Source organism: Ornithodoros turicata, chromosome 1 (genome assembly GCF_037126465.1).
Source record: "Ornithodoros turicata isolate Travis chromosome 1, ASM3712646v1, whole genome shotgun sequence".
NCBI classification, from domain to species: Eukaryota; Metazoa; Arthropoda; class Arachnida; order Ixodida; family Argasidae; genus Ornithodoros; species Ornithodoros turicata.
In genome coordinates this window covers 19,162,399-19,234,487 of record NC_088201.1, presented here as the reverse complement: position 1 = coordinate 19,234,487, position 72,089 = coordinate 19,162,399, and the positions used below count along the sequence as shown (strand labels likewise).

Below are 72,089 nucleotides of genomic sequence, written 5' to 3'. Positions count from 1 at the left end.
CTCGTGATTTGGGTAAAACATGAAGCCCGGAGTCTATGTATTGTTAACTGTTTAGCATAAAAGGGCTTCTGAATTATCATAGGAAATCAGTTGTTGGTTGTGTACCTTGTCTTTTTTTTTTTAAATTTTTGCTTGCTTTTATTGCTACAAGAAAGGGCCAACATATTTATACCAGAACCTTGCCCTGGTTACGGTCTTGTTATTACTTACTTCGTCTAAACTAAACTAAACTAAACTTTTTTGCAGGATGAAGTACGTTTACAGGACTGCGTATTCGTGATTGGAAGCTGCACTAGGTCAAAAGAAGGTCTACACATGTCCTGGAAGTTTCTCCAGGACAACAAGGATTTACTCACAGCACGCTTTGATGGTGGCTTCCTGTTATGCAGCCTTGTTAAAGTGAGCATACAGCAATTAGCACACAAAGTAGTTTTGTGCCACAGTAATTAATATTGATAAAAATAATTTGTGGAACTTTTTTAATAGACAGCAATTGTGGATTTTATACCTGCTGAGTGAATATGTAGCCTATAGGATAATAGGATTAATAAATACTAGTGAAAGGCACATCCACAGGGCATAGGTGTGCCACTCTTGGGTTGAACATGACAGTATTGAAGTGCAGTCAGCAAACTTTCTGATCATTGCTTACCTTTTCTTCTTGTTCAGCCGTTGCTGTAAATTTTTCTTTTTTAAATTCTGTTTGCATGTTGCCAGTAAGCTTTATGGGATTTGTTAGGCAAACCTGATATTGATGTGGTTTTGCTTCTCACACTACACTTCTAGAACAAAGCTGGTGTGCTCGACACGGGCTGTTATGGCTACATTGTAGCTTCGCTGTTCCGCTAAGTTTAATTATTTTTTCTCTCTGCAGAACCAGTTGGAAATGCATGGCTAGTAGTATGTGCCTCATGAGTTGTGGTAGTGTTCACATTAAATTTCAGTCTCAGACTTGAGAGGGATGTAGCACATCGCAGTAGCATCTTTGTTACAGATTGGAATAATGTGCACGCTCCCACCATGTACTCCCAGACCCAATACACACATTGAGTCACATAGCAAAACACAATAAACATGTTCAAAAGAAGGTGTATGAAAATGTGCTGTTAATGTTCTTTTTGTTTTCTCAGGTCTAGCATGCTTCAGGCAAAAATCTCTCAATAGTTTGAGGCCTTGAGAGATTTTGAAATAGAAATTGCATGAAAAACAAACTTTCTCTTTCAGGATTTAACAGAAAACTTTGCATCAGAGGAAAAAGCTTTAGAAGTGGAGGTCAGTGCTGTGCCTTTGTACTGGGGTAGAAATATACCTGATATACAGGGTGCATTGAGAACATGTTTTGATAATTATTAAGTGCCTCAGGGAAGAATTGAAGAATTCATTGTAGTATTGACACTTGTTACACTGTGGTTAAAATGCTTTTTTTTGTTTGTTTTGTTTTAGGAATTCTTCCGCCAGAACCATTTTCCTGCAACAGAACGTACTGTTCAGCGATCATTAGAGAACATCCGTCTCAATGCAAAATGGCTGCAAAGGGATGCAAGCAAGATAAAGGAGTACTTCCTGCATCATTGATCACTAGCCTGTTCTCTGAGCACACCTCCTATAATTTCTCAACTGTTCTAGCACTTGGAGTATGTATTAGATTTTGCACTGCTGTGACATTTTGCCAAAATATTTACTTTTAGTTTAGAAAATTAATTGGAGTAATTTGAATGAGCTTATATCTGAACTATTGGGCAATACTGCTCGTATTGGAATTATATTTTGCAGGAAACAAAAATGATGGGAAAAATAGCAAAAACATTTTGTAAAAACTAACCTGTCAGTCTTGTGCACTATTTGGCTTGCGGATAACATGTGATTGGTGACTTGGAAAATAAAAGCAATTTCAGTTCAATAATTGTGAAGCAGATTGCTTTCTGGAAAACAGGGATAGGAACCCTATTTTTTGTGGTTGTCACCAATATATCAGTGTTTCAAACATTTTCTGCATTTCCCTATTCCTAGAGACCTGCTCATAGCAAGACACTTCATTAAAATTAGGGAGTGACTTTTTCGGGTTAAACCCGATTCCGCCCGATTATTCCCCCCGAACTGACCACCGACCAATTCGGGTTAAACCCGATTTCTCCCCGAATTCCAGTCACTATGAAATCCTCAAGTGACGTTTCCACTGAAGACGGACAAAGGTCGCCACGTGTAACACCTGTAGGAAAGGGTCACTTACGTTCCCAGCAATACACCCATGTCTGTCAACACTGTCTATGCCTTCAGGGATTACCGCTGGAAGGTCACGATCCCGCAAAAACACACAAAAAAAGAGAGATTAGGAAAGGACTTAATAGACACGAGGAGAAACAAAAACACCCGAAGGCACAATCATCGCCAGATTTCTCTCCGAATTACAGATTTAGAAATAGCGTCAGATTTTTACCCCCGAATCTGAGAAAGGCATTTAACCCGAAAAAGTCACTCCCTAATTAAAATGCCACTACGGACTAAATCTCTTGTCTTCAGAATCCTACCAAAGTTATGTTAATGAAATCTTCTTGTCTCACCTTACATTCTTGCAAAATATTTTGGCTCTACGTGACGCGAAAACTAGAGAGAATTTTTATTTTTGAGAACTGGGACGTCATGATCTTAGGCAATTTGAGGCTTTGTATGTGTTTGTCCTTTCTATGTTGTCCAGGCTCAGAACATCAGTTCTCTCATGGGACGTCATGTTTGGCTCCGACGGAGCGCTCTCCGCCCTCTCTCGCACGCTCTCATCTGGCAACGTTGTTGCCCTTCGCATCTTCCGGGGGGCTCACTTTTTGCACTCTGTTAGCGGAGCCCCACGTGGCCACTCCTAATCCTCCGACCGCTCCGACCTTCGAGAAAACACAAGGAGGGAGAGACATCTCTCCCATTTTTCCCCTCTTTCGATCAGTGCCACATGAGTTCACCACGTGACCCTTCCCGGACGCTGGCGTCGTTGCCGCAGGCAGCCAATATGTCAGCCAATCGCCATGACGATTTTGAAACACAGGCTTTGTGTGGCTAGCAGTGGCTGCCCATGCGACTGATGGCGGCTTCTTTCCATAGCCACGGCCACTGAAAGCACAGTTGTGATTGTGACCACGCTTTGTCTTTAGGTGCACTGTTAACACAGAACTTCACCGCACAACAGACTCAAAGCCAGCCAACCATCCCGAATGACATTGTTCTCGCCTCGGATTTGTTGAAAATTGGAGTCTTACGCCTTTTTGTGACACTTCTGCAGTTATGTTGATTGTCATAAAAAGGCGTATGCCTGACGCTTTCCGCAAATCAGGAGTGATTACGGTATCATTCTGCGTAATGGTTGGCCTTCAGCATGTTATGCGATGAAATAATGGTTTGAGTATGCTTGTGATGGAGCTTTAGCTCTGTGGAGCCGACAGTCCGCGCTGGTCGCTGGATGTGCGCAATCTGGGGCAAACCATGTCCGAAAAATCGAGCAACGGGATGTACGGCTTCCGGAAGTGCGGGCGCTGTTATTCATTAGAGACGGGTCGGTGTATCAATATGCCTCGTCCTTGGGTGGCACCTCCTCTGGTCATCTGGCGCTGCATTGTAGTAGATGTGGGTGCAACCCGATTTTTCAAGACACTGTTGTTGTTGCTGTGTCATCTAATGCCTTCATTACAGAAGTAGTAGAGGCCTACGCTATCAGTAAGGTGGGCGTCAGTCAGGCGTTCGTATAGCCTTATCGGAGAGGGAGATGTTCTTCCTTGATAGCAGCGCATGGAATCCACTTATCTCTGTATGGGATGACCCTGATTGAGGCTGTTGCTTCTGTAGGTGGCGTCGCGGTGTGCGTGATATGTGTTTTGTGGTCACATTAAACTTGAGTTGTGAGTCGCGCTGGTGTTGTCTTCCTCTAGTCCGTGTTATTTGGGCGCATTCTACCATGTCGTATGCTTACCAACTAGCCCAACGTTGTTTGTTATTGTTATACATTAGAGAGTTTTAATGCATCGTACGCTATTACCTTTGCGTACGGATACGGTGCACTAAAACTCACTATTAACTCTATGGGGTGTGTGACTTCCCCGTGACGGTGTCCAAATAATCGAGCACGTCCGAAAAAATGGCGTCCGGAAGATCAGTTGGCGTCTGTAACCAGAAATTCTACACAGTGGTCCACGTGTGTAAATACAGCTACCTCTATATGATGAAGCCGTGCTTGAGTGACCGCTCTGCTACCACAGAAGGGTACACCCACTCTAAAACCTGAAAAAATATACTGTGAAAACAAGTCTGGACAGTAAAATATTGCCAGTCTGGGAAGTAGAACAGCATACACGCAGGCTAGCTGGTGGACAAGATCTGTGACGAGGAGCTCGGGCAACACAGTGTTGTGTTGCTTATGACTACATTGGGTAGGCAGAATCGTCACTGCGTTTTTGTCTAACACTGCTGCAGCTCTAAATGACAGTTGCAGACCCAGCCTCTCAAGTTGCTGCTAAGCTATTGCAGCTATATGTATGGGCTGGGTTTAGCAACCTGCTTTCGTCGGACTGCGAGCCAGGGCGCGCAAGAAGTGGTCGAGCGCTAGGTTCGGGGCGCTCCGAAACGCATGATGTTCGGCTATTTTTTCCGGTGAGGTAGCTCCTCAGTATCCGTATCAATTATAAGCTTAAGTAAATTTGGCAAGCGCTTCACATTGTTGGGGTAAGAAATTGAACGGACGATTACGCAGTTTTAACGCAGCGATTTGCAGCGTCAGATGTGTGTTGAACGGTTCTTATAATACAGGGTGTTTTTTTAGCCTTTAAAGAACTTATGAAAAAGCTATGGGAGCAGCATGGGTGTCGCTTTTGCAGTTCAGTTCTACGGTCAGGCTTACATCCTCTCGAAGAAAGTATGCAACTACAAGATGACTAATTACCTAAAATTCATTAATTACCTTTTTGATTAGGGGATTTCGCGCAAAAGCGAGTTAGCAGATTGAGAGACAATCCTAGTCCAGTGACAAGCCATTTCACGTTTAAAAGATCCTAAAACACGCACGTGCGTTAAAATACCCCCCCCCCCCCCCCGAATTTTGATATGCAAATGAGCCGAAGCCACGGCGACCGGGAACGCAGGGAGTACAACGCTCACTTCACGTCAGAGGGCCACGTGATTTGTAGCGATGGAGATGGTTGGAGTAGGTGCCGCTCAGCAGGAGAGAGAAACCGCTTTCCGGCCCCGATGAACCTCCGTTGGCAAAGGTGATGCTCTCTTCAGGCGCGCTTTTTCGGTTTCGGCTCATTTGCATACCGAAATTCAGCGATGGATATTTCACGGCACGGATTGTCTCCCGTTCTGTTATCTCGTTTTTGCCAGAAATTTCCTAATTAAAGAGTTAATTAATGGATTTTAGGTAATTAGTCATCTTGTTGTTGCATAGTGCTCTCTTCCAGAGGATGTCCGCCTGGTCGTAGAACTTGGTAGAACTCAACTGCAAAAAACGACGTCTGTGCTGCTCTCGTAGCTTTTTTTAATACAAATTCTGTGAAAACTAAACAAAAAAAGCACCCTGTATAATGGTTCATCAATGTCTATCGGACAATCCGGCTGTGCCTTCGTAATATCACCCCTCGCATCATTCGCTGTCTTGCCACCAGTGATGGGCAAAGTACCTCAGAATTGTACTTGAAGTAAAGTGCCGAGTATCACCTGTGCAACAAATGTACTTAAAGTACAAAGTTCTTTGCAAAGTACTACTCATCGATGCCTTTCAAATTTAGATCGTATCGCTGGACGTTTCAACACTTGGTATAGTGATAAAACGTAAGGTAATTATGTTTCGACTGTTATCTTTAAAAAGCTTTTAGCAAGCATTTTTGCCAAATGCTAGTTAGAAAACAAGGATAGTTTAGAGCTGACTCATTAATATAAACAAAGAAATTATTTTGCGATCAAGTTTTGCGTTTGTATTGCCATATGCAATTGGGTACTTCCGTACGTACCTGAAAGGAAAGTTAAAGTACATTACAAAGTACACAAATTGGAATGTACTTTAAGTAAAGTACCAGCACCGAGAAATGTACTTAAAGTAGTACTACGCAAACTAGTAGTACTAGTAGTAAAATGAGTTTTCGAGCAGATATGCCGTAGCGGATTTGAAAGCAGGCATTATTTAGAGCCATCCCATAAAAAAAGTCCTGAAATGATCGCGTATGAAGGCTTTGGACAAATTTTAATTGAGGGAAATCTACTTTTTCTCAGTCGAACTTTGAAAATTGCCAAGCGAACTGCACTTTTTTTACAGAAATATGAAGTCCTCCACGGATAACTGCAGACCCAACAAAAAACTATGCACAGTATAGGAACAGAAATAGTCTAAAAAATAGTAAAAGTGTTGCTTTAGCCCCGCCCGATTGATTGTCGCAAAAAACCGCGCGTGGAAGGTGAGGCGACAGGAGGAAGTGTCCCCGCCTCTTGTTTTACCCAGAGCTCTGGTTTTACTTTTCTTTCCCCCGCTTTGACCTTGATGCTGGTGACGACCGTCTTCTCACAAAGAAAGCAAAACAAATGAAGGCGGGGACACTTCCTCCTCCAGCCGCACATTTCGCGCGCGCTTTTTTGCGACAATAAAGCAGGCGGACTAAAGCAGCACTTTTGCTATTTCTTTTCGACTATTTCTGTTGCTGTACTGTCCATAGTTCTTGTTGGGTCTGCGGTTATCAGTGGAGGACCTTATATTTCTCTAAAAAAAGGTGAGGTTTGCTTGGCAATTTTCAAAGTTCGATTGAAAAAATAAATTTCCCCCAATTAAAAATCTTAAAAAGTCTTCCTAAATGGCGTCAAAAAAAAAAAAAAAAAAAAGAACTATTACCTATATGAGAAGGTAACTGCCGAAAGTCCTACAATCCTCCGGCGAGTACGTCGCCAGCTAGAATTTTTTATCACTTCAGGTGAAGCACCCTGTATGTATTAAAAATAATTTCGCGCAGCCTCTAGCTCACATCCGCGCTCAACATAAAACACTGCTCCAATTGACCTTGCCTCATGCGATTTTATCGTTTTTGCTGATGATATTGCCTGTACTCGGCTTCATGCTGCTGTGCTTAGTTTAACAACTTGCGTATGCGAGGTAACCTTGAACGGAATTTCGGAGCTATGCCTGGTTGCTTTGCTGGACGTAGCAACAGAGAAAGCAGGATCCCGGTAGTGAAGAACGTCCCACTCGATTGACGATGTCGATGTATGTGGATGCGTCGATTCGTCGACTGTCAGTGTTACGTGTTACTGTGGGACGGGAAAAGTATGGCATTAACCGTATACTTACACAAGCGACCTTCCTCAGAATACTCCAGCGGAAGATGCGCAAAACATAGCTTTTTTAGGTTTTCCGGCAGACTTTCCAGACGAATATCTGCATAGTTCCCCCTGAAGTCGGCCCAGGACACACACTAACTCCCCTGTTCCCCTCATTCTTGTTGTCTCTTCCAATTTTTTTTTCGTTTTTCGTTGCAGAGTGTTCTCCAACGAATAAAATGAGTTCCTGCGGAAGAACGATGACCGCAGGTGACCTACAGAGCGAGCGCGAGGGCTCTGTTGTGCACACCTTTGAACACTCATCGTAAAAAGAGCGCGTGGCAGAACGAGAAGACTTCGTGACGTATGTTACTACTCCCCCATGTGACCTGTGACGTACAGCTGCACAGCTCAAACGTGTATAAGGCAGCGTTCACACGGGGCAACTTTTTCCAGCAACTCGAAGGAACTCGAACCAACGTCTTATGAGCAATTTTGAGACCGCGTTCACATGTAGCAACTCGGTATTCGGTAGCTCCACCCACAAGCAACCTTTCGACGACCGCAGAATGTGGGTTCGAATCGAACTGGTGTGTCTTTTCTTTAGCTGCTCTTTATCAAATTTTAGTCAGTTTTTTTTTTGCGCCAAAAGATCATCATTACCCTCAAAAAATGGCTATTGAGATGTTTTCGTGACGTTAGTAAAAAAAAGTTATTTCTCAGCTGCACCTGCAGGATTTGAACCCATGAATCCACGAACGAAACCCACCACGCCATCGGGAGTCACGTGGCTCGCTGATTGGCCGGTGCACAAGCAACTTCTCAAGTTTTCGGTCGGGGAGCGATTCCGAGCAGCTGGAGGTTGCCGGTGTCGGCCGACTGCCAGCAACTCCGAAATTGCTCGTAGTTCCTGGGAAAAGTTGCCCCGTGTGAACGCTGCCTAAGCGGCGCGTCAGCTGTGAAGAAAAAACAAAGAAACACGGCACGGAGCCTTCACCATGTCACGAGAGCATCATGTCGGCCGTCCGCGACTGCTTTCTCCGACTGTTTTGTAAATTCGATTGCGCAGCTATAACGCACCGCAGAGCGAAAATATTTTGGTGACTCCTGCTGGACATTTTGGACATTTTGCTGGACGGTTTGACAGACGAGGCAGGATTTCGAGCAATGTTAAATGTCACCTCATTGATCCTTTAAAGGTACCCAGCGCATGAGGAAAAACGGCTCGGGATGACGTCTGGTGGGAAATAATCCCCAATTCGTCAAGCAGCAGTGATCTATGTTCCCGACCGACTTCTTGGTCCTGATGGCTAGGTAGCCGGCACGTAGCCAACTTCGTCTTGGACTCAGTGTTGTCCGCTTGCAATGTAGCTTCCCCCCCCCCCCCCCCCCGTGCTTGACGAGCAATGCTCATATGGTGAGCACTTCGGTACAGTGTTGCCCGTAATTTTAATTTTCTAAATAAACTGTGAGTCCAACGGGGGCGAAAATTGTGTCGTAAGAGTGTACTGAGGGCTGAGATTCTTGTAGCAAATTGTAACATTTCTACAGGAACTTTGAGGACTCATCTCAAGATGAAGGTCTGACTGACAATTCAAGAGCGTGTGCCAGTGGCATCGTTTGGATCAAGCAACACGACAGACAGCGAAAAGGTAAAAATATGCCTTTTTTGTTTGTGATATAAAATTTTAGTGGTTATCCGAAAGTCATCAAATGCAACTTTTAGCCAGCAGCGAAAAGTCTAACCTGCTGTACATTGCAATTGTTAGAAGATAGCATTCGAATTAGACTGCGGCATTTTCAGCAATTGCTACTGGAAGCAGGTATATATGCTGTATACTCAATGCTCATTATTTCGAATGCACTCGCAATGCAACGCAGGAAGAATAACAAGTGGGCGCTATTTCGAGATGCGCACTGATTGTGAGGTGTGTGTAATGAGGAGTGTCACGTCAAAGTGACGAATGGGTACGTCGCAATGATGAAATGTCCCATCTGCCAATGAAGATAATGTCTGGATTTTTTTTTTCAAGAATTGTCTCACTAGAGACTGTATTTTTTTTCTGGAATAGAATTGTGGAACGTACAATGTCCTTTCACCACCACCACCCGGCAATATATTTTCTTTGACAATTGGATGCGCTGCGTGTGACGTACACTTTTTGCCGATTCGGAGGAAGGAAAGAGGAACCTCCAAATTGACACCTTTATTACAAACGGCGCAACGGGTGAATCTAGTTCTTTTTGCATTATTCTCATGGTGACGGAATCCTTCATATCGCGAAAAGAAATTTTTGCACTTTAGTGCCCCTTTAAAGGGATTGACGATCCATGTGACCTTTGATACGGATGCCAGTGTCGGTATTCGCGGTGCCGAATTTCTACGATCCCTGTGGCGGAACACTTGGAATGCACGTTCACGTCCATGCATACAGGTTTTTTTTTTAGCCTTTACAGAATTTTTATGAAAAAGCTATGAGAGCCGCATAGATGTCGTTTTTGCAGTTGAGTTCTACGACCAGGCGGACATCCTCTCGAAGAAGGTGTGCAACTACAAGATGACTAATTACCTAAAATTCATTAATTAACTTTTTAATTACGGGATTTCGGCCGAAAGCGAGATGGCAGATTGAGAGACTATCCTAGTTGCAAGCCATTTCACGTTTAATAAATCATGAAACACGCACGCGCGTTAAAATATCCATCCCCGAATTTTCAGATACAAATCAGCCGAAACCGAAACCGCGGCGACCGGGAACGCGGGGAGTACAACGCTCCGACAACGCTCATTTCACGTCAGAGGGCCACGTGATTTGGAGCGATGGAGATGATGGGAGTAGGCGCCGCTCAGCTGGCCAGATAAACCGCTTTCCGGTCCAGATACGCCTCCGTCGGCGAGGGTGATGCGCTCCTCAGGCGGCGCTTTTTCGGTTGCGGCTCAACAGGGAGGTGACACGGCTGTGCTGTCTGAGGTTTTCCCTGGGTTTTCCGGCAGACTTTCCAGACGAATGTCGGCACAGTTCCCCCTGAAGTCGGCCCAGGACGCATACTAACGGTTTCGGCATACTAACTCCCCAGTCCCCCACTCCTTCCTGCTGTCCTCTCTCCATATGTACAACGCTCATAGCCACAATTGCTTCGCGGCGCTAACACGCAATAAAAAAATATATCATTTTTTTAGATGCAATCAATTGCAATATAGCATATGCTCAAGGGCACTCCTTAGGAGGGCACCAGCAAACTCCTAAGGCAATGTCCTAATTAACTTTTTAATTATAAAAGTTACGAAGTTGTCCCAATGAGAACATCTGGTCCCTTCGGTCACCTGATATCGTAGCTGTTTTCAGAACAAAAATCCGATAGAACGTCCGCAAAAAAATCGTGAAGGAACACCGTTTTTTTCCCTTTATTTTGTTTATTGCGCATCTCCATAGACGCGTCTTCCCTTCAATCCCAATGTGAGAGGGTGAAAGAGCACAGTGCCGCCTCATGCGCCGAAGACCGAAACAAAACAAAAAGAAATGTATCGGGTGACGCTAACGGAACTGCCTTTATCTTGGGTTGCATTTTCTGTTTTCTTTTAATCTTTTTCCAGGACGCAAGAGGCGATAGTGTGCTCTTTCACCCTCTCACATTGGGGGTGAAGGAAAGACGCGTCACCGAAGATGTGCAATGAACAAAATGGAGAAAAAAATAGTGTTCCTTCACAGATTTTTTGCGGACGATCTATCGAAGGGATTTTTGTTCCGAAAACGGCAACGGTATCAGGGAACGGAAGGGACCAGATGTTCCCATTGGGACAACCTCGTAGCTTTTATAATTAAAAAGTAAATTATTACAAAGTAATGAGGACATTGCCTTAGGAGTTTGCTGGTGCCCTCCACAGGAGTGCCCTTCAGCATATGCTATATTGCAATTGATCCCATCTCGGAAAAAGTGATATACAGGGTGTTTCACCTAAGGTGATAAAAAATTCTAACTGGCGACGTACTCGCCGGAGGACTGTCGGACTTTCGGCAATTACCTTCTGGAAACTTTTGTCACCATTGAGGAAGGCTTTGGACAATTTTTAATTGAGGGAAATTTATATTTTTAAATTGAAAATTGCCAAGCGAACTTCACTTTTTTTAAACAGAAATATGAAGTCCTCCACGGATAACCACACACCCAACCGAAACTGCACAGTATCGCAACAGAAATATTTTTTAAAAATTAGTAAAAATTTGGCTTTAGCCCCGCCTGCTTGATTGTCGCAAAGAAAAGTGCACGGTATTTGCGGGGAGAGGAGGAAGTGTTCCCGCTTCTTGTTTTACCTTTCTTTTCGCCGCGTTGACCTTGCTGCTGGTGACAACCGACTTATCACAAAGAAAACAAAACAACCGTCTTATCACAAAGAGGCCAAGACAAATGAAGGCGGGGACACTTTCTCGTCTAGACGCAGATTTTGCGCGCGCTTCTCTGCGAAAGTCAAGCAGGCGGGGCTAGAGCGTAATTTTTACTAATTTTGACAATTTCTGTTGCGATACTGTGCATAGTTTTTGTTGGGCCTGCGGTTATCCGTGGAGGACATCATATTTCTGTAAAAAAAAGTGAGGTTCGCTTTGCAATTTTCAAAGTTCAATAGAAAAAAATAAATCTACCGCAATTAAAAATTGTCCAAAGCCTTCCTCAATGATGGCAAAAGTTTCCAGAAGGTAAATGCCGAAAGTCCGACAATCCTCCGGCGCCTACGTCGCCAGTTATAATTTTTTATCACCTTAGGTGAAACACCCTGTATATAAAAAAAAATCGGTTCGCGTTTAGCTTGGACACCCTGTATATAGAAGGACAAACACAACACAGTGCCCACTTGCATACTTCATGGTACGTTGCGGAGAAGGCAGCTAGCATGGCGTAATTGGTAGCATCTCTGACCGGCAATTAGAGGGTGTCGGAAACAAAATTCGATGAACGATTGATTTGTGGGCCGATTGATTCAGTTATGGGCCTGGACTGTGGGCACTGCATGCTCCACTTACTCTTTATCCGAAATTTCTATTATTTTGCGGTAATATATTGCCGCCAATGTTTTGAATGTCCGTCTGAAAATATCGAGGTAGTGAGGTGTCCAGAAAGATGGAGTACGGCTGCAATGCCATGGACGATATTCGTTAAAAAAATATTAAAAAATGAAATAAAACGCTTGCACGGCTTCCGTTGACCTAACAAGCAAGCGAGCTAGGTTGTATAATGATTGGCGTAGGGAGCTTGATGTACCGTGTTTATTTATTTTTTAGTACTTCTAGGGTGTTTCTTTGCTTTACCTGTACGTGATCCGATTAGTTCCAATATGTATTAGGCCAGCGAAAGAGCGGGACCAGACTTCCGTCACTCCAAGCATTCTTGATTGGTTGAGTGACCGACCACTTATGGCCCCATATGCTGTTAGAAGTAAACAGCGGCGTCCTTTGATTGTGTATCCTTCTGTCTACGTCACAGCACTTGGTGCAGCCTAATAATTGCAGCGGTCCCCCATAGATGGCCTTACCACTCCAGGCCCTGCAGAGGTTTGAGGGGAGGCTCCGAGATCCTTTGCTTTTCTCTCTTTAAGACACGAGATGTTGTTGTCGGTCCCAATAGTTACCCCGTGTGTCATCAACATCCCCTTTCCGCCATTCGCACTTGTACCTGCGTAAGCACTTGCTCTGTACGCACCACCATGCACGTGGACAAAACATCTTACGGGCATTTTCTGACACGTCTATGGCGTTTTGCGGGAGAAGTGCGAGCCCCCCCCCCCCCCCCCCCCCCAGCGCTAATAAAAGGCTTGCACAAGAATAGGCAGCAAACAAATATCGCCTAGGTTTCACGTGTGAGCTCTTCATGTTTAGCTAACCACACAGTTCTGAAGTCTGAACTATTTGAGCTATCTCACTTTTGTTGACTTGGAATACCTATGTAGCCTTTTAGTCAGGAACACTGAGACAGTGAATCTGCGAAGTGGTGAAACACCATTTTAAATAAGTATTTCAATTGTACAGTTTAGAAACCTGTCCTCCGGCGCCCCCTCTGGGGAAGGCGGCCGGGGCGGTTGCCCCTCTCACCCCACACTGGGAACGCCTCTGCCTTAGGCATCCACGCAGCTTCCACTGTCGCGTATTCTCAAAACGCGGTAAAAAAAAAAAAATTATCCTCCAGTTTCGTCTTCGATTGGTTTGGTTCGATATGCCTCTATTGGCCGACAACTGAAGTCGTAAAACGTTTATAGGGAGAAAACCCAGAAACACGGAGACAACGTACCAGCTATTGTCTGCGCGCTCTCCCTTTTATGTTTGTTTCATTTCCAGTTTTCCTGCGCTTATAGTTTCTTTTTCGTGCGGGCAGCATACTACGAATTTCCTGCATATACCCTTGTCATTCTGTCGAGCTCTTAGAACGTTTCATTTTTTTTTGTAGGAAATCTTCGTCACAGTAACTTTGTTATTGTCCAAGAATATACATGTATACGACATTATTACTCTGTGTGCTCACCATTCCCGATGTCGCTGTTGCGTTCCCACCAGAGCCATTGAAAGACGGAAGGGCCACGCATTCCTTTCATTCACGAATTCAAGTCATTATACCCACTGTTCTTTGCATTGTTTTATTTTAACAATGTTACATCAATAGTCAGTTATTTGTAATGCTAAAAATACAGTCTAAGTAGAAGTAGGAATGACAGAGAACAGAAACAAGGAACATGCATTCAAGCACATGTCAGCAGTAGCCTCACAAAGGATAGGGAAGAGGCTTTGATTCAAGTTTCATCAAGTACAAAGCCCACGGCTCACATATTTATTTTGGGATATGAACGCAGGAATGTTAAGGGCGAGATCATCCCGTTTTGGGTTCGGTAATTTCGAGCCGTCACACGCAAGATAGTGTCGATGTCACATGATTATATAAATAAGGCACTATGATGGAATGGAGTTCGATGCTGCCAGAAGCAGATATAGCAGACGATCTCGAGAACATTTAAACGCAACACTGGGCATTCGAAGTACTCTGCCCCCCCCCCCCCCCCTCCTTCCTGCTGTTTCGTGTGAGAGAGACGGCCAAACGTATCGGATCTGCGCACTAACGTCAAGACCAGAGGAATCGTATGTTGGAACAGGAATGCTGGGTCGCACCATTTGCGCGGTGTTTCCAAGTTCTTTGATTCTGGATAACTGCAACAGAAACCTTTCGTTTTGTCTGGCTGGCGCCTGCAAGGTAGAATGTTTCAGAATGCGTAAATTTGGCGCACACGTCGTGTAAAATAAATTCCAGCCAAGCAGCGTTGTCACCGCTTTTCAATATTCAAAATTTTCAGTTTGAAACCGACCCAAAACTATAATTTACACAAAAACCTGGTTGACCAGATCAATACAGAGGTTCACATTGGACTATTCAAAAGTGAATCCCGGCACTGACACAATTTATCAAGCAGACACATATACGTACACCGCGAGTGCACAAGGATAGAATAGATTTAATATTTTAGAAGTTTACATCAACTTTTTGTTATTATTTGTAGCTCCCTAAGTTGGATATCATCGAGGTTTACGGAATTCACCCGAGGAATTGCTCTTGGAATATACAGGGTGTTCCAAGTACCTAGAACCAAGCTTAAAAAAAAAAACAAACGAAGTGATGGGTTATACGAGCGTGAAACAAACGGGATTTGGGTGGCAGTCGTCTTGCGCAAGTCAGGATATTTTTTCAGGAGAAAGCGCGCTCTTGGGGGGAGGGGGGCTGGTATCGCCGCACACTAAAGTCCCGGTTCCGCGTTGTCACGTGGTATATGCAGAATTCACGCGCTTCTTTTCTTCTTTTTTCGAGCCTGGAAAACATAACCACGCAAGAGGTGCCTGACTTCAAACAGCTAAATCCGGTATTTCTGAAGTCGCCCTACGACTTCCTATTTTTTTCTCAACTCCAAAACTCACATTTAAAAAATACGTAATTAATCAGAATCAATTAATCAGGAGCAATACAAAATATATCCTGGCCTGCGCAAGATGACTACCAATCAAATCCCGTCGGTTTCGCCGTCGCATAATGCACCATTATTATTTTTTACGTGAAATACCAGCCTGAGACGGGTATTGTAGAAAATGATTTAATGGAAAGTATCCTGGGGTTTCAAAACACTTGAATATAGTCTAGGTTACGCATTCGAAAGCGAAGGGCTAAAATACCTTTATTAGCATTTCAAGTTGGTCTGAACGCTTCGGTGTGTCATAAAAAGGACGTATTGTGTTATTTTGATTGTTGCATCACAATTTACGGAATGTGGTTATTTTCATATAGTATCGCGTATTCCTATGAACATATCACAGTCCTTGTTATCATGCTTCTTGCTCTGCTCAGCATAGGCACATTTTTTGTTTAACAGTGAAGGCTCGTCGTAATAAACATAGGAAGAGAAGCCGAGAAATGAGGTGACCCGATCAGGTATCGATGCAAAGCCTTGGTGCAAAAAAAGATGATAGAGTGAAATGCAACGGTTTGTACTAAAATGCCCACAGCCCCGACATATGCAAGGTTGAAGAAGGTTCAACGTGAACCGCCGTTTGAAAAATATATCACAGTGGAACAAAAATGCAGCACCTCAACAGAAATGACCCAAACTTCATCTGAACCACTTTCGTGATTCGATGGAGTCTTTTCTAATGTACACATATATAACACAGACTTTGTACAAAGTGACAACTCGCGACGATTTCAAATGCCATTAATAAAAAAACGAAAGAGAATGAAGTACAAGTTATATCGCTCCCCAAATTTACACTGGTGGTTGCATAGTACGCCAAGCTAACCCTTCCTTTTGTGATTTGTATTGCGGCTATATTGTTGGTGAGACTCCGGGTGACCTGATGTGTTTGTAATACTGACAAGTGGTAACAAATCTGGCAACAAGCAGCATAGGGGTGATTGTCTACTGCATTCGATTGGATCAAAGGCACTTATTAGCGATAGTCCGAACGGAAAATTTTCGAGACTCAAGAAAAAGGAGTTAACAGATAAGATGGGCTCAAAACAATCGTGTATATCATAATGTTTACTAAATTGTTTACACTTCAAAACTGAAGAACATGTGACTGACAAGATAATGGTCCTCAATAAAGGCGGAGAAAAAAAGATAACGAGCGCAACATTTTGCCAGAACGATTATGGAAAGCCCCAAGAACAAAAGCGCGAAAAGCGAAACGCTCAGTATAGATAAGGGAAGGTGTGATAAGGTGTACCGATTTCATAGTTCGGCATTTCGTTTCGCGAGACTCACAATCATCTGATAAGACATGAGCTCAGCCGCATGGTACGAACTCACGTGAAGGTCGACATGGCGTATCGCTGAGCTCGATCATGCCGTATCGCTGAGCTCGATCATGCCGCATATTAGCGCACTCATCAGACATCATCACACCTGTGGCCAGAGATCGGCAAAATAACCCATGCTCTGGTCGCAAGTGTGACGTTATCCGGTGAGTGCGCCAATATGCGGCATGATCGAGCTCAGCGACACGCCATGCCGACCTTCTCGTAAGTTCGTAGCCTGCGGCTGAACTCACGCCTTATCAGATTACTCTGATCGTTGAGTTCTGCGGTTCGAAATGCTGAGCTATGAATGATTTTGACTTTGCCTGCTTGGACACCTCAGCTGTTTCGGTTTGAACTTTGGAATCTGACGTTAGCAGCTTTTGGTATTTTTTTAGTATTAATATCACATTGTTTAACAGTGTAAAAGTACACAATGTGAAAGTACATGAATATTTGATACAGCGAAATAACACGTGGAGCAACGTTTTCGTGTTGCCTTTCATGACGTTCATTTATTAAAGACATATTTAATTCGCCAGTTAGGGAATAAAGGTAGCTATGTGCGAATATTCAGTGTTAACAAACCAATAAACCAATATAAGAGGGATATTTGTTTTGAAAAGTTTTGTAAATGCTTGATGGTTTAAATGTATCGTTTCTGATCCTACTTTCGATCCATTATGTAAATTAAACTGAACTGAGTTAAAAACTGAACTGAAACACGACAGGAAGTAACAGAAAACGGAAATAAATTAACGGCTGAGATGGATGGACTGCCAACTTTTCCGGGTTTTTTTGTTTTTGTTTTTTCAGGTTGTCCGGAGGCCAGTACGATAATGGCGAATCAAAAGTCTTGCTTCTGCACAGTAAATATTTTACCCAAGTTCAGACATGTTTTAGAGACTTTTAAATAGATTAAAGCTTTGTCTCGAGTCCCGAAAATATCTGTTCGTTTGCCACAAGAAGATCGGTGGTCACTCGTAGCAAGAATAGAACGTTTGTAGGAACATTGTTTGCAATGGAACAAGAAAATGAAAAGACGACAGAAACCTGAATGGTCACGTAACAAACACTAGTGTACGTACATTGAGTCATTTGCAATGCCCTTGTGAAATGGTTGGAAACTGCTCGTGCCCGTAAGTGGTTGTCCCACACAGAGGACATGTTGGTAGGCAGACGGGGCATCCTCATATACTTTTTCTTCTTCAGCGCACCATAATGCATACAATATACAGAGTATCGACTTCATTTTTCCAAGCTCGACAAAAGTAAGAGAGAGAATATCACGAACGTTTTGTTATGCTAGCTAGAGCGTGCGAACGGAGTGCTTATGATAAGAATTGCCACTCAGGTTCTCTTAATGTTTACCAAGGCACATGTGGAATTACTTTTTACATACATTTTTAAATATCCTCCAATGTTAGTTCTGGTCATCACCTGTAGTAGTATCACTTTAATGCCGACGACCTTCAGAGACTACAAGAACAACTTGAAGCGAAGGATTCAACGATATTTTTTGTGGCAGGTACCAATGTCGTAACAGCTCTGGAAAACGTGCGCTATTCCACCTCTTACTTTTGCCAGAGCCAAGTCGAACACCCTGTATACATGTTCGTATGTATATATTACAATGAACTTTGACACGCAATAAAGAAAAAAAAAAAAAAACTGTGTGAACACGCTACCTGCGCAAAAAGCGTGACGCAGTGAGCACTGTTAGTAGTGGTGTCCGCCCGTTTTCTAACGACATGATTGATCAACAACAATGTAGGTGACAAAATGTCCTCTTCTCAACACTTCTTGGCGCTCCTTAGGTCAAGCGGGATTTCCGGTCCGACACCACTTGTCGCCGGAGCGAACAAGGGCGGCTTCACGTCCTCCTCCTCGTCGTCATTGAAGCGGTCCGCAGTGGGTGTCGCACTCGGTGACGAAGATTTCTTAACGGAGAGGTCGATCGGCTTCTCTTGCTCAGGAAGATCCGCGATACATTCGCCATTAACAACGAGCGTAGACGGATGAAGCAAGTCTCTATGGTACCTCATGGGGCTGAACGGGAACTGGTGGAACCGCGGTGAATAAGGGTAAGCGCCTCCGCCTTCCGCATACATCTTCGGCACACCGTTGTGGGTGACGGGAACTTTGCCGAAGAACACACCGGCACCCGGATGGAAGAAGAACTTGCTAGGATGGAGTGGCGAGATTGGTGACACTGGTGACACTGGATGATAGGGGAAGGCGTCGCTCGGAGGACTGTCCCCATTCGACTTGGTCTCAAATGCGGTCGGCGTCGCTGAACCAACAGTACTAGCGGAAGACGACGGTGGAGGGTATGTTGACGAGGCGGGGGAGGATGGCTGTTTGTCTGAGGTTGACAAAGGGGACGTCGTGCCGTTTACGTCGTCAGGTACTTTGCCAAAAGGCTGGCCCAACATGTCGAGTTGCTTTTCGTACAGTCCCGCTAGCTGCGAGGCACCACTGCCGCCTAAATGCTGTTGCTGCTGCTCGGCGATACGTGAGTTCATTTCCGCCTGGTCTTGAATAAGGCAGTGGATTTTGAACCAATTGGAACGCCGACCATAACGGGAACCTGCGCGGAGACAGTACGTACGCATTAGCATGACACGGAAGATATGTACTACTTTCCAGCGCAGAAATTCGAACGTGTCGTGAAACCTAATATGCCGATAGGAACACTTTGGTGAGAGTTTCACTTTAGGGCATCAGGCATCACTCTGCATGGGCGTAATATTGTCAGAAAATATGTGAGTCATTCCAGAAACACAGCCCAAACACGCAAAAAGGTACAGGTAATGGAACAGCTAGTGGCATAGAACGACTTGTTTGTTGATAGACTGGAGCAAGTCATTGGAGTAAACGTTAATATTGTAAAAAAAAAAAATCTCAGTTACAGTACTTTCCGTTGGTTCGAGTCCTTCAATGGCATCTAATAAAACGAGCACGATCCCGACCGTATCATACTGTTCCAAATTACATCGAGAACCAGTTTCACACATGAAACAAAATAAAATAAATAAATAGAAAAATAAATAAATGAATAAAGAAATATCGTGACGCCCAAAACGGAATAAAATCAGATGAAAACGTCGATATTAGGGAGCTTTAGTGCACTCTACAAAACGATACGATACCGGAAGCTGTCCAATTGAAGCTTCAATTCAGCAATTGATATCAGCAAGTTGCTTGGATAAGCGCGATTGGCTTATCGTATTCTGGGAACCGCCATCGTGAGCGCCTTCCAATCTACTAAAATTGGCTATTACTACAGAGTTGGCGTGCGTCCGCGTTGACTTGATGAGGAACTGTGCCTGGAAACCCTGGCATGGGGCAGCGCAACCGGCGGCAAGACTCCATCCCAGTTCATCTTCCGGTCTGCATGAGCTAGAAAACAAGCTTACTGCAATAGGCTAGTGCATCAGGCCTTATTCTGGCCAAGGCCAGGAGTCCAGGCAGCCATGGCGGCCCGATATTAAAAACGGATATTTCAGACCACGATGCGTAAAGATTTGCGGTCTCCCAAGAGAGCCAGCATGCCGTGACCGTTTTCACCCACGTCCTTCGTGCCGTAAGAGGGGGAAACGAGGAGAAAGTTTTCTTTGCCCTTTTCGAGCATCTTTTTCTTTCCCGTTCCGCCACTCTGCTCCGCAAACGGGACCATGTTCCACTTGACGCATTTATGAAAAGTCTCTCGATGTACCTGTATGCTGTGGCGTAATCTCCAGGAACGTGTATTCACGCAACGCATTGCGTTGGACCCAGATACGCGTCAACATGGGTGAAGTCATCTACTAACCGCTTTTAGACATGCCAACCATGAGGCATTTTTTGAGCCGGCAGCTTTTGCAGGATGTTCGATTCTTCTTGTTGATCACACATTGGCCGCTGTTCTTGCAGTCTCCCAATGCAGCTAGGTTGTTGTAGGTTCGGCCGAAGAATGACTGCAAACACATAGAGGAAAGCTTTTAGTACTACATTCTTTTTACCAGCTAACAGTGAAGTAATAGTACTAAAACAGAAAGCAATGTCCGCATGTAAAAGTATAGCATCGCTGACCACGAAAGGTTCACCGACGTACAACAACAACAACCACCTTATTTTGTGCTTATGGTTGGAGAGTTTCATCATTGATGAGGAGTTCAGTTTTCAGCACCGAAACACCCCAACGAAACATTTGCCCAGCGTTGCCCACCGAAACATCGCTACGAAAAGTGATCCGACTGCCGACAGCCTTGACGCTCTCATTGCGACAGGGAGGGGGTCCGTCAAACTTTCGGTCGTGCCTTGCCGTGTCGGGTTCTTCGTGCTGCTGAGTAAGTGCTCACAAAAAAGGGTCGACCGACAGAAGCTTTAGTCGAGAGACAAACTGCACAGCTCTCACTTGAGGAGGGCAAAGTAGGGTCCTTAGAAGGTCGTCCGCATTCCTTTCGCCGCTCGCGGGGGAGTTTTGGACGCAATCTTATTCAAACAGGGGTGGTCCTCCTAAAACACACCCGAGCGTTCGACCGCGAGTATGTACACATGAGTGGAGCAAGCAGGTGGGCGACCTGCGGGTGCTTCCCACATCACTGCTTGTCGATGCGGGGTCGCCCCTCTCGGCATCTTGCGCGGCTTCGGGTTACATCAACTTGTTTGAGGAGCGGCGCGAGCAGCTCCTGGGCAAACATGGGTTTAACGATCGCCCGATAAAGTCCGAAACGTCGGAGCGCTACCGACCAATGCGTGTGCATACACGCGCGTTTTTAGCAGTGCCATTTACAGCGCGTAAAAAGATGGGCCACTGCTCCCAAAAGCTGGGCCATGCTGGGCCAAAAGCCAGATTTATGGCTTTGGAATGTGTTAGCGGCCTGAATTGCGATGCTCATGCCAGCACTTTTGACTGGGTTTTTGTTATGAACAACCCTACTGCATTGTGGACACAACTTCGAGAATTTTTACGCTCGGCAAGTTCAAAGAACTGACATTGCGTTCCAGACGATTCATCTTTTTCTTTCCCTTAGCTAGGGTGGACTGTTCGGTATAGAAGCATTTGTGCCTATGATATGACGAACTCAACGGGGTTTTTCGCGGAAGGGTCGGGTTTACGCAGTCGTAAATCCCTTCAGTGCGAAAGGTTTTATCCTACGTGCGTAGAAGAAAAGTGGCCGAACGGCATCGGAATAGCGCTCATCTCTCACAAGGCGCAGACAGCGGCGATAAGGGTCGGCTTTCGTGCTCTGGAAAGAACATTTCGTGATGGATAATCCGGGATAAAATGTAATAATTGAGACATAACCCTCCGCTTGGTGCTACTAACTACATTCCTGAATGACAGCCCATTCTTTCACTATAAGTGACAGAGATTACTTCGTAATGTCATGCTGTGGTTGTGAAACAGCTTCAGTTAGGAAGATTAGCATGGCCAACCCGCATAATCACTATGTATTCACTGATGATGATAAAGTGTGTCGAAATACATCTCCAGGTATGTTCAGGCAATTCAAAATGAAAAGGCGGAACATCTTGAAGTGGGTTTCCGTTGGCGTTGTAACGCATGCAACATGGCTGTAGCCGATAGAGCATGCAAAGAGACGTTGAAATGCAATAGACAGTGTAAGCTAATTTTAACTCTATTCCAGATAAGATAATAATTTGTTTTTTAAATATTAATTTACGGTACAACAGACGGTATACCCGTATTTTTATCATACACATGTGGCTCCTCTGACACCACTTGAACGACAGCGCACGGACAGACGAAAGTAGAATAATTCAGTATCGTTAAAACATAAATCCACCAAATTGGAAACATGGAAGTGTAAAGAAAGCGATTCAGCTAAGCGGGGCCTACATCATTATATTTTTCTACCATCACCACCAGAGAGGTCAATTCTAGCGTTCAGGTTTAAGAACAATTGTACAACAAAAGAAACACACAAGGAAAACAGAAGCGTGACTCCAGTCGTAAATGTGTCTAGTATAAAAATGTTATAAAAGAGCACAATATTTCTACGCCAATGGTGTGGTGCTTAGTCCTGACCGAACATGTTGAGCACCGCTGGGCTAACCACGTCTGAACTACTGGTAAGTGGCTCTCCGTATGACACTATGCGTCCGTATTCCAACGCGGAAGTGATGTCGGTCACATAATTGAATGCACCCAGCTGAGGCAGCACGAGGATGCGAAAGGTCAAAAGAGCGCTATCCGCATCAAAGTAATAGCTTCGACGGTATAATTCGTCCATAGCGTTTCTATTCTCGGGACAAGTCAACGCCTACAGGTCAGCTCTGCCCACAAGTCTAGAGACGTTTGTGACTGGCATAGGCGGGCGCATGACGCCTCGATCCGAGTCACAATATAGTGCGCCGGCATGCTTTAAACTGTTGATCGTATACTGATCATGGAAGAAGAAAAAGAGAGAGAGAGAGAGAGAGAACGAAAGAACAGTTGCGTGCCTTTCAAGCCCAACACGTGAGATATCCGCGTTAACAAAACAAGTGAGTCGGCTGCCTGGTGTACGCCGTTTTCGCGTATGCCCCACTCTCAATGTGCGGACTACATTCTCCGATGGCGGAGATATACCTATGTGACTGTAGGTTTTCTATTGTCTCGGAGTATAGTGCGTTACGTTTACTTTCCCTAGTCGCAGGGCTCTGCTTGCATTGCACGACGCATACATGCTTCGCTCGTGCCATCGATCTGAAAGAAGCTCTTCCACTCACACGATGACAGAGCGCGACAATTGCTCCCCATCGTCTGCTACCTATTATGCGGCTCCGCATGGTCGGCCCAGTGTCCTTCATGGCAAGCGACGTAAACACGGGCGAGCGTAGCGAAAATTATATCACGAAAACTTTCACTTGTGTATTCTTCAAGGTCCCGGACGCCTTCCAACTCTTTCTCTTTTTACCTGCCGCTTTGTGTGTCATGCTTTCCTGGTGCTCATCGATTGGAAGGCCGGTTTCAGTGACTGGCTCACGGGGCTGAGTCGGCAGAGTCACCTGGCTTCCAGCCAAAGGTCCTACACATCCGGCGAGGAAGGGCCCACTGAAAGCGGGCCATTCCTCGCTGATGAAAGGATGGGCAAAATCGGTCTCAGACTGTGCTTTTCAAAGAAGTTGGCCGCGCCCACCCAACGCTTCTGCGAAGAACAAGTGCAACGCCAAAAACTGGGAAACATTTTTCCTTTAAACGTAGTTTCATACTTTGAGCGTGAGTTAGGACATCATGCGTTACACATTGCGTGCACAGTGTAATGCGTGACGTCAGAGAAAGTCGTAACTGGTGAGCTTCGAGGAAATCGTGAGTTTTACCTCGCAATACATCTCACACGGAATAGTTCTGCATCATACAAACTACCCACGCCGATCTCCTCCTGAAAAACACGCCTCTAGTCATTATCAAACAGATATTCATAAAAAAAAACTGAACTTGAGGAGAACTGTTCCCATGTTGTATATCTGTTCTCCGGATCGAAAAATATGTGATATGAGCTCATCGGCGGCAGATGCATTGAATATATTATAAAAGTAGAAGGATTTTATCTTATACTCTACTGGCTCTTAATAGCCACGAGTCATAGCTCATAAATGCGCCACCTGGAGGTACAGCGAGTCCAAAGAGCCCATTCACGATGTATCATCGTTGCCAAGTCACTGAACACGCATTTGTCGACGACGCCTTGGCAAAGCTATGCAGTTCGAAAGCGCTTCATCACGATGCAGACACTGGATCAGCGCTGTTAGCACTGACCTCTGCCGTGCCCCAGGCCGGCCGTTTGAACAGTTCTTTCTTTTCGTACCCCCTATATTAAAAACCGTTTGGATTTGTGACAGCAACCATGACCGAGATACTATAAAGGGATGCTTTAGCGGTATATACTAAAGATGTCGTGAACAGGTTTCTATATGTTTTATTACATTTATGCTCGGTGGGTTACATGCGATGATCGTGCGCGTTCACAAGAAAATGGACAAAGTACATAGTATAGGTCAGAGGCTGGCCACATCGCGGGCTTCAACATGTCTTCGTTGAGAATGACCAGTATAATGATGCACAAATTAGAATGGTCTGCCATCGAGTGATACAGCAATACTGCTCTTTGCAGGAAAATGCGCTTAAAGTGATTTGTCGGGAAAATATGGAGGTCAACAGTATACCATTTGGAAGCCCCACTCACGTACTACAACACTATTTTATCATACCCCAATTGCACGAAATCACATTTTTGAATTGAAATTTGCCAGCGTAAAGTGATGTTTATTTCACATTTTTCTTTTTACAAGAAACGATAAGCGCATAGAGGACTTGCACCACAAGAAACGGTCTCTAGTGCGATGGCAATAGACGAAAAAGGTACGAAGAAAACTGTGGCAATTACTTAGCCAAATCTTACTTATAACGCCGGTTTCACACTAACGATTTTTGTCGTCCGTGTTTTTGACGGAGGCAGAACGGACCCATTGGAACCTACGGGGCTCGAAAGCCCTTCGGTTCTTTGAAGCAAACGGACGACAAACACGGTCGTGTGAGACAGGCCTAAGACGCACAGCCCAGCCTCTTCAGTTTTCTACTCAATGCGACTGTAGATAACGGTTACGCTGTATCATGGCTGCCGTTATCAGTAGAGTCACTAAATAGGGGTACTATTTAGTGACTCTAGTTAGCAGCAGCAGCAAGAGCGAGCCGGAAACAGAAAGAGGCCCGCATACTTCCCTCTCTGAGTTCCCTGGGCAAGGTGTTGGCGCGTCTCCCTCTCCACCAACAATGACGTTCGCATTTTCCGATTGCATCGTTCAAGGTACGTAGCATGGGCCCCATGTTATTTCGGAAAGCATGTGTTTTTTGCATATGAAGTGAAACGCACGGTACGTAGGCTGCCGAGTCCGCAATGGATGCAACGATGCAACAAACGGTAAGAGAGTATGCGGGCCAGTCGGCAAAAAATCACGACGGACAACCGCACACGAAGACATGTCCATAGCCACGTGCACCTTTTAGCGTTTTTGGCATGGCAAAGCGTCTTCGTATGTCCTGACACCGGGAGCGGAAGACAAGTACGCAACCAGTAGGCAAACTTTCGTGACTATAGGATATACAGCGCTTATTGATATAATTTTGAAATGGATGCCACGCGTATTTTGCGCAAGCTGCCATGCGAGTGTGACTATTACGATGGGAACTGCGGTAAAACAGTCCACGTGTCTCCCCCAGATGAAGCCCATGCATATATGCCACCTCACTTTAGTCGGCGTCCCCTGCCGGAAAATTCCTGACATGTTTTATGTGTTACACCACCAACGGATGATGGCAGAAGAAGAATGGTGAAGGTATAAGGTAGCATATGTGTGTGTGTGGCGGTTTACGTAATGTGGCATAGATTGATAAGCGATTGAAGAAAGTATTGACAATACAGATTAGAGCCCTGCACGGGCCCGGGCCCCCGACCCGGCAGGGTGGGCTTGGGTCGGGCCGGGCCATTTTTCGATGCGCCCGGGCCGGGTCGGGCCCGGAAAAGTCGGCCCGTGCAGGGCTCTAATACAGATAAAATGCCGATGAGCTGTGATGACTAGTGTAATCATGAAATATTGAGGGCGGGGGGGGGGGGGGGGGGGACGCCACGAACAAAACGCGAACACACGTTTCGTCCGGCTTATTAAAAAGTTGGACTAGTTGGTGAACATGCAACATTAAAGCAGCCTGTGATTAAAACAGCTCAGAAAGGAGAGAATGATGCAGACAAAATCTTTTTCGCGCCTATCAAGAGAAAGAAGAAAGAAAACGAACATTCCACCGCTCCAAACCAGCTGTACAATAATTTCCACACGCTGCACTTATCTGGGGATGCGAATTCCGTATTACTGACGGCGGGCTAATCAAACCTAATCAAACAATGCAACTCGCGTGTGACAGAGGTACACAAGACCGAACAGGAAGTATACAGGACGAGAAGTCTTGCCCCGTGTACTTTTGTTTAGTCTGGTGTCTCCCCTTTGCCTCAGGCTCAAGGAAATGTCACCTTACTGGACGACCTCTTGATCAGTGTGGAATTAAAACGGAGAGCAGCCGTCTTTACAGTTCTACAATTGGTTTGCAATTGTTTTTGCAAGTGTTTTAAGTGTTATTTAATACTTAAGTATGATCTTATTAAGTATTATCTTTCTTAAGTATGATCTTATTAAGTATTATCCTAAGTATTATCAATAAATAGTCGCAGTAAGTGCTGCGTGTGGAAACAACTGTACAGCTGATGGTTTGGCCATGGCAGTTTTCTTTCTTCGAACAGTCCAATGGTGTGACCCTGGACTTCCGGGTTTTAGTCTTTGTCACACATTGTCCATGAGCGTTCAAAACTAAAAAAAAGCTGGTAGTATGTGCAATTATTTGTGGGACTGACTGCTACTTAACACCTGAGGAGGCGCCTTGAGGAGGGCCATTCAGTTGGCCAGCACAAGTAGGGCACACAAGGCCAGTTCTTGCACCCCAAGGTAACCATGAAGAGGGACATGAAGTGAAACTCTCAGAACCCCCAAAACACAGAAGGGGAGCTCCAGTCGTGACTTTGTTGCCTATTCTCTCCTTATCTAGCTCTTCTTCGCGTATATTTCGTTTTCTTATGCGATAGAGGCTTATGTGTCTGGGACGATTCACTTGTGAAGCCTACGCTTTTTATCTTAACGTCAATTCACGTTTTTCACACTCGCGCCATTTCCTAGTGGCACTTCCAGGGAACCATCCCTGCCGCGCGCCAAAACAAAGCCACGTGGGTAGCATAGAGCATCACAACCGGTCTTGGAATGGCACCGGCGAGACCTCACGGTGTCCCCACGACGAGTCCCCACCCCCTGGCAACCACCCAGCTCATACCAAGCGCAGCTTATACCTAGACGACTTCTACCACACTCAGCTGCTCACACCAGGACAACGCACACCAAGCTAGTCCCCATACCAGGAAAACTCATACCGGGAAAGATCGTTGATGGACCAGTTTGAGTTAGACAGCGATGAAATCGTACTTTCTTAGATTATCTATTTGTGGTAAGATGTATCTTGGAGGAAGGAGCAGATATGATTTCAGTACGGGATTATGCTAGTATATGCAGGGTGTTTGCTCTAACGTGTCCAGAAATTATATTTAAAGCGAGCGATAAAAGAAAAGCAAGTGGTACTTTTCTGCTACTTGAGTAAGAAACAGGTACTGCTTCACTAGTAGCACCTGTTTCTTAGTAAAGTAGCTGAAAAGTAGCGCTCGTTTCTCTTTTATCGCTCGCTTTAAATAAAATCTCGGGACACGCTAGAGCAAACACCCTGTATGTATATTTATTTTTTGTGAGACACAGACGATCAATTTTACATCGTAGTGATAGTAGCGGTATGTGAAGGTTAGGTTTCATTGATGTGACGCTCGCGTTGGGCGGTTATACATGCCGAGGATAAAACGTACAGCTCCGTCCTGTACACATTCTATGGAATGAATCAGTGACTCTTGATGAGGGTCCCAAATTGCTGCCGAGTTTTCCAGTTCTGACCTAACGATGGTTTTATGTAGTGAAGTTCCGGATTTACAGGGGCTAGGAAGAAATTACATTTCATGTAGCCTAAGGTTCCACTGTGTTGTTTACAATGTACTCAATATGTGTTCCGAGTTAGACGATGATTAGACGAGTTAGCCCTTAGCGAATCTGTGTTATACGCGTGTTATATATATTGTATTGTAGTCTATACTTGTATCGTAAAGTACTGTTGTCTCACGTGCGTTTTTTTTTTTTTTGTAGTTTGTAAGAATAGAGTAGTCTACAGTTCCCTTGTTAGGAAGAGAATGAGACTCGTGCCCCCTTCGCTCGCTTCTTCATTGTCTCCCGTGGCACCTTACACAGTTCTGCAGTGTTTGTGATTCCTGATGCTCCATCCCTCTAGCAGCCCTTAAGGGGCCAACAGCATGATTAAACAAATAAATAAAATCATGATAATATATGTATCCGTTGTGCGTATTCCACAACCTTTGCAGTGCATTAAGCAATTCTTTAACGTACTTCAGTAAAATGTTATTTGTGTGAAGTTTCTTCAGTACAAGTCATATCCCGCAACAGTTGTTTTTGGTATGAGTTGTTCTGGTGTGAGTTGAGTGTGGCATGGGTTATCTTGGTATAAGCTGCGGGGCAGAGCCATCCCGCGGGCCTACATCGTGTGAATCAGTCACGTCCAGCGCCATCTATTGGATACTGGGTCAACCCTGTCTGGCGCCCACAAGGTAATCGGCACTGCAGCACATGCGCATAGGCAGTTGTAAAAAAGGTCCATTACCAAGATTTCACCTCTTTATGAGTCGCATGTCACGAAAACCAATACGGCCAGATACCAAGTGCTTTTGTTTGGTAGCAGCTATTTGAATCCGTTTTTCTTCGTCAATACAAGGAAAAAGAAGAAAGGAATGTCAGACGTATTACCTATACAGTTGATATCCTCGCGTTTCTTCAAGGACGGGACACCTTTGACACCGCATCGAGCAACATGCATGCGTTCGGAGGGCGGCGATTCGGAGAACAAAGACGGCGAACTGAAAGGGAATTCTCGGTCGATTTCTCCCGTAAGAGGGATGTGACCGGTGGTTACGCATTAATTAGCTTTCAGTCCGGAGAGCCTGTGCCGATGCCACCACCTGCGTGTGAAAGCGGCTCTGTGAAGCTACAGGTGCCCTCTATTCCCAGGAGCCCGTTTCTAATCAGCGAGTGCGGCGGAGCGCTTCTGGGACCTCCCTCTTCCTTCAGGTTGGGTCGAAACTCCGGTGACCAAATAACAGTATATAAGTCTCCCCCGTTTGCTCTGAATCGGAAGTTTACGCAACGCCTTGTCAATGCTATTGGAACACAGCAGACGGACCCTGAAATGCGAGGGAACACAATTGGACCCAGGTGGGGGCGGCAAACTACCGTTACGCTACACTGCCTGCTGTCTACACTATTTTACGCAAGCCTCAGCATTCAAGGTCGTCTTGAAGCGTCAATGAGTGTAGCGCCTGGAGCCCGAGGCAGATTTCCCTTACGAGAATTGGTGCGAGACGACTTGGTCTGCGGCGTCAGCGGAAGAAACCCGTAGGCGGGGTCCGAGACGGGGCTGCCATTTGGTCTGCGAAAGACTCGTTGCGCCGGGATACCTTTCGAAGGGCACGTAATTACCATCCGGTTCGTGCGACTTCCTCTTGGCAGATTGCACATAGCAGTGCTTCTGTGCAGACACGTCCAGTTCATTTTCATCGATGTGGTACATCGACATAAATAATGATAGGACCGGAGACTGTCATTCAGTCACGTGACCTGACCACCTTATGAGAGAGAGAAAAAAAAATCACAAACCGTGCGTCAGTCGATAGATGGCGCTATTTGTTTCCACACTAGTGCTCCCTTACCGGTGTAATGCATGGTGGTCCATCCGGGACACAGCTTATATCGCGCGTGTGTTCGAAATAAACAGAAGCTAAAATTTGAGTTCACACGTGAAACTATTGAGAAACGAATATACTGAGATGTCAATCCGTTGTGATTGTAGTTGCGGCGGGATATGGGGGGTCGCCAACCTCTTGCTTGCGATATCAGGGGGGGGGGGGATGCAGCTCATCATCGGCGAATATACGAAAATTAGACAATATTGAACATAGGAGTCGCAGGAGCTAAGTGAATGGGATTTTGCTGCGAAATGTTCGCCCGAAGTTCCGCGCGGCTCGTTGAGCCCTCGCGTTTAGTGGAAAGAGGCGATGATGTGTCGGATAGCGGTGATACTTGGACGTCCCGCAATAGACCTCTCCATGTTTACAAACAAATGACGTCAGGTGGTACAGCAGCCACGCCAACTTGGTAGACTGGAACTACTATATAAAAAAAATCAATAAGTCACGAGAAAGCCCCGTTTAAATGTGGCTTCTGATATTGTATATATATTCTTTGTAATTCATTACATATTATTAGTTGTATGGCCTTGTTCTGCTCCATTCTACCGGTAGCCCTATCTTTTCGCTAGCCCTTTCTAAAGATGGCTACCGGACTCTTCGATCTTCTGGAGCCTGAAGGGCACGAGTTTCTCTCGGAGTGCACGTGGCGTCTCCAAAGCAAGCGTGAACTAAGGCGTAATAACAAACCACATTCCGCATAGAATTACAGAATTTTCTTTTCCGCGGTGGACTGGGAACGCGACACGGACACGGAAGCGGCTAAAAACGCTATCTCACTTGTGCGTTCTACTAATACAAAGAAGCCACCCGTGACCTTCGTGAAGGAATGCGCGGTGTTCTCCACCCGCGCTGTTTCGGTTTCGATAAGTCTACCAACGTCATCATTACGTCACGGTGACGTTTCTTCGGTAGAGCTGTATTCGACGGGCCTACGCTGTGACACAGTCAACGGTATTCAAACGAGCCACATAACGCGTCTGCGCCCGGGTGTCGTCCTCAAAGCGGAGAAGTTGAAGGAAAAGTGTTGACTTAATGCGGGGGAGAGCAGAGTGGCATACGTGCTCATTCGGAAGGTGGATTGGGGTCGTACAATCGCATCATGACACGTGACCTCTGTGAAGCCTTTTACACACTCCAGGGAAAACGACCTCAATGTCCGCGCAATTTCCAGACTCCAATGGACATTAAACGCTGCAAAGGAAGGAAGAGGAAATGACCCTTATGAGCCGTTGCTTGCTCCCAGGAATTAGGCTATACGGAGTGACCCCTCTCTCTATTCATGTTCAAAGGAAATCGCACGGGATACACTAAATACGGTTGGACGCGTGAAAGGGAAACAGTCATTGGTTTTGCATGGCTTTGTATGTTCCGACTAAAATTGTGCAAAGGGAACGCTTTGTGAGGAACCCCGAGATTTTGATGACAGATTACACAACGTGTGCATAGTCCGGCTCCCCAGAGTTGCCAGAGTACCGATGCGGCTACTACACGTACTCCTACTATGACGTCACGAGGTTTGCGGAACTGGTTCCGCAGGTGAACCGGGCGAGAGATGCGCGTCACATGCGTTCCGCGGTGCGCAAGCGGCGTTTCCGACTGTAATGGCGATGCAGTCAATAATGGATCCCGGACAATTGCTCGGCGGACGTTTGCTCACTCCCACAAAGGCTCAAGACGGACAAATGCTCACCAACCGCGTCATTCCACTATCACGTTGTCACTCTACTTGTCACGTTTCGTGGCATATATACAGCGCAATTATTCCCATAATTATATCCCGTTATTGGAAATGAATGAATGATTCAACTAAAATCTAAGTACATCTGATGAGGAGTCTAGAAGCCCGTTTCAATTCGTATCCGTATAGCTGTCATACAAATGCAAACACAGTTGCACACGCTTAGTACAAATGGCGTTTGTCGTCTTTTTTTTTTTTTTTCACATATGCATACTGACGATTTTTTTTTTTTTTTGTTTCAATGGGTGTTTCATCAGTGACAGCCTCACGGGATTACGGGATGATTTCCTAGCTTATCCATACGGGAAGAGGAAACTCCCCGGGTTGTTGAATCTGAGAAAGAACATTTTGGAGTTCATGTCTCCAGGAGACCACCTGGTTTGTGTGTGCGAGGTTGAGCTTTCTTCCATCCGTATTAGGAACAGTTGAAGGTTTCTGTCCCGTTTCTAGTGAAGGGTGAGTGCCCGTGGAGGGCTTTGGCAAATTTTGGGTTCAATACCTCGAGAAAAAAAACAAAAAAAAAACAACAACAACAAAGAAAAGCGAGCCGTGATCACACCTATAAAGGGCGAAAGTAAATGAAAGCATCTGAGATTCTGACAACGTTCCTAATCGATTTCGTTTCCTCTACTAGGGGAAACCCGAAGTTTCTTTTGGAGAGTTATGAATATGTCAAAAGGTAGCTAAAAACGACTGGATTCGATGCCAGTGTAAGTTCACGACGGAAATTGATGTTCTGAGGCTGGAACACAGAAGGGAGAGGACAACAGACACAAAGCCTCAAGTGCCTAAGAACAATGAAAGAAGGGAGTCACTGCATGGTAGAGCCCTGGACCGGCAATCCAGAAGATGTTGGGTTCGAGTCCTGCAGCTGGTAGCATTTTCAGTGACTTCATTCTTTCAGTGTTAAGTTCCAAAGGAGCGAGAGACTTTAAGGGATGTACCCCTCACATGGAAATGAAAATTTCAGGGTGGCCTCCGGGGTATTTTTGAGGTGAGCAATTGTCCGGTTTCAGCGTTTCATTGGTCAGCAAATTTCCAGTGAGAAAATATCTGGTGAGCAAATATCCGGTGAGCATATATATCTGCGCCCCGTCAAGGATGGCCCGATGGATTATGCCCCGAAACACAGAGCGAACGGACGTCCCGAACACAGACCGAATAAGGATGAACAATCCCGTTTCCTTGTCAGTATTTTCTATCAAAAGACGTCCTTCAGAGAAATCTCCTTTTGGTGTCAATTTCCATTGCTGCGATAACCCGTGTGCGGTCTCTGTGCCATTTAGCAACACACTAACATAACATTTCTATGAAAGCAATGCAGCATTCTGACACTAAAGCTCGAACCGGCTTCTTAAGCAGTCGTTATCACATAAAATGAAACGAATGATCGAGGAAAAGTATACCGCAGAATAAAAATTAGAGGTCAAATTTGCAGCGTTCAATCATCATATATCAGAAACCGAACATTTCTGACCAGTGTGACCGGCGATTCCAATCAACTCTTTCAAGGCAAACCGACAGCAGATGTTGCCACGCAGCACATCATCTTGGCAGGGAGCCACAAACATTAAATGCAGCAATTAGTGCTTAAGCTAACCAAAGTATACGCATTGTCATTTACAGTAGCCGTGGAACAATTTCCACTCGAGCGCGTTTTAATCGGTAAGTGATCGAGGCAGCAGAACTAAGCCAGCAATATCAGACGACAACCACCCTTTATTTTAATGGTGATGATTGAGGGTGTCTCGAATATCCGACGGTTGAGCATATCCACGGCTTTTTCAGAGTTCCGTGTAACGTAATAAAGTTCTTAGATAACACACTCGCTTCTTGTTTCTTTCTCGTCGTGGTATCCGAATAATCACTATTGCCCGTCCTATACGTATCACGCTTTCTGTGTCTGTCACGTTTTATATTCATAAATTCCTTTGCAATGATGCCCGACAGAAGCCTGCATAGCTCAGCTATAACGCGCATGAGAGCGACGGAGACACATCTCCATTGCGTCACCGCGCGCGTACCTCCCGGTAGATCTTCTGGAGCGAAGTTGACTTAGTGAGCCTGGTGATACGTGGCATTCTGTTGCCATAGCCCTGAACAGCAGTCACGACACTAATGAAATCACGTAGCGGAGCGAAATGACCCGAACTATGAATACCGAAAGAAGAAAGTCACTGAAAAGGTTAGCCAGCTGTAGGACTCGAACCCACATCCTCTGGATTACCGGTCCAGGGCTCTACACTCTAAAAACAGAGCTTCACCGCATAGCACGCTGTGCGCCAACCATTGCCACGAATGATAGGATTATCGCTTCTGATTCGAGGAGAGAGGGGGTGTACGCCTTTCTGTGACAATTTGGATATATGGTAATTGCCACAAAAAGGCGTACGCCTCCCTCTCTCCTCGAATCAAAAGCGATAACCCTATCGTTCGCGGCAATGATTGGCACACTACGTGCTATGCGGTGAAGTTCTGTGTTTAGAGTGTACCAATTGAGCTAAGCTAACACACCTTCCGAGCGACTTCCAAGGGCGCGTCATCAAAAGGGACGGGTCACAACCACTATCTCATTCATTCACTCTTTCATGTTTTTCTCACTCACATTCACACACATTCATAAGACGGGGTCGACGCAAACGGCATATGTTGAAAACGATGGTAATTAATGTTCTGAGGCTGGAATACAGAATAAAGGACATCGACACACAAAGCCTCAGGTGCCCAAGAACAATGAAAGAAGAAAGTCACTGAAAAGGTTAGCCAGCTGTACACAGAGCTTCACCGCACAGCACGTAGTGCGCCAATCATTGCCACGAATGATACGGTTATCGGTTCTGATTCAAAGAGCGAGGGGGGCGTACGCCTTTTTGTGTCACTTTTCATATATGTAAATAGCCACAAAAAGGCGTACGCCTCCCCCTCTCCTCGAATCAAAAGCGATAACCCTATCGTTCGTGACAATGATTGGCGCACTACGTGCTTTGCGGTGGAGTTCTATTTTTTTGAGTGTAGGACTCGAACCCACATACCACCGAACCCATTACCGGTAATCCTCTGGATTACCGGTAATCCAGAGAATATGGGTTCGAGTCCTACAGCTGGCTAACCTGGACCTTCGACGGAATGGGTGGACACCCGGCGATATCCCCAGTTACGAAATCCCCGATCTCGAAATTCACGTTCTCGAAACAAGGAAAATCGTGGAGAATGTCGATTGCTTCGAAACATGCAGTGTTTAAAAACACATCACTATATAACCACTCAAATTCACGGGTTTTCTGTGTCCGTCCAAGTTGTTTTAGCGAACGAAAGCCACGTTGTTAGCGGCCGTTAGGCTTAGCAGGGCGGACACGACGGAACAGCACATTGGTTAGTTTATTATTCGGTTAGTCCAAGTTCGGTGTTTGCATTTTTTATGTCCAGCTTAGTCTAAGTTTGCTGTTGGCAGCTTTCCGCGCACGACTGTGAATTTTATAGTCAGATAAGATTCATTTACAGTATAGTTTATTTTGTAACGGGGATTTCGATCACTTTATTTCGAGGTATACCCATAAAAACCGCGAAACATATGCGGTAAATTGGAACATTCTGGACATACTGAGTCGAATAGAGCAGCACGCAAACGCACGTACACAAGGTAAGAACACACGCACACAGGACTGCACACACTACTAACAGAAGGTTTATTGTGAAGTGGTTGAAATAGGCTAAAAATTGTTGGGAGATACATTCAATTGAATGTATTGAATGTACGTATTGAATTTATCTCCCAACAATTTTCAGCCTGTTTGAAACACCTTTACAATAAACCTTCCGTTAGTTGTGAATGTAGCCCTGTGTGTGTTTGTTCTCCCCCCCCCCCCCCCCCCTTGTGTACGTGTTTCTGTGCTGCTCTATTCTACACACTATGTCCGGATACCAACTAACCCGAGTTAGAATCTTTTTTTCAACATTCTGCCCTCCTTGCTTCCAGTGAGGGCTTGTCACTGCCTAACTTCTCATTTAAGTCGCTTTGATACGCGCTGTAACCACCACTGCGCTGTAATATCTTATTGACACAGCATGGCCTACTTTCAAAAGGTGTTTACCTGGGAAGTATAGTAGAAGAGGAATGTGTTGGCAAGTTTTTGGAACCGGAGGAGGTTCGTTTGGACAAAGGGCCTTGGGACGCATCGCGCCAGATGTGAGAGAGCGCTTTTTGCGCGTGAGCACACGATCTAGTATACGAGCTGTGTGTGGCATTGATCATCCATATTGACGGCCACGCCCTTGATATTGCTCCTTGTAACGTCGGCTAAAATGCACAGCGCGGTTACAGACGTTGTTGAACGCTAGCAAAGGGCACGTCGATAAACGCGTTCTCAATGGCTGAGGATATTGCTGCGATTCTCTCCAGAATGATACGCAGGGCGAGTGTCCGGGGCCCGATCCCATAACGCGCGCTAAATGCGTCACTATGGCCCGTGATTCGCCACGAGCTCTTGCGCGAGCCCACACTCTTAAAAATGAACTTCACCGCATAGCACGCTCCTAGCCAACCATCATCTCGAATGATATCGTTATCTGCCCTGATTTGCTGAAAACGGGAGGCGTACGCCATTTTTATGAAAATTATGAACAGCATAAGTGTCACAAAAAAGCGTACGCCTACCGTTTTGAGTAAATCGGGGCACACAGCGATATCACTCGAGTAGTTGGTTGGCTAGGAGCGTGCTATGCGGTGAAGTTCATTTTTAAGAGTGCACCAAAGCGCGCGAACTTTATACGTAACGGTAACGATGGCGATGTGAAAGTTCAAGAGCCCCGATCTTGAACTTTATTTACTATAGCTTTATTGAAGAGTCAGGTGATAGAATGGCTGACGATGAAAGCTGGTTGGCGACAGTCTCGGGAATGGCCAGTCAGAGAACAGACAATGTGGAGCTTTCACTTTCGCTTGCATTTGTCGGTTTCAGACATTTCGTGACAACTGCGCTCCAGAGTAAAGGCAACAAGCCGTTACCCCTTCAGTTCCACCTCTTGTTCTCCGGCTTCAATAAAGCCAGAGCTCTGGGCACTCGCCTGGCATATCACTCTGGTCGGAATCCCAGCAATACAGACCGACACTTGCTAATCCCGTACGAGCTGAGTTCATAAAAGCGTACACTCATCGCGGAAAAAACGGAACTTCATCGCATAACACGCCGAAGGCCGTTCATAGCAAAGAATGAAACCGCTACCAATTTTGAGTTGTGGGAAGCGCGCGGGGGAGTGCGCCTTTTTGTGACAGTTAACATAACTGCCTTAAGTGCTACAAAAAGACGTACCCCCTCTCGTTTCCAACAAATCAGAGGAGCGAACGATGTCATTCGGGATGATGGTTGGCTAGGAGCGTGTAATGCGTTGAAGTTCTGTTTTAAGAGTGCAGGGAAGGAAAGTGGGCAAGCGTTTTGGCAGTGCCTTGCAAGGAAAATGCGCCTTCATGTGATAGATATACACGGGAAAAGCACGGACGTACGTACTTCATCATCTTTTCCAAAGTCGCAGGGCTTCCCGTTTTCTCTTCCAGCATAGCACGCAACTACATTCCTGCTATCCACGAAATGGTTCGCTCTGCCTGGCGAGTGATTCCCTGTGCTCCTTGCCAGACCAGTTTCTTACAATGCGTTTATATGGCCAGGATGCATCATGGGCGTCCCCAGGTGCTATACGTTCTTTCGCGCTTTGGGCGTTGTGTGGTAAAGTAACACACACAGCCTGCGAGGAATGTCAGAAGAAACACACTCCAGCTTTCGTTCACTTTTGACAAAGGGCGCGTGGCTGCGCGAAGGCTGCGGCATCTTTAACTAAAAACAAACAAACAAAAGAACAAAAAAGAAACGGCGTGTCTCAATGGAAAACCGTTCCTCTTCGACATGCTGGAATAAAGCACTTTTTCTCCTTCAGAACGGTTTTCTTCAGTTTCCGCAGCAATGCGAAATGTGTACGTATTTATTCATCCACCCATCACTAGCGCAGTTTGAACGGTGGCGACAGCGACAATGCAATCTCTTTTAAAGCACGGACATAGGAAAATTAGGAATGCCCGACACAAATGTAATGGAGACATATTTCGCTTCTAATTTGTATCTCAAAAGTACCGTAGAAATCAGAATACTGTAGGTCTTTTCTCGCAAATGGCGGAAAAGGTCGACCTTGATTTTTTATACCGTTCATTGGTAGGAAAAAAAAAGAAAAAAATAGGAGTTTCTCAACAATGGGTGGCTAACTTTTTTTCCCTCGCGCTTGTGTTGAAGTGATGTCCTTTTCGCCGCATTCACGGTCGATTTTATCATCGAGATGCGCGTGGTACATCAGTGAGTACGGTATACAATAGGAAGCTCGTACGCATCCCCTGCCACAACGTGCTTGCGTGAGTTCTGTAACGAGTTTCCGAACTCGGGAGAAACAAATAGAGGCAAAAGCCGTTTGAACGGCGTTATTTATTGTCCAACCCTCATCAGTCTTTAGCACCAGTTTCGTATGCCATATAGTGTACCGGAAACACACATGGCTGCACTGTGTGTAGGATACACATAGTGTACCACGTCCATGACTATGTCCTATCATAACAGCGTTTCGTCTCTTAAAAAGAGCAACAAACTTTTTCTCGACGCGAGGGAAGGACATTTGCCTTAGGATAAAAAGGCGGTGTCCTTTACACTTGCAGTCGAAAATATTTTGTATTGACAGCATTTGAGTGTCTTTATGGCACAAAACAGATTATGGTCAAAGCATTCGAAGAAAAGCTAAGTAGCATCTCCACACAAGATTTGTCCCCGAGCTCAAGGAGAGCCGAAGAAGAGACGGTGAAAACAAGTGAAGCTGTCACTTTTACGACCACTCTGTTTTGGGTTTAGAAACGGTGCCTAATTGTAGCCGTGGCCTTGTGGAACTTTCTCTGGAAGGTAGAAGAAAGGCTCCGAAGAGGCTCCTTTCACTGCGACCTCCAGGTTCAGTTATGGAAGATGGGCAGCTCTCTTTGCCCTTTGTGTCTCACAAAAGCTTTCCATGGGGGACGGCGCCTTAGAAAGCGACGCCTCGCGGCTGACGCCAATGAGGAGCGACCTTGTTACAGTTGCTAGTAAAGCGCCTTTGCCGGGGAGGGTCGTTGGATTACGCCGGTAATCCCCGAGGGAGGAAAAGAGGTTGGCGAGGAGACGTATGAGACAAAAGAATCACAGTAAGCAGCATCCATAGCAGGATTTATGGCAATGCGGAGTGACAGGCACTCCTTGTCTGGTCCTTCCAGGAATGTCACCACTAATATGCAGACACCAGACGGGCCCAGCGGCTAAAAGCTCCTGCTTTTTTCGACACCTGAGAATGGGAGATATCGCGCCCTTGGACTGCAACGGGTGCCCTTCGACCCTTCGGGACAGAAAGAAGCCTTGCACCAAACAAGCAAAAGTCAGATCAAACAAGACCGGGCATCTGCGTCAGTGCCCACGACTACAAGGCGGTGATGCGTGGACGAAGGTTATAAACAATCAGTTTATGGTCACTCTACGCCAAAGTATCAATGGTGTTGTTCGACCATCTCTGGCTTGTGGCCATTTTTTTTTATGGCACAGGCCAAACGAACCGTCGACCAAATGCCTCTAGTGGTTTAGCTGCTACAAATGTGGTTCCACGAATTTGTTCGCTTCTTGCATCTACATCTGCACGAAAGCCTCGCCAAAGGCAGAAATTAATTTTGACCGGTACTCAGAGCGTGGTAACCTGCTCACAAATGTTGAAGAAGGCAACATGTCCTTGAGCTTGAGAAGGGGGAGAGACGAAATCAAGTAAACGCTTCCTATGTTGTTCCAGCTTCAGAACATCAGTTTCTCTCTTGCACGTTTTTCGTCTCTCTTCGTTCGCCTCAAGCTCAAGGATATGTTGCCTTCTGCGACTACTCACCAGCTTGCTTGCATCCAGAGTTGTACGTAACGCGTTACTAGTAATAAATTACTTTTTCAGTAATTTTTTAACGTAATCAATTAATTTTGTGAGCAAGTAATTTTCCAAGTAATCCGATTACAATTTTCGGTAATCAATTACTGAGTAATCGATTACTTTTTTAACCTTCTGTCAACAATGGCAACCCTTTTCAGCAAGCCAATCTGTTCTTCTGTTCCACCACGAGTTGGACTGAAGCAATGACGCAGAGGTCACAGTGACGGCCGTCTCTAGTCCACACGTGTTATACACAAGCGTTAATATGATAATCCCTCACAACCGCGACCTACTGGAGCAACAGTAAATAGGTGACTGTATTGATAAATTGTGGGGGCTGAACATAACAATAGTAACAAAACGAAGCCGAATTTTCGATGTTGTTTTAAATGTGTGTATAAATCTGTAATAAACGCGTGTATGTGTTCTGTATGTTGCTTTCAAAAGTATTTGTGAATTTCACTTATTATGTATGTTGGTGTCTCATATTAGAATTTGCAACAAGAGCTGCATGGTTGCATTCACTGCAGGCTTGTTGGCTTTGCTATGGCCCACAATTTAAACGTAACAAGAAAAGTAACGCGTTACATTTTTAATCGATAACGTATTACATTTTTGATGAAGTAATTTGTAACGGTAAATAATTACTTTTCGTGCAGCAGTAACTGTAATCAATTACTTTTTTCCAGTAACGTGTACAACTCTGCTTGCATCCTATTACGTACTTTGTTCACAAATGTTGTTTTACACCGACGAACATCTTCAATCTTTACGAATGATAATCCGTTGTGTATATATTAATGGTTGGTATGATCGAATTACTGCTGGTTCAATATATGCGCTTACCGTGTGCGATGCGACTTCCATTCCTACAGTCATACATGCACCACGTGAACTCACTCGTTCGTTTGGATATGTGTAAAGAACAATGATCACAAAAACCTGAGCTTGTCAGGTAACACAGGTAACATCTTTGACGTCTACACTTACGCCCTGTACTCAATCCAAACAAGATCTCATCCAACGCGACCGAGGCCTATCACAATTTTGTCATGTATTCGCTCATGATGTCAACAGTGATCACAATTTACGAGTTAGTAATTCGACAGGAAAATAAATTGTGCACCTACGGATGAAACCTGTTTAATTTTCTAGGCCTAAGTGTATGAGCAATGCTTTTCGCTTCCACAGAACTGTCTCCGTGCACAAAAACTAGAAAGCACTCTGAACACGGGACGGTGTAGTTGTTCTGTTGATGTAAATATAATACGAAAGAGTCAGCGGTCCACCGAGTGTCGACGGCGGGGGGAAGCAGGTATCTTTCTCTTGCCCGCTGAGAGGCTCGGAAGTGTTGACGTGTTGACCCACGCCGGTCCGTCCCTTATGATTAACCGAATAGGCCCCGTGGGGTGCACCGCGAGAACTATAATGACGGCCTTACGGCCACAGAGGCGGGGCCTAATGGGCGCCCCCGTCATGCAAATGTTGTTCGACACGTTCTTGCCATTCGCCTGTCAATTTGCTTGTCGGAAAAGGGAGGAATTATTCGCTACTTTGTTAGCTGTTAATTTTGCACCCACTCTTCGTAAGACAATTAAAAAGTTTAACAATTGATTGAAGCAATAGGCTCAGGCCGGGAGTCGCCGATATTTTTGGAATAGAGACTGTTCTTCTGAACAGTCTTCGAACAGTCTCTATTCGAAATATTGGCGGCACGCGAAAACCTTCTGCTTCAATCTATTTTCGCCGGATCGCTGGATTTTGCTCATTTTAAAAGTTTAACCATTTGAAGTTGGCACGCATATTTGCTTTATAGCATCGTTAGCTACTATTGTGAAGGGGTGGTGGCATGTTCTGTTCAGAAATGGAAGTATACGGTACGGTAGCACCAGGTATGCATGGCAGTCAACAGTGTTCATGGATCGCAGGGCTCTCAACAAGAGCTTCTGCAGAAGATACCTTGTTCTGAATTGATTTACACACAGTTCTTATAAATACAGGGTGTTTCACAAAAAATGAGCCAAAGTAAAAAATAAAAGGTTCATCGCACACCAAAAAGACGGACTGCATAGTGTTACCAGTGGTGTGAGGATACTCACGCTATTTTTGTTTTGTAATTCATTAATCAAGTGAAATTAATTAGTCAGTTTTTTTAATTATAAGGATTAGAGCCAAAATGTCAATGAGAAAGTTGTAGCGGGCGATACAACGACACGAAGCCCGTTGATTGCAACTTGGTACCTCTAACGGATCATTTTTTTCCCGGCTCCAAAGACGCGCGAGGAGCGCCGGATCACAGCGCTCTCCAGCGTCCTGTTATCCAACGATCACAGTTCTCATTGACATTTTGGCTTGACAAATTGACTCCACGCGCGTCTGCGACAGGTCCCGCGTTGGCTTTTTTGCAAACCTGAAAGTTAGTCTTTGGAGCCGGGAAAAAAATGATCCGTTAGAGGTACCAAGTTGGAATCAACGGGTTTCGTGTCGTTGTATCGCCCGCTACAACTTTCTCATTGACATTTTGGCTCTAATCCTTATAATTAAAAAAACTGACTAATTAATTTCACTTAATTAATGAATTACAAAACAAAAATAGTGTGAGTATCTTCACACCACTGGTAACACTATGCAGTCCGTCTTTTCGGTGTGCGACGAACCATTTTTTTTAAAACTTTGGCTCATTTTTCGTGAAACACCCTGTATATTCGGCGCAATCATTTGCAAAATTATTCGTACAGAATATTGAATTTCCAGTCCAATCCAATCCAATGGAACAGCAGAAATCATCATTTCGCAAACCATGAATTTCCTAAGAGATACCACCAAGGTTCATATTTTATGCTGTACTGCTTTCTTGTGTAATGACTGCGGACCATTAAAAAGTAAACTCTGGGAATAATATTCGTAGAATAATAGTACAAGTTACCCCCCGTCGATGCTTCTGGAGTTCGGACAATGAGAGCAGGCACGAATAACTGGCATCTTTGCGCCATACATCTGGCAGAGACTTACTCCGAATGGTCTTATTGTCTTAGACCCGAAATGAATCAAGGTCAAAGAGCCACACCTTGGTACTTATAGGGAACAGGTTCTCGGCGCCTATGAATCGCGTGGCGATGATTATGAGAACGCCTCCGGAATTTGGGCATGCCAAAGTCGTCTCGGTGAGCGGCATCTTATACGCGCACGCCCGTTAGCAATGTTGATACCTGATAATCGCTGAAAAGCGTATAGATATTTTTGCCAGAAATTTCCCCGCGACCTTTATTCCCATTTCGCACTAACGTTTTTGTCGCCCGTTTGCTTCAAAAATAGAACCTGGGGGCAACCGAGCCCCGTAGGTTCGAATGGGTCCCTTTTGGCTCCGTGAAAAACACGGACGAGAAAAACGATAGTGTGAAACCGACCTTATTCGAATTTCAACAACGTGAATATGGTATACCGACGGCCGTCTTGTTGGACCAAATGTTCAAGTACATCGCATGGACTTCGCGCTGACGTCAATTTCTGATCCTAAGCCTTTATACTGGCCATCCTCGTAGGACAGTGCAGTGCCGCTTTGGAGACAGCGACCAGCATTCCTATAGGCACGCTATCGGCCCCAGCAGTGCTCTACGTACAGCTTAGGACAAAACTTTACGGAATACGGCACTGGCGTATTTCTTCATCGGATCCGCCCCCTGTTAGATATCCGGAAGAGGTTGGATAAGAAACGGGTGACCCGCTACTCTACCCATCTCTCACTCTCTGTGTCCGCTCCTGTTTTCTGCTAGGGTGTCATCCCAATGGTCAAATGTGATACTCGGGTGTTCCGTAAACTTTTGTCCCAAGCCGTACACTGCGTAGGAAATAGGAATACACCGTCGCATCACAAAATGACACTCAATAGTTGTCCTCGGATATTCGATGCAATACAAACGTAACCAACATATAAGGAAATCCAACGCTTCAGAGGGGCTACACGAACAAGCAGGATTACCGCACTGCCAGCGACCGTAACCGTCTTGCCGTCCGACCTCCCCGCCGAGATATCTGGTGAGCGCACGGCACGGTTCTCTGGGAATGCGGTAGGCAGGCGACCTTTGTGCATGCTTGACCCTTTGACAATTGGCTCGTTGCGGACTTCTATTGGTGCATTGAGATGCGCCGTTGAGACATTAAAGTCAAGACCGCGTTCTCGCAGTGTGAAGGACCACCAACTGCGTTATATTATGCGGACAGAGAACGGGTTTCCAACTTTTAACTTCGTGCATTAGCGATTGATTTGAGGCAAGAAATAAGTCATCAGCTGCTTCACAAGCGTGCGCGTGGTGCCATACACGCACCGTTCGGGGCGCGACGCAAGGACTCATTTTGATTGACGAGCGGGGCGCAACGAGAGCGAGAAAACTCCTGCCACGTGCTGAGCCATAAGATAATTGATTATGGTCAACGTGTGCTTCACTAACGGTACACACAACACTACGTGGTGCTTTACCGGCTTGCATGTGTAACACCGGAGCACTGGTGCACAAATTCCTAAACTTTCTGTGTACATGTTTGCCTTTATCATAAGTACATGACTCAAATTAGCGGGACGACGCGGCTTGACATTCTTTGAAGGGGAACAATGCTCATTTTTTAGTTTGTTTTCAAATGGACTTTATATTTTGGGTACTTTACAGTTATACGGATAGAATCCCTCCACAACCTGTGCACGTCACATCTATGGCACCAGTGCCGTGTTATCACGCATACCTCCCTCACGCATGCCTCACGGAAAATAATGCACTCCACTCCGTCGTTGTCGCCATACTGCTGACGTCACGACTGTGGTGGAACGGAAAGCCCCGCGTGGCAGTTTATTCGCAGTTTTGCATAATTTCGCCTTTGTCAGGTAAATTCACAGCACAAGGATTGCTGGGACTACGAGCCGATGTTTACTCTATGTACGCGATGTTGAAACTTTAAGCCATCTACTGATTTTGACTGCTCCAGGAATGGCATCCTCTAGAACAATGCTTCTGAATGACCTTTTGTTAAGCTACTTTGACACAACTGGCAAACTTGACCTTTATATCTCCCTGAAGCAATTGCGACGAGCATATAGGAGCAGATGCCCGGTGGCTTCCCACGGTTATGTACCATCAAATCTAGCCCGTGTGTACACACCGGACGAGAATGAGATCGTTTCGAGGGCAAGACGAACGCGGTTTGGATGAGCGCACGCACTGTCTGTTATGGCGTGGTCCGCGACCTTTGATCTGGACGCGCTGTTAGTTGGGTGGACGGTAGACTAAGATTGATGTGTAAGAGCTCACCTGAAAGAGGTTTCTGTGCACGTGAACTCACGTAATTGTCTAATTGCAATATTGGCTCGGGTTACTCGCCGGGATGTCAAGAGGCCGAGGTCAGGCAGCCTCTTCACATTCTTGCGAGTCATACGAGTATGCAACTGATGAAACAATAACCCATATCGAACTCACCTTGCAACCCTCGCACGTGAAGGCACCGAAATGATATCCAGCGGCGGGTTCTCCGCACACTTTGCAAAGTTGGTTCATCTGCAGAAAAGGAAGAAGGTACATATGGAGTTATCCGATAGAAGCCGTGTATACGGACTACAAACAAATGTCAGCATAACTATCTCTGGGCACGTTTTAAACCACCGCGATCGAACGGAATAAATTAGAAGTGGAAACTGGGTACGAACGCGAAATAGAAATACATATTGCGGTTCATTGACAATAACGTTACATGGCATGGGACACCTTGAGCACCCTTCCTGATTTACATCAGTGGAGGTCTCCTTGCGTTTACCTTATTATTTGACAGCCACGACGCGGAATTTGATACGAAGCGCTAACGATACTGATGGATGAGTAGTCGTGCAGCCAGTGGCATCTCGTACTTGAGGGATGGAGCAGCATTTCATGGGTAACAAAATGCGGTATGGTGAGGCGAGCGTCCACAGCCAGGAAGGTCGACCAGGGTCATGCATGGTGTTTCACTTGACAGTGCAGGTCGAAGGAAGCATTGGAACATGTTTACATCAAAGCACACAGGGTGGGTGATGATCGAGTATCTGTTCTGCTTGCGCCACCAACGCGGAAGGAATGCAGTTTTGACTAATAAAGGCCCTCCCCGCGTCATGTGATCAACTGTCTTTCAGTTGGCCATTGTGGGAGAGGCGAATTGGAATGTAGAGTTCATTGTGTGAAAGAAAGGGGACCACATTAGAAACCACACATATTTGGAATAGAGGCTGTCTAATGCGCAGATTCATATATTTATATATCAATTGATCTGGAGTGGATGCTCTCCCTCTACCAAAAAACAATGAACGAATGGCTAGGAGTCTCTCCTTGTGTTGCGCCCCTCTGTGGAGATTAAAAGAAAAAGAAACATGAACCACTCTTTTGATGGAAAATTATAACAAAGTTGGTTACTTTTATCTTTGACAACTGGTTAAAAAAGAAAAGAGAATGAAGAGTATAAGGAACCAGTGCTTATGAAGCCATCAGCTGATAAAACGCACACTAATGAATTTACGCGAACACCAAGAACAGCTGTCCTGTCCTACTAAAATTGTAGTGACCTTCCTGTCTTAGAATAAATCTCTTCCAAAGTATGTATATAACCAGTGGGCACAGAAAAATATGCACGTTAGTAGGAGTACACTAAGTACTTTTACCGCATGTATTAAAAAAACAAAAGATTACGACCAGTCATGACGGTAATGAGTGCGTTTTCCCCCACAGTCCATTAGCAGATGCATAAGACAAACAACAGCAGTGCTCATGATACCTCTGGTCGCTGGCTCTTCTGACCCGCTGACCGCCATAGATGAAACAATGCGCTCTGAACAAAAGGCGCGCAGTACTTGGCCAGGGCCACGCTCCTCAAGGCCACATTTATTTCAGCGGTTCCCTCTCCGGGAACAAGGAGCGCCGATATTTTTTCGGTGGACGCAACTCTTTTCCTGGGCTCCACGGATGGCGTACGGCCTTGGCGGTCCAGCCGCATCCTGGACACTCAAGACGCTTTGCGAAGCTCCGGTAATCGCACTCGTGTAGGAACTGGCAACGCAGCTCCACTTTCACTGGCCAGAGTAGCTCAAGCGGGAAGCGCCACGCACTGGAGCGTTGCCCATCACGCAACCGTTAGATGGGGCGCCCTCGCGGTCGCCCAATTCTTCCAAGGTCTCGCTATCATAAGAAAACAATCTTCCCGCGCAAATCGCGCAGTCCAGCAATGGACTATCCGCGTAAGGTTTAGATTACTCAGCGATGTCGACGAATCCCAACAATCCTCTCGAATTGTAATACAGTCCGCGCTCGTTAGCACGGATCCGGATATAACGGATATCCCTGTATAACGTAGTGTCTTTTGTTTTGTTTGGTCTATATACATTATCGATATGCAGAACTTTGTTTTCAACAGATCTGTTTATAACAGGCTATCCGCTACAGCAGACCGAATTTACCGTAAGTTTTTTGTTATAGGAGGACAACGGACTTTTGTGGCGCCTACCTTTAATGGTTGAGTTCCACTAGCGTAGCAACGTCCTATGTGATGGCGGATTGATAGCTAATTCATCCAAGCCAAGACCGGTCATTTTTGTTTATATGCTCGTGAGAAGCACTCGTGAGACTGGAATAAGCTGCCATAGAAAATGACGTGCAAAACGGAAAACAAATTTCTTTCAGCAATAAATTGCATACTAAGAGATAAGAAAGATTATTGGGTGGGCGAAAGGCAAGGACACATCGCGAACGCATGGGGGTCTGTCCAAGCAGACTGTGAAGCCGATAGTGAACTGTGGATGCAACAAACTCTTTCTGCTGGATTATGAGGGTCTTTGTCTTGAGCTTCGACTATATTTGGATACCTGATTCTTTATACATGATTCTTTGACATAGATTGTGAATAGTAGTGCCCTATTACGTACTACTTTGCTACAAGTCCGGATGCGACAAGCAGTACACGGTACACAGTACAGCGGTTCAAACTAGTAAAGATGTCTACTCCCGGCAATTGGACTATATTCAGAAGCAGTACACTCGAACATTCCGTCAGGTTGTGAGATTAGCAGAAAGCATTATTTGATCTGCATACAATTTGACGGTGCTGGCTTGTGGAGCATAAAGCCATAACACAAGGGACTTTGTGCATCTTAAGGAACCTGATATAAGAGTGTAGCCAAACAAATCTAAATCTTCCGTAATCATCGGGCCTACTTATGGGGCTTAGCGATCATTACTGTGGATAGTTCGATCGGTTTCTGCCACGTAAAGTCACGTCTACAAGGTACAGCTACCCCAGCCCTATAGCAATAGATTTAACGATACATAACAGGAACACAGCTGATTGATTTGGTCTGCTCCTTAAAGAGTACTATTCGGACAAGGTCTACTTCGTACGCCACAACACACGTGCAAAATGATCGCTATATCTTCGTCGAGCACATCATCATTTAGGCAAACACAAAGACGAATCTCATTGTCTTTCCACTTCATATTTCCAAGGAATACGCTCTTCGGCGTAAGACAGACGCAGAGGATCAGCTTTTAACGAATGAAGTCTTGACATAGTCCCTATTGATGACACGGAAGACCGATGGGCTGCGGACTACTGGCGGAATGATATGCGTAAGGATAAAGAGAGCCGCAGGTGATCGGCTTGCGTTCCATGCACGGCACATGGCAGACAGCTTGTTATGCATCATGATCATGAAATAGTTCACTCCAGCTTCTGAGTGCATGACGTCTACGCAGCGTCTAACTTTAGTCCTTATATCAGTTAAATTTTGTGACTCTATACTTTGCAAGGTAGGCTTATAGACCTTCAGACATGTCTCAGAAAGTACTACGCGACACAAATTACCTCTTTCAGCGCATAGCTAAATAAGAACCGATCACTAGATTTAGTTCTGACGATGACAAGTGGTACTTTTATGGGCACAGCAGCGAGACGGCAACATTTCCATTACCATTGCACTGTGCCAGCTCTGTTATCATCACCGCAGGAACGATTGTATTTCGCAGAAAGTATGCGACATGTAGAAAGTCAAGTCATGAGTAAGATACAAGTAAGAGGGGAACCGGAGAACGGAACCACGGCTCTCACATCATACGTGAAGGCCATGGCGCTTCTAGGCGCCCCGTTTAACCTTGGCGCGAGCAAGTAGAGAAAGCATTCTTCTCCCGGAGACAATGAGAAAAACAAAACATGTGGTTTATCACGTGACGACCTGTCACTGGAAATTGCTGCATAAAATATACTACGACATTATTTTCATTGTACTATTTTTCTCGTGCAATGGGAAACTTTCATATCCAATTCTGCAATGCAAATGTGACAGACAGGGTGAAGTTAGCAGTTGAAATGGGCGCAGCAATTAGTAGGGGCACACCGCAGTACATAAAGGATTCCCCCAGCTATCCAATTTGTCACCGACCCGCGAGTCACACACTTCCCTCGTGTGTCCTGAACCCCGAACATCCCCGCATTCGGTGCATGATGGGTCTCATGTTCTCCGGCTGATGCGAATGGAATTTCGTGCGACTCACACGATACGCCGTGGTTTAGCTAACCGATGCCAAGTGGAGCGGGAGTTTCAAGTAATTGCACGATGTTTTTCGAAATGAGTTGAGTCACAGTTCAGGGAAGCGAATGAGCGAATTTTTCAGTGCTCCGGGAAGATTACCACAATGCTCGCTTCCTTCTACGACATCAAACTGTAGCATACCCACAGTTTTGTTGCTATGTTGAATCCACTTATCCACGGGTGAATTCTGAGGACCCAAACGATAACGCTGCCAAATACTTTGGCGATCGTTTATAATGATCAATTTCAACTGCAATCGAGTCAGAAACGTTTACATGACATCGTGAAGTTGATTTAGGGCGAAAGACCTATCCCGTTCCGCAGCGCTGTTTGTGTAACTGAGGTAAAAAAGCACCATCAGTAAGACTTCTTCGCAAAGCGAAGTCGTAGGATGAGTATTGCCGAGGAATACATTTAGAGATAACAAATGTGATAGCTAGAAACTCTTCTCCTTCGCTTAAATTACTGCGAAATACAAGGCAATGTATGTGGGACACCACGTTACAAACACGTTTTGTGTATTTGTAGTTTCTATCCGGTACCAAGAGAGTGAGGTCTGTCTCTTTTGGTACCACATGGAAATGAATAGTATGTCACACAATACGGGGATACAAAACGGATCGTAACATGTAGACACTCATAAGACTCACCATTCCTAAAGTCATCCGTGACAGTTTGGTCAACTACCGACTGGTAAAGCAAACAGCGTTCACAAATTCCAGGCGAAACGCACAGAATCGCGCAGCAGGGAATTCCAAGTCCCACAACTTCTTCTTTCTCCTTCTAATCCTTATATCGAAAAGCAGTCAACATCACAAGGCACAAGGCGAAAGTCCCACTTGAAGATGAGATCAAATTCTTCTTGAGTTGAGCACGAGCCCATGGGTACGGCGACTCGTGGTCCGCTATCCAAGAAGAAGCGGCCGTTGTCCAGACCGAACACAAGGCATTCGCGGGAACAGGTGCGTTCTTCCTGTGTCCTACCTGCGCGCCGGCGGAGGCCCGTCTGTTGGGAAAGGTCCCCTTGCTGGTCCGCTTCGGCGGGAAACTGCACGTGCTTCAAGGTCCCGTGACGTCAGTGATTACCTGACTTACGACCCTCCCACTTTCTCCCACTAACGAACGCCCTCTCTCTTAGACGTGAGACATGACGTTTTGAATGAAGAACAACAACCACGGAGGGTTTGGAGAGGGCGCATCTTGGTCGCCATTCAGTGGACAGTGCGCGCCAGTTCACGTCGCGAGCGCGATCCAGATGGCTCGCGGCAGCTGCTGTCGATGTGGTCTGCCATCGCGATTTTGCTGCTCCAGATGACGTGCCGTGTGAAATTTGCACAGCTCACGTTGTGCTGGAGTGATTATAGTTGACTGCTGGGAACATGCTGTCGCATCTTTTGCGGGCTGGCGGGGAACATTGCGTCAAATGAAATTATGAAAACAAGTCCATTTGTTGCTTCTGTCCCTTCTTCAATACGGAGTCTACAGGTCACTGATACTGCGATGACGTAACCGATCGCAGTCTCTTGTTGTTTCTATTTCCACCAGACCAGCGGAATAAAACCAGCTCTCGTGGCCTATTGGCTAAGGTGATCGCCTTTCACACAGATTCTTGTAGGTGACCAGAATTTGAATCCTGGCATCTGTGCCCTGGGCCTTAAAGCAAATGTCGGCTCAGGACGCATGATCCTCCGTCCCTGAGCAATATGCCGCCATATCGGCAGTCAGCAATTGAAAGCCACAAACCAATCAAATTAACTGGTGCAATGAAAAAAAAAAAAAAGAAGATAAAGACAGAAAATCAGGGAAGTGATGCATCTTTGCTGCCTTGAGACAATCGCCTGGAATGCCCAAGCAACGTCGATGTAATATAAAACATTACATCAGTTCTTTCGTAGTCTATTCCGAGATTTTTATTGTGAAGAAAAGTGGGGTGTAAGAACATTAATATTCTGAGACACTGTGCGTGCGACGAACATACGAGACAAAGAAAGCAGACAACACACAACGCTAGATGGGAACTAAAAAGATTTCGTTATAAATTGTTTCGTTGAAGATAAAGTCATATTGTCAAAAAGAAAAAGAAAATAATATACGCAGAAACAAAATCTCATTAGCTGCGCGTCAGCGATGTGTGTCCTCTGCTGTTTTTGCGTCGTGTGTTCTTCGCGCTGTGTCTTCCAGAATGAATGATAACCAACTTTTCCAACGATGCTACAGTTATGCAGTGTCGTGTGTCGCCGTTGGGTAGCGTGGCGACACACACCTAACGGGTCTACCTCGAAATAAAGTGATCGAAATCCCCGTTGCAAAATAAACTACTGGAAATAAATGTTATCTGACTATAAAATAAAATAAAAATAAAAATAAAATAAAATAAAAATGCAAACACCGAACTTGGACTAACCTAATAATAAACTAACCAACAGGCTGTTCCGTCGTGTCCGACCTGCTAAGTCAGTCTAGCCTGCGTGGTCGTCGGTGGAAGAACTTCCGTTATCTTTGCATTTGTAAGCTTGGTAGACGCACGAGAGACCGTGGTTAGACGTAAAGACCTTGGACAGCACTTTGTGACCGCTGGGGATAATAGGAAGCGAAGGGCTTCTCACGAACTTAATCCTTTCAGCCGACGACCCTGACGCGTTGCACACGGTTTCACGTGGAAGCACAACAGCAGTGTATGAGGCTATGAGCATGGTGTTCCCATTACCTTTGTGTACTCGAGGTCTGCAGTGAGGGACTCTTGAAATAGAAGAGAAGAGCCTTGTGATTGTTCCTGTTATTGGTTATGTATCGCCAATGAGGTATAGCGTGTTACTGTTCCAGGACTCAAATGTGGATCCCTCAGGTTTCTGGTCTAGTATGTTACCAAATATACCACATGGGTATAGCATATGTATTCGATATATCAGCGTATACAATATGTCAGAAAAGTTTCAGACGGATGTGCAACTTCGTTTTTCAGGAGTCGACTAAACTAAAAAAAAGTTTTGTCCGCCATATTGTTGCAAAGTAAACGAAGTACATCTGTGCATCTTGATATGTACGCATAATACTCTATATGTAGTTTACCATGGTATTTAACGCATCATAATTGGCCAACCGCGCAGTGCCAAATAACTGAGCTGCAGGTGATAAATAAGAGAAACGTATGTCACTCGTAAAATGTCGATTTCGAACAATAGTATTAGGTCCTCAAACGCAGTTCAACTCGCCCTTTGCGATGGCCGGCATCAACTGATGTAGTGACACGAGGTAGTTGGTACACACGTAGATCTAAATATTTTCAAGAACATAGAGCACACAGAAGCAGAAGTTTCTGTCCTTCTGTGTTCTTGCTGCTAAAATTTTCAGATGGACGTCGTCAACTACAGACAGTGGTTAGAAAGGAATACGATGAGAGTTTTGCCATGTTCATTTTCGCAGCTTTCAGCGTCCACATTGTTTTGGGTAGTCGCGGAGTGGTGTGAGAGGAGGTGCTAGTAGAGGGAAATGAGGAAAGGTACGGGAAAAAAGAAAGTCGGGGAGGGGTGGAGGAGCACACATAGAGAGAGAGAGAGAGAGAGCTCAAGATATGTTGCTGTATGCGGCGGAATCACTGATGTTAGATGTTGCTGTAAATAGTCAACAACGCTACGTTGGATTGGATTGGAACAACAGGATTGGATCGCCACTGACTTTGAAAAACGCATCAACGCAGACAAACCTTCTTTGCAGGCGGAGAATTCATGATGGTCGTACACGGTCTAAAGTTCTAACTGGCTTGACACAACCACCAACAGCTTTGCACAACCACTGCTCCTGTCCCCTCCAAACACAAGAATGTAATGAATAACTAAGAACACGAGAAACATTCCAAGGGATCATTGTGCAGTGCTTCGATAAGGCTGTCAGGAGGATAGAAACTGGAACACAGACACGAGTTGACCGACCGGTGTGGCTACAGAATAGACCATCGGATGTCGACCCTGTGTCCACGGCTCAATTTCCTTATCTGCTGTCTGCGGAGTTGGGTCTATGCAGACTATGCTCCAGATTTATTGAAGCTGCAGTGGAATGTTGAAGGAAAAAACCCGAAAAAGCCTCTAGGAAAGGCCTCGAGCCACAAATACCGCAAAAGGCTGCCGGTATCACCTTTCTACCGGCAACCGGCAGAACGAGCGAATAACGGATAACCGGCCAAGCCGGGTGGCAACCCTGCATACGGTTGACCAGTCTCCCGCGTCGCATGATAGCTGGAACTCAACCTGTTATGCGCGATTCCGCTTCCCGGCCGTGATGAGAAATCCCGTGTGTACCGAAATGGCAAAGGAGCACAACAGTTGGCAAGTCATGTTCCGCCGTTATGGCACGCAGAATTGTATGCTAATTCTGCGCGGTCGTACGGTGATAAACACCGTTTTAACGGCTGAGAAACTGGGTCGCGCAAGACGGACTCTCTCTTTCGGACGTGACTGTCGTCGCTGGGTGTGTCGACAGTGTCGCATTCGAGGGCGGCGGTGCGGAAGCGGGGCCACGCTGCGATAACCATCGTCAACCCCAGCATCTCAACTCCCGGCAACCCTATATACGTCCCCCTTTCTTTCACTGCCCGCTATTGATGACCATGAAGCGGAGACCACGAATGATGGCAACGCGGCATTCACATTCTCGGGTCCTTTACGCTGTGCCTCTGCTGCAAAGGTTGGGCTGTAATCCAGCATGTCTGTATAAGCCCAAGCCCCGTGTAAGTATACCCATGTAGGCGCGGAATGTTCACTTCCGTTCAGTTATTGAAATAAGATTAGGAGCAGCAGCACCATATGCAGCCGAAGTTTTAAAGTGCCTCAGCAGCGTTTTATTGCTGAATGAATGACCTTGGCGTTACAGATGAACCTCAACAACTCAGGATAGACACGTTACCGAATAAGACAACTGCACGATAAACCGCGGTGTTCAAAGTGCCTGCAAGTAGGCGTCCATAACACCTAGCTTCATATTCTAGCACACACACATACACACACAAATCTTCCTGGTTCTTGGCGGAAGGCAGAGAGCAGTCATACATAAGGCCCTTGTAATCTAGTAATCTATCACGTGTAGAAGTCAGTGTATTTATGTATGAGTTTCTCAGGTCTGAGCGGGAGGTGATCGCACAGCTAGAGAAGCTTCGAGTTCGGCCTGCTATCGTTGGGTTCAACGGCTGCCGTCTGCACGCCCGCGCGGCCGGTAGGGAATTATGAAGACCTCACGCGGTCGCGACCCCCCTTTGCTGGAACGCCCGCCTCTAATTCTCGGACCGGCGCTGTGTACAGGAAAAGAGGAGAATCATGACTTCGCTTTCCGTACCACTAAAGCGAACCGATCTGAGGAGAACCGATTTAACGCTTCACAAAGCACGGGTTATGTTGACTTCATTCGTGCACTGAACGGTCGGTTGATCGGGAACCACTAAGAATATCAGCCCGTGCACCGGCCAACAGGAACTAGAGCAAGCGTACTGACAGGCCGCGACAGGCTGGACATCGAGTAAAGGTGATAGCGATGGATGAACACTGTACCCAGTACTTCTTTCGCTCTAATCGATTCCAGTATGTTTTATTATTATTATTATTACGACGATGATGATCGTGGTGGCTATTCCCTTTGTATCGGGAGGACAGCGCATGATATCGCGCGCGTTCACGCCAAAAATAAATAAATAAATAAATAAATAAATAAAAAATGAATAAGAATAATAAAGTACAGTTCACACATTAAGTACACTTTCCACAGTATAGGGATGTTTAGTGCGGGGTGCGCCAGCCTTCTCTCCACCACAGTTCCAAGTGTTTTCCCGTCAAGTGTACGTTTTTCTGGTCTCCGAAACCAAGTGTCTCAGCTATCGAGTTTATTTGATAATGAAATTACATCGCGACAATGTTGTTGTTATTCGCACGAAACAAGAAAAGGAAGACATATTTACTCTGTTTGGCCACCATTCCTTTGGCATGCAAGGCTCGCTCAAGCCCATTTCCATCTGAAAAGATAAAAGATTTCTACATCAACAGGTCGCGTCAGACGTCTGCCGTGGAAAGGAGGGAAAGTGGGAATGGTGACAATCGAAGATACACCGAATAACTCTGAATCAGTCCTCTCAACCAAGAGTCCAATCATCATTACAACGTATTATTATTATTTATTTGAGAGCAACTAACTACTTTTCTACGCAAAATTACTGAAACAGTAATCAGGGATAGCAAGTTTAAAACATCCTACAACTAGGAAACATTCACGCCTTCAAACATTCCTTCTGAAGTTCTGTCGTTATTTGACTCAACGAAAGTGTCACATTTTGCTCACTGAGGCCAAAACATGCGCGCAATTTCCTGCTACTTTTTTTCCCGCTATCCTTTTCAAAAACACACTCATTGATGCACCCCGTGAAACGGACGGCTTTCACCTCTTGGAGCGCGTTTCCATTTAGGACCAAGCTCGTCTCCGCCTCCATAAATAGCTGCATCAAGGTCGATCCCACACTGAAGGCATTTTGGCTTAGACGATTTGAGAACCGAGGTGGGCACCTCCGAGGTCGATCTGGGTGATACACTTTCATCACCGACACTTGGCGGTTGTTCCACTTTTCGAGTGGCACGTCTCAGAGTGTATTCATGCACGCAAGGAATGCTCGCTAGCAAGACACAGGAGGAAGTGACAGTGATGTGGAACGAGTGGCGGCAATCATTTGACAGGCTTCACGCGCGATCAAAATTCAATATAGTACGTGCACCGAGCTCCACGTACGAGTATTTATGCACAAGTATTGTGTCAGGCGACCCTATGTACGGAGAAATAGATTAAGAGAGTAAATAATTTTGTTTTTGATCCTTCAATAGGGAAATTACATTGTCGCGAAGAATTTAAGAAAGCCGTCGGCGATGATTGACGATGGGCGTGTTGATTAATTATTGGGATAGTGAGCAACACATAATTGCGACGTAGCACAAAACTACTACAAAGTATTGTAAGCACCGTAGCAAAAAAGGCTGATGCATCACATTCCCCCCTGTCCCCCTCTCCTTCCTGCTGTCCTCTCTCCATCTGTCCACATATGTGCCCCGCTCATAGCCACAGTTGCTTCGCGGCGCTAACACGGAAAGAAACAAATGAAAACAAAAAACCATCACGTTCAGATAGGTTTCGTACAAAGTCTGCTAGAATGATGCATGGCAAGAGTGGAGTTAGAAGATGTTAGAAGTTGATCAACGAAAGGAACACGGACAAAAGGAAGTTCAGAGGACGAACGCTCATGGCGGAAGAAGAGAAGAATGCTAGAATAGTTTTCCAAAGTTTAGCACTTTACCTACTCTGAAGAACCCTGTGATGGTTTGGGTAGAAATCCAGCGAACCGGTAGAGATGTAGGAAGGGAGTTGCCTCAGGACAGAAGCCGCCGATATTTCGAACAGAGACTGTTCTTCTTCTGGGCACCGTCCTCATCATTGGCATGGTATTGGCATATTGGCATATTGGCATGGTATAAATACCATGCCAATGATGAGGACGGTGCCCAGAAGAAGAACAGTCTCTGTTCGAAATATCGGCGGCTTCTGTCCTGAGGCAACTCCCTTCCTGTGATGGTTTGTACGTCAGAGGTTCTTGTTTTTCTTCTTTATTTCTGTTTTTGTTACGTGAGGTGGTTTGATTACTCTTATTTCTTTAGCATCTATGTTTAGTTCTTATGCATTCATCTTACTCTAGGCACAGTTTTTCTTTGCTGCTGTTGGCAAATACATCGCCTACCGAACATGCACTGTATTGTAGTTCTGGCACTGAGGTCGGGTGCCAGGACTCTCAATACTATGTAGGCTATTGTCCGTGTAAATTACCTTGTCGTCACATGATGAGCGAGTTGTCATAATGATATGAATTGGCGGCACATGTCATATCATATCATAATAAGAATTGTAATCACATTGTCTTCGCTACAAATGTTATCCGATTGGTGCGTCTCGAGAAAAAAATTGCACTTACACTTGAGGTTTACACTTACACCCATATGCTGAATCATATTGTAACATGGAATTATATTCTGTGACCAGTGTTGTCCAGGCTTTCACTGAAGTTCATGCCAATGTAAAATTACGCAAAATATTTTCCTGATATCATAAATCGTTAATAAGATATATCCTCCGAGTTCCATGGGGTGCTTCCTAGGAAGACGTTTTTCCTGCTGATCACACGAGATTCAAACTATACTATTTATACTATACATAGCAAATTGTACCTGACTGTACCAATGAAGGCCGGTAACCAAGACATAACTCTTTCATCTTAAGTGACGTTTTCTGTCTTTCTTTTTCTTCTTTTCTCAAGATGTTCTAGTATTAAAGGTACTGTAAAGCAGTAGACAAGCATGATATGCTGGTGATGTGACTAGAGACTTTGTTGCTTCTAAGTACCATATGCGGAACCATACGACCGACAACGCGCTATAAGTATTTTTAATTTGCCATGAAAGATGCGGCGTAGTGGAGCGGTGCGACGCCTGGTGTCAAACAACCCCCTGCACAGCGGGCAACACTGAAAATTTGTATTACACGCTATTACATCGGAACTTTAGTAACCATATTATTAGTTTTCCTGTTTACCTATGCATTCTGAAACCCCTGATAACAGTGTTTTTTGCGAAGTATCCCAGCGCTGGCCGCTGTTCGGTGGAGGCTCTCCCTACTGCTCTGCTGCGCATGCGCGCTCCTTCTGTTCGCGGCCTCTTTCGAACGAACAAACTCTCTCTGTGAACCTCAGTGAACAAACAAGTGCCGAAGCTGTCTGGCTTCTTGAACGTCTGACAAATTTTTTTCAACGGCTCAGCATTTCATTTCAGTTCGCTTATCCGTTTATCCTCAGATGTGGTCATGTGGATCGTTGTGTGGACTGCAGGACCGGATTTTATGGTGGATTGTGGTGGATTGTTATGTCGGGCCCAGTGTTATACGCATGCAATGTGGTTGCCGCCGTATGTGTCAGGAGTACGGATTCATTTCGAATACCTAGTACAGTGTTGCCCGTAATCTTAAATTGTAATTTTCTAATTAATTGCACCGTCGATTGGAATGAAACTTGCGCTGTTTTTGTCCTGGTGGCTTGGACTATCCAATAGCCACACTAAATGCAGATCAAATCCAGTGCGGCCATCTACCGGTTGTCAAGTTTGTCAGGAAGTATGCCAAGTAAGTAACACTAGACGTGTCAGGAGTGTCACTAGACTCATGGGTCATATCAACTTCATCTTTATAATTTGGTCAGATGGTGGCTTGACAATCTATGAAGGGAAAGAACTTCATCGCCGTGAACGCAGTGAATTCCCTGCATAATGTTTGATGGGACACACTACTCGCCAAAGCTCTGTTGAACGCATTCTAAAAGACCAATATGAGAAAGCGCGAGCTGAAGGGGGAAAATCCGGGAGCGTGGCCGGCGAGATTCCCGTCTTGCCCTCTGAGTGGGTGAACTTTGGACCCCGTTCATCTGTTTTTTTTTGTTTGTTTTTTCTGTGCGTACCACACTGCGGAGTCCGGGAGTTGACTGCAGTAACCAACGCAAGCCATTTTCTAGTTGGGTACCCGTACAACCCTGCTGCTGACAGCGCTGCTGCTCCATTTCCGGTTGACAGTCACGTCACCATTGAGAGCATAATTTCGCGACGATTGAAAAGCTTTTCACGAAACTGCACTGTCCGTGCCATCGAAATTGGACGAGAAAGCATGTAAGGATGCATACGGGATAAGATTAAGATTAATATCTTACTTGGCTGTGACTGTGATCGCGTCACGTGAAAGAAAATTAGTAGAAACAAAATGTTCCATGAAGCAATTCTTACCCATTCCTCCACAGTGATTTTCTGAGACACCCAGGAAATGTCTTATACTACCTATAGTTCTTGTGATTGCACTTTCACGGTATGCTGTTTATATTATCGTACGCAGTCCTGACACATGATGAATTAATCCTGCTGCGTTCCGTATAGACTGCTGTCCCTATGCTATCCCGAAACAATCCTGCTGCTTGCTGCAGCCGGCCTGATCCGCCCATGACGTATTGCAGACTATCGCGAAGAGCTGCCGACCGCGCGTGTGCTTCCTTCAGCAAGAGGGCTTCTATATTCCAGTCAATCACTCATTTTCTTGTTACGGTCGAGCTAGGAACGTTGTTGCATGACCGTACGAATAATCTTTCATTACGTTTACTTCATTGATTTACATGCTCACATAGAAGCAGGCCTTATCGGAGAGAATTTATCGGAGCAATGCAAGGTGTCGCAACTACGTGGTCTCTATACTCAATGCCTATATCGTCATATACGCCAATCTGCGTCCACCTTTCAACACTTGTGTCATTTTTGTAGAAGCGCCAGGAGAGGTAAGCGCGAGCACGACAATTCTAGCGACACGTACGTTCAGTCGGTGTGCTGCTTACACGAGGAAGGCCCAAAATATCCGATTGCTTTCCTTGCTTTGCCCCCCTTAAAATGATCACGAAAGAGCTGGGACCGACGAATCACGATGTCTGATTAGTGATGATGGACGTTTCTGTCGCTTGCTGATGCACACAAAGCTTTCCGACTGGGCTAATGATACAGAGGGTGCTTCCGGTTTGTGTGGATGGGCCAAAAGCTACGGGGTCACGCGATGTAATGGTCCTGTTGGTGAGTCTCCGAAACGGTTCGCGTTTTAACGGATACCCAGCAGATGGCAGGGATGTTTGTTCCTATCACTCGTCGCCAGCAGGTGGAGTACTATCGTTGAGGGTCATCGCGTGCTTCGATTTGGTGTCGGAAGCCTGGATGCACTTGAGGATGCCCTAAGCAAATCACGCGGTTCGGTATAACTGCATAAGATAAAAACGAGAGGAAGGATGCTACTTAGACAGATCCAATCGGGCTCCAGCTGCGCTCGCATGAGCTAACAGAAATGAACAATTATTACATAATAATTAAGGATGTACAGGGTCAAGCACATGTCGATCAGGGCGAGGTCTGTGTCGGATAGGTGGTCTGTACCGATTCTCGCACAGTTTTCACTTATTTCCCTATCGCTTTATGAAAATTAGGCAACATTAAATTTTACGAGACCAGCGTAAGCTTGATTTTTCTCCCTCTCTAGGACGTCATAGCACACTGGTCGCCGCTTAATAGCACCGTGGTCATACTGTTGAGCATATTGCAAAGCTACCTTAACCTGCACGCTCTGGCTTTGTCAGTGCTCGTCGTGTTTCTGTAGCGAATATAGTGATAATATGCTCAGCATAAGGTCCCTTGTCCACCATTGTAAAAACCTTCCGTCACTTTCGTTTTTTCCTTGTCTGTGTGTTATGCCAACGAATTATACCAGTGACACGTGTTATGCGGTGCCTTTTGTCCCCTATGTACTACCTGGATCAAATTACATCAAATGAAATGAGAGACCTCACATGGTACTCGCTAGACAATTTCGAGTTGCCGATTATCTGTTGCCCTATCGGGGTCGAAGGAGGACAGGTGCTTGAAGAGTACGAGGCGAGCCAGTCGAGCAGGTGTTTTGGCCAACGGGTCGGAGCACCGCTTGTTGGCTTGCTACTTCGCACGGCATGTTTCGTGGTTGGCTGGCTTTGTTTTAGCAACGTTCTTTTCTTCCGTTACAAACGAGCGGAGCGCATCGTTAGGGGCTATAGGACGAGGGCACATGGCTCTTCCTTCCGGTCTGTTTATGCACGTACGGCAGCCCTAGACCAGAATCGTTCGATCGAGCTCGCGCTTTGTCGCTTCCTAATTGATTCTCAGTTCGGGAACGGAATAAACAGGAATCGCGCATCGCATGAATAAGCATAAAAACGGACGTGTCGCTCCTTGATGCGCGAAAATAATATCCAGATTTGTTTAACGGGCACTAGCTCGTTATCTGTATGGAACATTGCCCGTGGTTGCCAGCGTCAAAGGCAAACAGATCCAGTGCAGACAAGATGGCAAGGAAGCCGTTTGTGTGTCCCTCAGTTTCAGGGTTGAGATCTAGTGCGTTTTGTTACAGCTCGGCAAGGGGGAGCTCATACCGGCGCACAGAGCATGATTATTTTAGTGTTCCGTCTTTGCGTTTCAACTGATGTGACATCATGATGAGAATGTTTGTGCGAAAAATTCCGCGTCTTTTTGTTAAGGCTGTTTGTTTTATGTTAGCCACTGTGCTGCATGAACTCCTTGAATCCTGCTTGGATGTACTGCTACCCAATCCCATTGTTACATCCATAAACTGTCAGACACATTGTTGATTGATGAGGCGACGGCACTTTTTTCCCCCTTTTGTGTAGGAGAAGTTCATAGTACTGACGTTCTGAGTGTCCCAAAACAAAGCGTACAAATGCCGTCATCGTTAACGTCAAAATGCTAAGACACACAGGTCTCTGTACAACGTTCTGCATACAGAAGCACTAAATGAGAATTACGCTTGGGACAGAATAGATTGAGCTGGCGGGTGATATAGCTCATGTCAAAATACTCCTTGTCTATCATTATTCATTATAATATTCTTAGTTGTATCTGTGAGATGATTTCTGAGATTGTTACACAAAGAGATTGAAAATGTCCTTTCTATCTAATAGGTAAAATGAAAACTTCCTGTCTAATAGATAATAAACAGAGGTATAGAGATAGATAGAGAGAGGTTTAGAAAGGAAGTTTAGAAACCCAAACAATAATCATTCTCTGTTGAAAGGTGACCGCAGCACCTCTATACCATTAAGAATGTACACCAGGGCACATTGGTTTTCGTTGGGCAGATTGGGCCAGTGGCGTAGTGCTTTGCTTACGTCAAACGGTTAAGTGCATTGCCTGTCTTGCGCACACTCTATTGAGCTAATCGGCTAAAGAACTCCACCGCCAACATTCACCGTGTCCTTTCCTCATCTGGAAATTTGATGTACTGATCACCTGCGTCTTCCATAGGAATGCTATCCTAAAAGGAACCTTTAGCATTAGAGGGTGTATCAATGACCCTCAGGGCTGTGGTATCCTGAAGGGAGATGACCTAGTGAAGTTGAGGTCGGTGCGTGCATTGGGAGTACAGCATACCGCCACTTAAACACATGTTTTCGGGCATCCGGTTATAGGCACTGAGTTTAGCTTTTTTTTTTCGCCAGGCCTCGTGAAGTATATTTTACGACAGGGTCTTTGAGACAAAATCTTTGACAAGGTTTAGAGCTGTCTGGTCTGCCTTTTCGTTATTACTAATGAACTGGCTGAACGGATGAATCCTTATGACGTCAAGCTTTAACTTTTAAATTAGCAACAGTAAGCATAAACTAAGAAGAAACAAGATCGAGTGTATCCAATGTACATAAGGCACTGTTTTAGGAAACAATGCATTGGAGACCTGTCGAATAAACAGGATATAATTCGCAGGTGATTTCGTAGGTGCTGCTCTGTGGGAACCCAGAAAAAAACGACTCTTACGTGAATTGTAAGATGAGCAGGTAAGTGGCCTATGTTAATTACTTTCTCTTCTCTCCGCGGTATACTACGTTCCAGGGAGTGAAAGTGCATGAGACAGATCACACGTTTAGGAAGATTCCGGAAGTAGCTGTTCACGAGAGTATAGTATATATGAAATAACAAATAAACACTATACTCTCGACCAGCTCGCGTGGCGTAGTGGTTAGGCTGATCGCGTTCCACGCCGAGACTGGGAGGTGACGCGGGTTCGAATCCCAGCACCGGCTGATCCCCACTCTTTCCTCTCTCCATCTGTCCACGTCTGTACGTCGCTCATAGCCACAGCTGTTTCGCGGCGCTAACGCGAAGTTAGAAACCACACTGCTCTTTGTTTTGGGGCGCACTATATGGAGACGTGGAGGATCGCCTGGCTCTCGTTGACTTCCGGCATGTTTATAGCTAATGTCATGGTACACATTAGGGAGCCTCAGTGGCTTGGAAGAAGATCGCGATAACGGCTTCGGAAACAACAGGCCAATCGCTCGTATTATTCAGCACGGGTGACATCCATCATATCGAGCGATACGCGTACCAATCCATGTGTCTGGCCGATCATATAGTCCCGTCAGCTCATGTGTGGGCAATATTGTCCCGAGAAGCTCGCTACAGGCGCAGTAAAATGGCTGCAATTGTCATCGCCATGGAGGCCACACAACCACATCAATTTATTTCATTTTTCTTATTTGTTTTCGCCTGTGACGTTGTTTGAGAACGTCTGCCCTGGTTCAAAGAGGATGAGGCGAGCCTGAACCTGAGGAAGTAGGTATACTATACAAGCACCAAAACTACAACGAGCAAGGTTTACACCAGTTGACAGCACAGTGATAATGTGAAGCGTGTCTCCTTGACTGTACTGTCTGCTAATAACTTGCATAGCCAAGGATTTGTGCACAGTATTTCGTTATTTTTTGTTCTTGCGCACTTTTGTCACGGCTTTGAGCTGGAACATGTTTTGATGTCTACTGTAAGTGGGGTCCTTCTGGGGATGAGAGGACTCGACGGCACCACCACCTTCGTTATGGTAATAAGGCAACTCCTGTAGGAGATGCACCTGGAGCCGTGCTAACTAAATCGAAATAACGCTGACCACGCGCACATTCGTTTAGAGAGAATGACGTCATTACTTGGGATGTGACTTTCGTCTAATTACGCAATCGGTCCGATGTATTTCAATGTATTTCAGGCTTGAAGGGCGTAAAATATTTCTGTACCACCACACCACGCCTGTAAGCCACCACAGCACGCATGGCGGAGTCGTCGAGAGAGTGCCCTCATCACGACTTCGGGAAGAGAGTGAGTTGACAGCCACTCTTCCGTAACTAGGCTTCTGCACTTCAAGAATCAATCTCAACTTCATGCGTTGCATTCGCTTTTACCGGTGAACGTTTTAGAAGTGTTCGTTAACTATACAAATGGTTACAAATGAACGTAAAACAGGAACATATTGACTCAAGAAGCTCACCTCATCGTCTCTGACATATAAAAACTTTTTCTACCTATAGTGACAACCGACCCAGTGAAGATACGTATTAATTACACCACCATTGCGTGTCTGCCATTGCACACCTGTATGTGTTATCATAGACCAAGCTGGCTACTATAGGACAAAAGGGAGCAGTAGAACGATATTTTAGAATGGCTACTAAAAGGTCATTCCACTACGTTCCCTAAAGCATGTGTTTACGCACACAGAAATGTTAGTAGCCTCCGTTGAGTGTACAATTTGAACATACGGTACAATGTTGAACATACAAATGGCTTACTCGCCCCGTTATCTAGCTGGATAAAGGTACGTGTAGGTGATGGATTTATGCAAAATGTAATGGCACACGGTGTTGGCAGGTATGTACGGTTGACTGAAATGTTCTATGTCACATCTGTTACCATTCAGGAATATACAATTCGAATTCAGCATGACGAAACGTTAAGGTAGCTAGAAAAAGCTGTTGGGGGTGGGGTCAGACCTCCCGGGGTCCCTTTTTCGAAACAAATAAAAAAATACAACCAGTCAAAATGGAATATTTTATAGGATTCAAGGGAGTGGAGGTATTCAACCCCCTGTTCCCGCTACGGCACGGTGTCCAAACCACATGTGCAAGGCCCCCGGTCACACGTGGTGGAGACAGCTCGAGCCAAGAAGCCGCGCGAAGTGCGGCATTTCCAACATCTATTTGAAGCAGATGACGGTCATGAAAGAATCACAGCACGCCGTGCTCACCTTTCGTCACAACTTGAACCCCCACACTAGGGCCCTTGGTCGCACAATACACTGGTGTCAAGTCGCATGGATGACGTGAGACACTGTCGATGCTCCGACGTCGTAATCCACAGAGTTCCACTGGTCAAGCACCAGCATGGCCAGCACACGAGGCCGCGATGGTGGCCTCTCACGTGGTCTGTGCGCGCGCGGTCGAACAACACAACCCAGAGAATGCAGGCAAACGAAACAGGCGTGAGCGCCGGAATTCCCGAAGGGTTCTTGTGGGTGTCTCGGAGGGTGGCCAAAGGTGCTCGTGCGGCCGCTATGATGGTACTAAAGCAGGAGAGCAGTAAGACGCCGTCATCTCCCTCGCCCAGGAATGGGGCAAGTCTGATCGGGGTCGGTGGGCCTGTCGAGGTGATTCCTCACCTCTCCGCCAATGAGCTGCTGCCGTGCATCTCGTGCCGACGAGGGGGCGGACGGAAAATCACCCTTTCTGCCTTAGCGAAAGCAAGTGGACTCAAACTGCGCCTCCTTGGGGTCTTCCGATCCTCGGCAGCGGACTTGTTCCGTGACACCCGACTAGAGGTGTCGAGGTTCGGCTTTGATCACGCCCTTTTCACTTTCGCTGTTCCCTGCTCATTCATTTACATCCTCGCAGTACCTTGTGAACCATGGTGGCCCACGTGCGTGGATCACGGGCATCTCCTATCAGACGCATACACTCAAATGCAAATCAGGAAGTGCTATTGAAGGGCAGCTTTGTCGGGGTCGCTTCTTTTTACAGACACCTCTACTCGTTGCACGAGATACCGGGCTCCTCGAAGAAACAACAACAACTTTATTTTAGGCTGATGATTGGGGAGTTTTTAAAAAGAAACCTTTGCACGTTCTGCAAAATCAAAGTTTCGAAGCGAACATATCACATCTATTTGATTAGTGGACTACACATACGTATACAGTACATACGGGTGCTTGAATGTGCGATTGTAGGGCACTGAGTAAAGTCCTATACGCCCGGAAAAATATCGACGAACAATTTATAAGAGCTGTTTGAAATAGTTACCAGAAGGTCTCGTTGATAAATGAACACGACGAGAGTGCTGGTAATGGATGGGAGAATTAGGCTGCTCCGTTTGATAAGAATGTGCAAACAGTATAACTTGAGGAATGTAGTTATGAATGCGTTTGTTACCCTTTTTTTTTGTGTGTGTGTATCCGCACGTATTATTGTAAGTACAGGATAGTAGGGGGGAATTGCGTATGAAAAGGCGAAATGCGTTTTATAGGGCAGAAGCGATCGGATGTCGCCCACTCTATCGATGTAACCTTACTTTAGGAGAACGAGGAGATTTCGAATGTTTTACTACTGAGCAGTATTCTTTATGTTGTCCAGTAGAAGCCATCTTGTATTTGCTGTCCGGCAAAGCTTGTTCGCCAACCAAAAGTACCACTTTGCAAGCAACAGTGTTTCGAGGGGTTACGTCCCATTTCACCTATATTCTCATATCGCCTAATGCGATTTTTAGGTTTGAGAGGGCGAGGGGGGTGCCTGCCATTAGGCGAAATGGGACTGCCAACAAGTGGGCGTTACTATCACTGATTGGCTTCAGCAGGGAATGACTCCGCTCCTGTGTGCAGTCTGCACACTTTACAAAGTTGTAGTGAAACGTCGCGAAAAAACCAAGGTGTCCAAAAGGACAGAGTGCTGCAGTTGTGCATCAGAGCTGTGGCTCGACAGTCTACGAACTCTGCTTCGAACGACACATCAGGACTTATTGTCCTTTTCACCAAGTCTTGTGAATGACATTGCAAACAATATAACACTTTTCAGTATTTTCCAACTCTGCACTTCAAAACAAAATGCCAGAATATCACTTGTTGTCCCAGTGGTGTCAACCTCTGGTTGCCTTTTCGCGCAACTCGCCGAAGCTGTTTTTTCTCAGACCCGCGGGAGAATAACGCTGCATTAGTCTGGAAGTTGTGGCTGCCCTTTCTAGATACTTCAACTCGCAACTTGGACTCCTCCTTTTGACTGGCAAGCTGAGTGACCAAGCTGGGACCATCGATGTTACCAAGCTGTTCATCTTCAGTTGTATTTGCTCGTAGACATCAACGAGAGCAAGAAGTGTCGCGGCGAAGAGGTAATCAACCTGAAGTCGGCGAACGAAGGCTGATCTCATACGTATGCTGTCGGACATCTGATGCACCTTGACCTTTTTTAAAAATTTTGTGTTAGCGCCACGAAGCAACTGTGGCTATGAGGGGCATACAGACGTGGGCAGATGGAGAGAGGACAGCAGGGAGCAGTGGGGTACATTGGGATAGTATGCTTCCTCGGGGACTTCAACTGTGCCGACAGTTCTTTAACTGAACATTGTCGTTGAACTTATGCTCGTTATACTTTAAAAACGTGTTCAGCTCCTTCTGGCTTCGTGCTTCGCCAGTGAAAACTTTGAACGTGAAATACATCCTCCTTGTTCAACACGGCGAATGTGTTTTCGTGTTTGTACGTGAGGTAGGCACGAGAGGAGGGGTGCACAGGGTGCAACGAAAAAGGAGAAGCGGCCTCTTTCTTCAGTAGACGAAATGGGACTGCCTAGCAGGCGAATGGGACCCCGTGCGGTTCCGGGGGAGGGAACGGGGAGAGGGATTGAGAGATAATCTGATAAGAGACATTAGGCGAAATGGGAAGACACGTTTCGGGGACCCGGACACACCTTACGTGTAAATCTACTCCGATTACCGTGACATTTCAAGTCAGTTGAAATACTTTTCAACAGCGTTCTTCAGCATTCTTTCTTGCATCTCCTTCATAATTGCCGAAGTGTACGACTCTTCTAGAGCTGGTCTGTCTGTCACAAAAGGTTTGTCACAAAAGCAAAGTTATGGTTTTGTATAACTCTTCCTACTGTTCGGTTACGTTTACGTTTCAATCTGTGGGCCGACCAGACGTGTTTCCAGCCGGCTTTCGTTACCTTACCTCCTAACGCTTACGAACACCGCTATACACACGATATCCCACTTTATGTGTGCTCTGTGGCACGTGTAACTGAGGCATATATCTAACTGCGTTTTTATGTCGCTCTACAACTATATGGCCACGTTATATTAAGAAGAGTGAAAAGAAGTGTAAACAAAGGAGGAGTACGTGCTCGTCTGCCTGTCTCTCATGAGCTATGTAGTACTGTAGTTTGAGTGCTCATAGGTACAACCATAACCGAGGAGCACACGCTTTCTTTCGTATTTAATTTTCTTTGCGGAATTGTGGACGTTGTTTTGGAAAATATGGCCGTTACAAATGCGCGTTGCGTTCCTGCATGCGTTTTGGACTGATATAACTTTCTGAGATATTGCTACACTCGTAAGGCTAATCAAATACGCACTGCAGAGAGAGAGAGAAAGCGAAATCAATAGAAATGCTAATGCCGGATCTTGCCGGATTAGTTGCTGTCGGAGACTCTGATCGAGGAAATTTCGGAAGAGGGATTCAGAGTCTATGCAAGAGAAACAGTAAAGCAAAGATAGCAGGGAAGAATCAAGAAGAGAACACAAAAGAAAAGTAAATGTTCCTGTCTCTCAGCTATATTACGGTGTTTGAAAGTAGTACTACCAAAAGACCGTGGTACAACCTATACATCCCGATACATGAGCAAAAACTTGCAGCCAAAGAGAGGACGGAGACACAACAACACAACAGTGGGAACTGCAGCGGGAACATCCCTAGAACTGGGATAAGTATGTTGACCAAGTAATGTAGTATACTCGGAGGGTATAAGTCAGAATAATAATTAAGACAGAGAGAGAGAGAGAGAGCGAAAAGTGTACTTGGTAAACGTAAAAACAAAGCCAAAGTCTGAGCGGCTCTGCCCTCAATATATATCTTCTTTTTATATATTGTTGTATATTTGTTACATATTGTCTTGTTTTTACGGGTGCGGTTGAATGAATCCGTACCGCTATTCTCGCTCTCGTTTCCAAGACGGCTGACTACGAAACCAATAGAAAGCATACCAATTGATGAACAATACATAACAACGCCAACTTTATGTGTAGTGGGTACATGACACAAAATAGCGATGTTTCGTATGTTTCGAAATGTTCTTCCAGAGAAATACAGCTATATCTACAGAACAAGAAAGAAGTGCGTGACTTGTCTAAAATTAAGCTTGACCAGTCGAGAGCTTGTGAAATTTGTGGTCTATGCTGCGGAAGCAAAGCAAGGAGAGCGCCTCGCGCACGAAAGGCGAACAGAAGGGAGCACGGAACGCGACCAACGCAATCACGGAACCACAAGTGCCTCAAGGGCACGGGTGCTCAAAAGAGGGTGCACATTTTGGCTGCTCAGAGGTACTGAGATTGTCGTGTACACTTTCGAAGTAAAAGCAGATGGCATAGCATGTTGTCTTCAGTAGGGTTGCAATGCAACTATAGTTGGGTACCAACAAGTAAAAACAGATGTAGTTGGTTGGAGGTAGGGGGGGTGGGGGTAATTGGAGGGGGCCGGGGGCCTCGATATTCCCGGTTGCCAAATTCTCGATTTCGAATTTCCAGGTCTCGAAACAAAGAAAACGCTCGATTGCTTCGCAAGTTGATATGCGTGTTTAAAAATCCGATATCACTATTTTCCCACACAGCATCACGGATTTTCGATGTCTGTCGAAGTCATGTTAGCGAATGAAAGCCACATTTTGGCGGCCGTTACGCTTAGCAGGGCGTACACGCCGGAGCAGCATATGTTGGTTATTTTGTTACCAGATCAGGTTAGTGATTAGTCCAAGTGTTTTCATTTTCTATCAGGTTAGCCTATAAGTTCGCTGTTAGCATTTTCCCGTGCGCGACTGCGAATTTTAGGCAGTTTATTTTCAATCGGGGGACGACGAAACATTTATTCCAACAGTTTTTAGAACTTCAAGATACTTGTGATACAAGATACAGGATAGCTGTGACAGAAAATATAGGCAACCTTTTCACGCTTGTCGTCGACCATCGCAAGGAGCCGGAACAGTGACCTTATACGGGTAGTATCTAATGAACAAAGCTTTTTACTAGAAGGAATATGTCCTGGCAAGTTCACGCAAAGTGTGGTGCCCCAGAGAACCTGAGCGCGCTGTCCTGCCGTCGCCGCTATCTGGGACTGCTCCCCCTTCCTACGCAGTCTTGCAGTGAGAGAAAGTGACAACTCCCGGTCACGTCGCTTTCGAATTGGTCACGAATTGCGGCCCTCGTAGCAAATGACGTGTATGACCGAGGGCGATTGTCACATAGCGCAGAAAAATCTGTTTCATCTGTTTCTTCTTGCTCTTCATTGGAACGCCGCAGGGGTTTCCGGCGTGGTCTTGTACAGAAGGTACCGGAGCTAGTTAATAATTAACGGTATCCTTTGCGTTGTGTGCGGTAGACGTCTGAGTACTATGTCATTTCAGGAGGGGGTCCTTTACTCACAACCCGACTGTGAGCAGAACAGTGTTTTCGGATGCTCTCTAAGTCTCTATAGTTGCTCTGATATCTCGGTAACATGACGTATTTGACTACGCTCAGTGCAGGTGTGGTTCTGTGGTTGAATGGTTCTTGTTGCTGCTCGCCAAGTACGACCAATTTTCGGCAGTCTGCTTCCCTATCCTTTAGAGTAGGCGATGTAGATATACTCATAATCCTTTATGGGGAAGCGTGAAAACGAACGGTCGCGGGAAAATTTGGGTGAATATATGAGGGTACACACCTGCGTCTTCTCAGCAGTTTGCAGTTTCCACGCCGACGCCTTAGATATTGGTTCTAACTATGTCCACACGTTGGTTGGAGAGCTGGCCTTGACGGCAGGGAGAGTGCCTATACCTTCTCATCTTTATTTCTTTCGACATTACATTGTTACATTCAGGAATAATTTACTTTCAGTAATTAAAAAGAATAACGCACCAGGTCACGAGACCAAGTCATTCCGTTATTACAGAGCCATGAGAAAGCCCGTAATTTCTTTTTTCTGACTCTGTCTCTCACCTTATGCAGGGATTCGGTAAAGAGACGGAATTTAAGTTTTTTAGTTATTGTTAGTCATGTTCGTGTAATTGAACCTGTGTATGCAATAAGGGGAGTCGACTTATTCTCTTCTAAATATTTTTCCTGCAATGGCATCTAAATACCTGTATGTACTTGTCAAAGAAAATTCAGGACTGTATTGCAGTTTATTGACCCGCCTACAGGAGGATAAGAAACGAAAAATGCGCGTTCCACGTATGTGTAATGTAACCGTATTATAGGTCTCTACCGTATGGATTGAGCCTGTTGTTTTCGGTAGCCTGGTCGGGCTAGAGTCGTGTAAGACTTCGTGGCTTCGGGTACGGGCCGTGTCGGGCCGGTAAATGGAGGTACACCCGCCAAAACCCTGTGCATGCGGTGTTATATTCCAAAAAGGGGATAAATCACGCTTCTGGATTTTGTTCCTTTTCCGCTGATCGAGCCACACACCCTAGAACGATGATAACAGGACATGTAGATACGTAGATGTATGCTGTACGTTTTTCATTCGCGTTATTTAAGGAATACCAGCTGCAATCGCTTTACCAAACGTTCACTTGAAGTTTTCTCGGCTTGATATTCTTCGACGTAGCCCCCTATTGCACACAGGTTTAATTGCTGTACATCTATGGTTTCTGTAGGTTCTTATTTGTGAATAAACTTACTCAATCGTACTATCGCATGAATCGTACTCGAACGTACTCTTGTACTTTGTTATGAATAAAAGGAAGGGCCTATAGCACTGCTACTGGGCCTTCCTTTTAACGCAAATTGTATCTAATAAGCTAATAAAAAGTTTTTAGTCATCACCACGAAACATTCCCATAGCTTAACAGCATGCCTCATCGCACTATGCACGTCTCCCTTGTCTAACGCAGCGAGCAACCGCTCCTAAGCAGCATGGTGCATTCAGTGACAGCAGGAAAACGTGCCTGACGCGATTAACATGCAGTGTCAGCCGGTTGTAGGTCGATTACCGGGTGATTGCTGAAGACTCACTGTGAACGTGTGCCCTCTTGCCAAGGCGACGATGACATTATGAGGTTTCTATTGCATCACACTATGCTTTGACACCACG

General features: G+C 45.5%; 2 protein-coding genes across 6 annotated transcripts in view; one reads left to right on the top strand and one right to left on the bottom strand.

Annotated features, from left to right (window-relative positions):
• Nucleotides 1-1,903, top strand: part of LOC135377591 (puromycin-sensitive aminopeptidase-like) — a 64,803-nt gene extending 62,900 nt beyond the window's left edge. For all 4 annotated transcript variants that reach the window (XM_064610122.1, XM_064610121.1, XM_064610120.1 and 1 more), the window contains 3 exons: nucleotides 247-399; nucleotides 1,225-1,272; nucleotides 1,444-1,903. In XM_064610122.1, coding sequence (XP_064466192.1) covers nucleotides 247-399; nucleotides 1,225-1,272; nucleotides 1,444-1,575 — 333 coding nt within the window. In that variant the 3' untranslated portion in view covers nucleotides 1,576-1,903. The remainder of the gene's footprint in view (nucleotides 1-246; nucleotides 400-1,224; nucleotides 1,273-1,443) is intronic.
• Nucleotides 1,904-17,115: 15,212 nt separating this feature from the next.
• Nucleotides 17,116-65,329, bottom strand: LOC135377589 (protein embryonic gonad-like). Of its 2 annotated transcripts, XM_064610118.1 has the most exons (5): nucleotides 65,015-65,329; nucleotides 55,263-55,316; nucleotides 45,198-45,275; nucleotides 20,408-20,552; nucleotides 17,116-19,183 (listed from the first exon to the last, which is right to left on the bottom strand). In XM_064610118.1, the coding sequence occupies exons 2-5, from the start codon at nucleotides 55,314-55,316 to the stop codon at nucleotides 18,387-18,389; spliced, it is 1,074 nt and encodes a 357-aa protein (XP_064466188.1). In that variant the 5' UTR covers nucleotides 65,015-65,329; the 3' UTR covers nucleotides 17,116-18,386. The 2 variants fall into 2 exon arrangements, with proteins under 2 accessions (XP_064466188.1, XP_064466189.1); XM_064610119.1 differs by lacking the exons at nucleotides 55,263-55,316; nucleotides 65,015-65,329 and adding an exon at nucleotides 49,972-50,581.
• Nucleotides 65,330-72,089: the final 6,760 nt, after the last annotated feature.

Excerpts from the sequence above, each read along its gene's own strand:
- LOC135377589 (XM_064610118.1), bottom strand. The coding sequence starts at position 55,316 with ATGGAAATGGGCTTGAGCGAGCCTTGCATGCCAAAGGAATGGTGGCCA. Across the intron at positions 45,276-55,262 it reads AGGAATGGTGGCCAAACAGA|ATGAACCAACTTTGCAAAGT; the intron begins GTAAATATGTCT and ends CCTTTTCTGCAG. Across the intron at positions 19,184-20,407 it reads GGTTGGCATGTCTAAAAGCG|GTTCCCGTTATGGTCGGCGT; the intron begins GTTAGTAGATGA and ends GTCTCCGCGCAG.